The sequence below is a fragment of the Sapajus apella genome, unplaced genomic scaffold, assembly GCF_009761245.1.
Source record: "Sapajus apella isolate SASKATOON/1434 unplaced genomic scaffold, GSC_monkey_1.0 scaffold5, whole genome shotgun sequence".
Lineage (NCBI taxonomy): Eukaryota > Metazoa > Chordata > Mammalia > Primates > Cebidae > Sapajus > Sapajus apella.
Window position 1 is genome coordinate 33821002 of NW_022436945.1, and position 72089 is coordinate 33893090.

Sequence of the window (72089 nt, forward strand, 5' to 3'; positions counted from 1 at the left end):
AACTAAAACAATGGAGGTAGTGGCCAGTTTCTGGGGACAGCATGTCAGACAAGAAATATTGCTGTGGCCATTTAAGAATTACCACATAAGTATTTATTCAGAGTATTTGGGTTTGTAATGCTTTTGCTTGAACATAAATACTTTAAAAGTGATTATTATTAAAAGAGTCTTTGGATTTAAGGCTAATTTTAAGGCAATTTTTACAAATTACCATAAATTATGATACAGAGTCTCAGTCTGGCTCATTGTTGAGACTCAGAAAGAGGATGTCCATCCAGATTCTTAACCAGGATAAAAATTTAGACAGAAGGCTATTGACCTTGGGCCTGCCTGGAGGTTAGCTCTTAGATGCTGTTGTGGTTAAACTCTGTCCCCACCAGAAAGATATGTTGAAACCTTAATGCCCAGTACCTCAGAATGTGACCTTATTTGAAAATGGGTTCTTTACAGAGGTAACCATGTTAAAATGAGGTCATTAGGTTGGTTTTAACATTACTGGTATTTTATAAAAAGGGAAATTTTGAACACAGAGACATGCGAAGACAGGAGACTATGTTAAGAGACACAGGGAGAACACCATATGGCAGATATTGGAGTAATGCAGCTACAAGCCAAGAAATGCCACAGACTGCCAGGAAACAAGCAGAAGCTCATAGGGGGGAATGGAACAGATTCTCCATCCCAGTTCCCAGTAAAAACCAACCTTGCCAATTGAACTTCTAGCCTCCAGAAATGTGAGATAATGATTTCTGTTGTTTAAGCCACTCAGTTTGTGGTTCTTTGTTATGGAAGCCCTAGAAAACTAATACAGACAGCAAAAGGAAGTGGGCTCCTTCAACAAGAAATACCTAAAAAAGTAGACGTTGTTTTGAACTTAAGACATGGGTAAAGACTGAGTTTTGAGGTGAATGGCAGAAAAAGCCTAGACTGCCTTGAAGAAATTGTTGGCAAAAAATATGGATGTTAAAGGAGAGCCTGCAGAGAGCTTATAAAGAGGAGAGCTGGAGAGAAAGCTTCTATTATCTTAGATCGTACATCATCACAACAATGCTGCTAGAAATATGATATTAAAGATAGTGGGGTATCGGACAAAAATGAGGATAATTTTATTGGAAACTGGAGAACAGGTGATACATATTATTGGAAACTGAAGAAACGGTGACAGAATTTGGTTGAATTGTGTTCTACAGAGTGGAAAGAAATTATACGTGATGAACTTGGATATCTAGTTGAGGAAAATTTTAAGCGAAGTATTGACAGTGCAGCCTGGTTTCTCCTTGCTGTTTATAGTAGAATAGGGGAGCTAAAAGATAAACTGAAAAAGGAATTCTGCCTCAGTACTACAACACAGAAATCCTGCCTAAGTTTTCCTGTAGGTTTTGAATTCCCTGCATATTTTGGACTCAAGTGTGGAACATCAAGTCATCTAAATTTCTAGGCTGCCATCCTGGTGTACAAATTTCTTACTTGCTGGCTTCCACATCATGTGAGTCAGTTATTTAAATTTCAAATGTGATGTATTTTTCTCTGTCTCCATACACATGTGCGTGCTGTGCATGGCTAAATATCTGTATATACACACACGCACACTATATATATACACATTTTGTCTGTATGTGTGTGTGTATAGCCAGTATATATACCTAGCATTTCAGACAGTTTGTGAATAAACTTGAATAAATAATGTGAATGTACTGTTCACATTATATTGAATAACATTGGTGTTAGAGAATAACATTGGTGTTAGACTTTTTTAATATTCAATATCTCATAGGCAGTTATAAATGGAGCTTAGGAAAAAAATTCGGGGCTAGAGTTCTGGAAATCATCTGTAAAATTTTTTTCTAAAAACTGGTACTAGGTAACTTTTTGAAGTCAGAGGGTAGGAAATAAAGTTGTTGAGAAAAGAAGAGAGAAGAACGCATCACACTTTAGGCATTCTTTTGTGAAACATGCCTTAAGGAAACAGAATAGCATCTATGGATTTATACTTATATTTTTCAAAAATTGCCCCTAAACATCTATATTAGTCAATGTTTTCCAGAAAAATAGATGATGACTCCAGCCTCGTTAAGTTTCAGTTTGAGAAAGCTCAAAGTTGCCAAAAGAATTTATTGTTTGTTCCAACCAATATCTTATTTTGGTGCTATATTTTACAATTCTTCTCTAACGCTGACTAATCTCCTTTTTTAATCAAAAGAAATCAAACTCTAAATGAATCACATTTTTTATTCATTATGCTGATACTGTTAATTTTTAATAGGTCATTACACTGTTTCCATTTATAGTAATTATACAAAGTTTTCTATTTAAACATTTACATATAAAAGGTAAGTTAATTTAAATAAAAATATTAAATATATAAGAGAAACAGGAAGGTTGACAAAAATACTCTTCCTGACTAAACTATAGCCAGGTTCCTCTGAGCCCTTTTACTGGCAAAGCCTCCACCTTGGCCTATAAGAACTACAAAATTCGCAGCGCAACTGATTTCATCCACATCCTCCTTACTCCCACCCTTATGCACATTATCAAAATACTTGAACAAACACCAGTATAGTTTCTGACAGCTCAGGTTTGCATTTGTAAGAAGAAATTTAGAGTTATCCTGGGCTTCTCCCTCTCTATCTCACTACATCAAATCAATCCTATTAATTTTGTCTCCAAAATGCCTACTCATCATTTCTTCATACTCTGCCACTGATTCACCCAGGACCTTACTGTGTCTCACCTAGATTATTAAAATAAAAAACTCACCTCTCCTTTTCATTCTCATCACCTCATTTGATTTCTTTTCAATCCATTTTATACATCATTGTTAGAGACAGCTCCCTACAATAGCAAAAAATCTGTGTTATTTCCTTTCTTACAATTGTTTCCGCATAGATTAATGGTGAAATGCTAACAAGTAAGTTCCTGTTCAAAGCCCTTCAAAAAGTGATACAAACCCTTTTTTCTATAAATGATTCCTTCTCTAACCCATACACTTTCTATTTTGTAATAGGAAAATATTTGTAAAGATCCAATTTTTATGTTCAAAATTTGAAAAAAATATAAAGGTCTAAAAAACTCAGAATAATTTAAAAACGGGCCTCAAAAATAGACTGAAAGATGTGTTTTATACTGTAGACCCACGGTGGCACAATTTTAGCTGCCTAACAGCAATACCAGAGAGCCTTTGTTTTTTTTTTTTTTTTTTTTTTTTTTGAGACGGAGTTTCACTCATGTTACCCAGGCTGGAGTGCAATGGCGCGATCTCGGCTCACCGCAACCTCCGCCTCCTGGGTTCAGGCAATTCTCCTGCCTCAGCCTCCTGAGTAGCTGGGATTATAGGCACGCACCACCATGCCCAGCTAATGTTTAGTATTTTTAGTAGAGACGGGGTTTCACCATGTTGACCAGGATGGTCTCGATCTCTTGACCTCGTGATCCACCCGCCTCGGCCTCCCAAAGTGCTGGGATTACAGGCTTGAGCCACCGCGCCCGGCCATGAGCCTTTGTTAATATTGTGTGATTATCCTCTAAAATTGTGCAAGTGTTTTAAATGTCTACTGTGATACTACTTTAATCATTTATTAATGGTATTGTTAGTATTAAAAATGCTCCACAATATCAATAACTTTGCAACAGAATTTAGAGTTGATATTTATAGATTGTTTTTATTCATTACTCCCTTTGTTATGGGCTGAATTGTGTCAACACTTCCATGTTCATATGTTCATGTTCAAACTGCCAGTATGTCAGAATGTGACTGTATTTAGAGACAGGGTCTTTAATGAGACCATTAATTTAAAAGTATTATGATTAGGACTAGAGTCCTGATAAGAAAATCAGGACACAAACATGTATAGAGGGAAGACCCTGCAAGAACACATAAGAAGGTGCTGATCTACAAGCCAGAGAGGTCTCAGAAGAAACCAGCTGTGCTGATACATTGATCTTAAACTCGTAGCCTCCAGAATTGTAAGAAAATAAATGTCTATTGTTTAAGCCACCAAGTCAGTCTGTGGTACTTTGTTATGGAAGCCCTAGCAAACTCATATTCCCTTCAGTATATTTACAAATATAGAAACCATACAATAGTTGTGGATTAATGTTCTGTATAAGAATGCAATCTCCCTATTATATATTTATTCTTACAGATAAACTGAGTCTTGATTTATGAGTTTGCAAATTATATGAGCTCTTCAGAACTCCTTGCCTCAGATAAAATGTCACTGTCCTGAATGTTGGCTGTGTTCCTCTACTGACTATTAACCCCATATACTGTGTGTTTAGTTCTTCACTGTGTGACGCTAGACAGTTTTTTAAAAAGCATGGACCATATTTTTCTTGGAAATCTATAAAACAGAGATAATAAGAGTATCAGCAATAGAGGGCTCCGTGAAGATGAAACAAATTGATACAAAGTATGTAGGTAGTGCTGGAAACTGAGAACATGTGCTGTGCTGTTGATTATTCCTCTGCTTACCTTCCATTTATCTCCTTGGGTAAAAATAAAAAAATGCTTATCCTTCAAAGCACAGAAGAAAATATACCTCCTTTTTGAAGTTCAGTGGCTATACCTCCTGCTTCTTTTCAAGTTGAATAATAAATCAAGTTGTGCTGTCAAAGATATTGCAAGAGATGAGCTTTAGTTTCCAAAAATTTGGATTCAAATAATTTTTGCATTTATCTATTATGTAATTTTAGACATTTTGCTTAATTCATTTGAGTTTCCACAGCTAGCATGGCACCTGACATAGTGGAGTTCAGTATTTTCCTAATGAATATGTTTTTTCATTTGTAGGTTGGGGAATATGATGTCAGTCTTATAAGATATTGTGGTTTTTTAAAGTGTGAGACAAATACCTGTGGAGGCACCAGATAGATTTAGGTGAGACATAGATGTGGTATCAAGGACACTGTGTCATTCAGATATAGTTTTTCTTTCAACCTTATTTAAATGCTTCTTGTTAGGTCAAAGAAAAAAATCTCAGTTTGAGGCTAATATTTTAAAATTCTTTTCTAATATTTGCTAATCTTCCTTTTGTAATCCATACAGACCAAACCTAAAGTTGAATCATATTTTTTATTCATTACAGTTATATTTACTGTTACTCTTGACAGGTCATCTTGCTTTTTCTATTAATGGTAATCTACAATGTTCTCTTTTAAAACACATTCATGTTCATATAAAGGTAAGTTAAATAAAAATAACAAGTATATATCGGTATGAGGATTGACAGAGATTCTCTCCTTAACCAAACTCTACCCAGGCTTCTCTAAGCCCTCTCATCAGCAAAGCCTCAAACTTATCTATAAAAACTACAGACCGTCAGCACAAATGATTTCATCCACATCCTTCCCCTACCCACTCGCCCACACACATTAAAAGACTTTAACAAACTAATATAGTTTCTAACAGCTTTAAGATGAAGCCCCTTTAAATTTTTGTCTGAGACAGCTCACTGCTGACAAAATAATTTGTTACAGCCAGCAGGTGAAGGTAGGACCCCTGTTTCTGAGCATTTGCAGGAAGGGTAAGAGCCTAATTTCCATAAGCAACAGTTAACAAGCCAGGTGGATTCAAATGGACCATTCTCCTGCCCTTGCTTTTTGTAAATTTCCATTTCCCTGACTTTGATCAAGTTGTTCTCTCTCCCTTCTCCTGTATTCTCCTTTTAAAATGCAGTCACCTCTGTACAAATTGTAGTTTAGTTCATTCTGGATCTTCATCCCGATTGCAATAGTATATCACTGTAATAAAAATCTGTCTTCACCACTTTAACTGGTGTCTTCTTTTGTTTATCTCTGACAGTATATGGTGAAAATTAACGAGGGTAATGTGCAAATTAGGTAAGTCTGGGCAATACTGAATATAAATTATTGTGCTCACTTCAAGACAGTTGTTAAATTCATTCTCTTACAAGTGTGACAGAATTATCGTGTATCAAGTACTGTTTAATTCATAAAAATTCCAACAAAGAACTGAGTCTGCTACAGAATTCTTGATCCGAAGAATTCCCCCAAATAAAGAAACTTTCAGAGGCTCTGGAAACAATACGAAGGATTCTGTCTTCAGTCACAATGGTGAATTGAACAGAGTTTTCATCTTCCTCCTTCGCACCAAACTCTGGATATTCCAGAAAAGCGCAAGAGAAGTAGTGGGAGACACCACTTATCATCTCTATTTTATTCCCCATTCTTACTTTGCCAGAGCTCATTCGACGAAGTGGTAACTTGATGACGATGGAAACATTGGGCGTCCAGCATGGAACTTTTCCCCACATTTACTTCTTGCCAAAACCTTCCTAGATTCACTATTACATTCAATGTTACGGCCCGTATTCCTTTCAGATGCAGTTTAAGATTAGCTCAGTCAATGACAACATGGGGAATATATTTCGACCTCCAGATTTTAAAAAAGCCATTATTATTTTGTCATTAGGTAAAAGGCTAAGCCTCAATGTTGTGCTAATAATAGTATCTTTAAGCCCCTGCACTTAAGATCTCGCCTCCTGGTTCGGGAATCAGATTGCCTGGGCAGCCCGCCAGGCTCCACAGCTTCCCACCCGTGAGCTCCTAGGCAAGTCACTCGGTCTGGATTTCCTGAGGTAGTTTGAGGAAACTGACAGTACACACACCACAGGGCAGTAGTGAGGAAGAAAGAGACAATGCAAAGGAATTGGCACAGCACTCAACAGATAATACAAGCTAGTATGTACTCTTTCTACACACTGCATTTTAGGGAGTCAATTGAAAGCTTCGATTCATATAACCTCTCCACTACCCGGCGCCAAGACGCGCTGATGTCACGACGTCGTGCGGCGTGCAGACGTCAGCAAACTGCGCCGCGTCTTCGGGGTTCAACCGGAGCCGGCAATTGGGCGGAACCATCAGGGGTTCATTGTCTCGTCCGCTTCAGAGGATCTGTTTGAGTCCTGTCCATCGGACCCTACCGGGGTACCTTCGAATAAAAGCGGGCTATGCTGCTGTTGCGTGTTGGTACCCTCTCCTGACGCCTCCTCCGCCCGGGTCATGTTGACCTTCGTGGGTCGGGGCTGGGGGTGCGCACGCGCGCTCGCGCCGCGGGCCACAGGGGCCTCCCTTCTGGTGGTCCCGGGGTCCCGGCCCGCGTTAACCTTCGGGGCTGCCCGGGAGTCCTGGGCTACCGACAGGCTCTACAGCGCCGCTGACCTCAAGGTGACTGCCCCCTGGAATATGATTTAGCCACGTTTTAAAGTTAGAGTGCCCCATGCGATCTTGGAAATGTGCAAGACTTCCTAGGACTAGCTTTAAACCCTGTTTGCCACTTGGTACAGTGGGGCAGAGCGGAGAGTGTGAGCACTGCTTAGGTTCCCGACCCTCCACTGCTCACTAGTGTGACCTTGGGAAAGTCACTGACTTCCTGGGTTTTCTCATTCGCAATGTCAAATGTTGATTTGTTTATGCGAGCCACTGGGTCGAAGCGCTTTGTGTGTATTCATCTTTTTAATTCTAAAAAGCCTGCTGAGAAAGTTGCTAGTAAATATTAATAAAACGTCAATTTTCCTGCAAATTAACTAGCTATGTGACCTGGGTAAGTTACTTCTTTGTCACTCTCCTGCTTCATTTGTTGAATGCAGAAGGAATCAAACATCCAGTCGCTAACTTGTGTGATGTGAGAAGTGGACTTTCTTAGACTAATACCTAATACCTAGAATTCAAGAAGTGCTCGGTCTTTGTAGTTTTATAATTTCATTCTACCTCAGCAGGGGCAAACCTGTGTAATTTTGACTCTGCGGTGGGAGAGGGTGGGAGGTTCAACAACTCTGATAATTGTGGAGGGACACAGTTTGGGCAGAAAACTGAAGCGGTTGAAGGCAAGCTATAAGTAAGCGGAAAAACAAAACCTTATAATTAATCAACTTTGGTCCTAATATGCCTGTGATTTTAAAAATGGATTTATATTGCAATTCTGAGTTCTTAAAAATGGTGCAATTCTGTATAACTTTTGAACTGAAGAGAAAAAATCTACAGGGCAAACATCAGAATTAGTTTAAAAAAATTTTTTTTGGCAAACTTTCAGCTGTAATTGTGCTTTTATTATCTGTCTTGTATTAGGCTACTATAAAAGAACCTAAAGCTCATGTGAATTTTATATTTCATTGTAATTTCATGGTTTTGCTGATGGTGAAATACAGATTTGATTGGAAAAATGTTTTGAGTACAAATAACTGGTATATTTTGCTTGATACCAGTTTCTAGCAGATTGTGGTGTGTTTCAGTAAACCGTTAAAGATGTGTACACTAAAAACCAGGAGTTCCATTTTAAAATATTTTTAAATTTTAAGCGTTAAAAGTTATTTGTCTTATGTCATTTTTTTTCTTTCTCACCAGAGAAGCTGCCAAGTAGCAAAATTGTATCTAAAATAAAATTTTGAAGCCCAATTAGAAACACAGAGTTTTTGTTTTTGTTTTTGTTTTTGAGACAGAGTCTCAGTCTGTCACCCAGGTTGGAGTGCAGTGGCACTATCTTGGCTCACTGCAACCTCCACCTCCCAGGTTCAAGCGATTCTCCTGACTCAGCCTCCAGATGAGCTGGGACTACAGGCATGTGCCACTATGCCCAGCTAATTTTTGTATTTTCAGTAGAGATGGGGTTTGACCATCTTGGCCAGGCTGGTCTTGAACTCCTGACCTAGTCATCTGCCTGCCTTGGCCTCCCAAAGTGCTAGGATTACAGGCATGAGCCACTGTGCCTGGCTGAGACACAGATTTTTTAAATAAATCTGATTAAATGTTTGATAGGTGCAGAAAATGTATCTTTCGGCTTTTCTGTAGCTCCACTGCCTCAAAAGTTTTACTGGACAAGGTATTCTCAAGCCTTTAGAAGTTCTAAGTATCTTATGTTCTCCATTCATGATAACAAGTTCAGCTCCTGATAGGCCCTAAAAATGGCATAGAAATGTTAAGTAAGTGATTGTTATTTAGCTATATAGTTACCTTTGACTATTAAACTGATGTTCCTTGTAATATGAATTTAGCCATACATGTCTTTATTCTTAGAATATAAACAATATTATATGCTAGAAATGATATTGTTCAACGATTAAGAGAATATTCTTTGAATTGGTGTAGTTGTTTTATAGTATGCAAAATTTATACTCCTAAATGTGGTATTTCCCCTTTCTAGGAAAAACTTGACATGTCTAGATTTCCTGTTGAAAATATTAGAAATTTCAGTATCATTGCACATGTGGATCATGGCAAAAGTACTTTAGCTGACAGGCTCCTAGAACTTACAGGTATTTTCATTTATATTACATACTTAACTGATGGCTGAGAGTTATTGAGAATTACTTTCACCATACTCTTAAATTTTAATTTTGTAAGTAATATTCTCTTTCTTTTTTAAAGCCCAGAGAAATATCAGTGTTTCTGTTTATAGGGACAATTGATAAAACAAAGAATAATAAGCAAGTTCTCGATAAATTGCAAGTGGAACGAGAAAGAGGAATCACTGTTAAAGCACAGACAGCATCTCTTTTTCACAATTATGAAGGAAAGCAGTACCTTTTAAATCTCATTGATACACCAGTAAGTTTAATTTTGTATGTATTGTTAAAGTGAATATTGTGTCAGTAGTGCAAACCGATCCTTGTTTAATTTTTGAACTGAATATTAAACATCTGCTCTTACTTTTTGTTTTCTTAGTGTTCTTCTATTAGTGTCAATTGTTTCAAAAGCGCAGGCTACAAAAAAGAAACCAGTATTTAACAACTTTTATCAAGTAGAGTCAATAAATTTCCCATCATGCCCTTTCCTTAAAAATTACAGCTCACATTTACAGGTATCAATATTTTTGTTTCCCAGGGCCATGTTGATTTTAGTTACGAAGTATCCAGGTCACTTGCTGCTTGCCAGGGAGTTTTACTCGTGGTTGATGCAAATGAGGTAGGTGCTTTTCATTTTGTATGATGTGACATGTGATATGACATGACTGTTTGGTTGTTTCAAGAGTTTTTCTTTAAAATGTGTTTTGGAAATATAATTTTTGTGTTTAAAAAATAGATTTATGAGAAATACCTAATGCAGATGATGGGGTGATGGATGCACCAACCACCATGGCATGTGTATACCTATGTAACAAACCTGCACGTTCTGTACATGTACCTCAGAACTTCACGTATAATTAAAAAATAGTTTTAATCTATTACTTATTCAAAATCATATGGTTTCATCCTGTTAGTTTGAAATACTATTATACTAAAGCATTCTCTGGAATTGACTAGTGTTTAAATTGGAATTGTTCAAAAGATTGTTGTATTTTTTTGAAGTGTGATGTCATATTATCATTGCATCTTCCCAAAAAAAAAAGCCTACCAATTTTAGCAGTTCTTAATCTGAGCTTTCTATATTCGTTTTTAGCAGATCTTGCAAATAAATCTTTAGTTAGGCAATAATTTGGGGAGTATTCGGTTTTTAAAAAATCAATAACATTACTAAGCTTTTTTGTGCTGTAAACCCTAAAGATATTCAGCAGATGACCATATAAAAGCTGTGAAAGCTGTGAATGTACTTAAGTAAGATTTTGATATATGTTTCTCACAAACTCTTCATTCAGAACCTAATGTTTTGTTGCTGGTTGTGATGGTGTTGTGTTAAGCCTTTTCTGATTCTATTAAGGAAAGTCAGTCTCTAACTTATATAGGCAGTAGTGAGCTTTATAAACTGCCGTGATGACTGTGTTCTCTCAAAAGCTTTGAGGTCCTTGGGAGTCCATGTTACATCTTTGTTTCTTCAATGCCTGATAAATGCTTTCTGAACTGAAAGGAATTATCATAGAGAATGATCCAGATGCATAGAAAAATAGATACCCATAGTTGATTTGCCCTGTACCTTTCCTTAAAGGCTTCCTATCTCAAACTTAGTAGACTGTCTGTTCGGTCACTCTGCTTGATGTGGTTATTGCTTTACCATCAGTGATTTTCATTTTGACCGCAAAGACATAAGTTGGAAAGAAAAGTATGAAGGGTAGTTACGTGGCATTTTATTTAATTTTATTGTTAGCATGATGCAAAATCTCTTGATGAAGATATGTGGAGTGGTCTTAAATTACAAGTTTTGTGGTGGATAATAGAATGGTCATCTGAGTATCTTGTGTCTTGATCTTTTCAGGGTATTCAAGCCCAAACTGTAGCAAACTTCTTTCTTGCCTTTGAAGCACAGCTATCGGTAATTCCAGTTATAAATAAGGTAATTACAATAAGACAACAGTGTTATTATTTCACTTTCTAAAAGTAAAGTTAGTGTTTAAATGTCAATTGTACAATTTACTATATGAGGGATCTCCAGGTATTTATTAAATACATTGTGGAATTTATCTCTTTGTATTGTATGTAATGGAAGTACAACTGAAACTCTACCCTTACACACAATTGAGAAGATACTTTCCCTGAATTATCGTGCAGGTGACTGAGGGCCATTTCTGCAGGGTGGACAAATCATGTTTGTCAGATTAAACCATACATAGGAAATATAATCTAGGAAGAAACAAGACAACACATGAAGCATAAAAATTTAGTGCTAAACTGAGCTCTGTCTATAAAATTCCATTTCATATTTCAAAATTATCTTAATTTTAAAATCTGCATTGCTTTAAATTATATTTCTTGATATTGGGGTTAAGTTTAAAAGAAGGCCATAGGTAAGACAGCTTGTTGTCAGACAATGTTATATTTAAATCAACTTTTAAAATCAGTTCACATGCTGCTTAATTGATAAATTGCTACTGATCTCTTCTGCTGCGCTGAGTAGCCAACTGCTTAAGTTTTTTTGCATGCTCTTTGCTACCTAACTTCTCTTTTTCAGTCATGGTTATTAAATTGTACTGCTAATATATCAGTGATTTTTAAAAAAATAATAGTGGGGTCAGTTAGGTTAAAATGGGTAAGCTTTTTACTATCTTTGAATACTGTTAATACATAAGTCATCTTATCTTTATTGTACTAACACATAATGTTTTTTTTTTTTTTTCAGATAGATCTGAAGAATGCTGATCCTGAAAGGGTTGAAAACCAAATTGAGAAAGTGTTTGATATTCCAAGTGATGAATGTATTAAGGTAAAATACTTTCTAAAAAGATTATACTTTGGAAAAAATCTCAGGTAATTGAGCTAAGTGAAATTTCATGTTATTTGATAATCTGGCATTATATGCTGTTTTTGATAGTTTTACAAATTCTTTTACTATTATTTCCTTTGATCCTTACCAGAAGCTCTTTTTATATTGTTAGGACATACAGAAATTACTGTGATGATGTAGTTAAAGGAACTGAGGCTCAAAGGTTTTATCACTGTCCTAAGATCACAGGGTTAGCCAGTGTGCCAGGACCAAAACACAGGCCTTCTGAAACTCCCTGCATTATTGTTTATTGTATTGTCATTTTGTCCAATGGAAATATTGTCTTTGAAGAGCAGGTTCAAACTAATTTCAAGGCATTTGTCTGTATCATTCTTGGAATTGACAAAAACCTATTTTGTGAAAAGCTAGGTATACTAATGCTAGGAAACAATAGATTTTATTTATATCAAAGTAGCTACCACTTTAAATTTGAATTTTTACTTACCTTTCAAATGATGATTTCCTTGTTAAACTGCCACAGCCAAACTGCTGTGCTACATGGCAGTGTTACGTATGTCAGCGCAGCAATGTAGTGTTTTTCTTTCAATCTCATTTAATTTTTGAAAGAGCAAGTTATATATGGTTTTATATTTTGGATTGTGTTATATTAAAATATGATTATTCTGATTTTAATATTAACAAAAATCATTCAGATTCTTATTTGGTATATGCCAGCTAGGAGTATGGCAGTGAACAAGACAGACAGGACCCCTCCCTCTTTGCAGGCAGTAAATAAATAAGTAAACAAAGAAGTAAGCATAGGAATTATTGACTAGGATAGAGATTGTCAAGGAAATTCATTCAACAAATTGTATTTTTCTAGGTGAAATACCATAATAAACAGTGAAAAATCATTTTTTCTTAGAAAGATGTTATGACATGGAATAATTTAGCAAAAGCTTCTTTGATAATCTGAGACCTGAAGGAATGAATAGTTTTCAGAAAAGCATCCCAGGAAGGGAAAAGAGTATATGTAAAGGACTTAAATTAGGAAAAGATTTGTCATGTTTACAGATCAGAAAGCCAGACTGGGTAAGAATAGGTAGACTGGGTAGGGGTATGCAGGAATCAAGTCATGCTGGGACTCTTGCTGTGCTAAAAAGCTTGAAAATTATTCTAAGGCAATTGAAGAATTTTAAAGCAAGAGGAACAAATAAACCAGTTATTGGGGTAGCCTTATAGAGAATGGATCAAAGAGGTCCAAGAAGAGAAATAGAGAATCCAGCTAGTAATAGTAGCTCAGATGTTAAACTATTATTATTATTACTATTATTTTTTTCCCTGAGACAGAGTCCTGTTCTGTCGCCCAGGCTAGAATGCAGTGGTGCGATCTTGGCTTACTGCAACCTCTACCTCCTTGCTTCAAGCAATTCTCCTGCCTCAGCCTCCTGGGTAGCTGGGATTACGGGCGCCTGCCTCTGTGTGCCCTGCTAATTTTTGTATTTTTAGTAGAGACAGGGTTTCACCATTGTGGCCAGGCTAGTCTCAAACTTCTGACCTTGTGATCTGCCCGCCTCAGCCTCCCAAAGTACTGGGATTACAGGCATGAGCCACCGTGCTCGGCCCAGATGTTAAATTATTGTGGCTAAGTATTAACAATCCATATGAAGAGAAAAGGAGATTATCATCCAGGAGGAAACAGCATAACACATAAAACATAATAGTTCGTTGCTAAACTGAACACTATCTACAAACCTCCATTTCAAAATTAATAAAAATTAATAACCTTAATTAAAACATTTATAAAGAACCTTAATTTTTAAATCTGTAGGATATTAAATGATGTTTCTTGATTTGGAGTTAAGTATATAAGCAGCATGGCTGCCCATAAGCAAGATCACTTGTTGTCAGGTTCAAGAAATTGTGACATGGTAAAAGTCCCATAAAACTGCATACCTCAACCATACCTCAGCTTTCTGTTGAAACTGCTCTCTGTAACCCTAATGTGACAGGCAAGCAGTCAAAACCAATGCCATCTTGGCCCCTGTGACTTGTAATAAGTAATTAAGGCCTGTGATTTCCACCCTACACAGACAATGTGTAAACAAATGCTTATCTTGACTTTTGTGAAACACTTAAGTAACAATCAGAATGTCGAAAGTCCCCTGGCCCTCGGAATGTCCGGAGCCCCTCACCCTCATCTCCACCCAGGAGGTGATTTACAGAATCTACTAGCTCTCTGAATGTCTGAAGCCCCTTACCCCCACCACCCCCCCACTCTTACCCCCGAGGTGGTTTTATGGCTATAAAATGTCTTGACACTCTCCTTTTGGGGCCACGGGTTGGAGGGGTTGGAGAGACGCGAGTCCTCCGTGGCCACAGGCAATAAAGACCCTGCAATTTGGCATACTTTTGTCTTGGTGTTGATTTCCTGTGCTTGGGCCAGTACAACAAAATGAACCAGACCATTTATTTGATTTTTTTCCTCCAGTAATGTTAAGCTGCTCTGTATATGGGCATAGAAAATACACATAATTAGATGCAGTCAAGGTGGATGTTTTGCCAGCTGCCTATAACGAGGAAAGAGTAGAAAGTGGTTGAACCAGAGTGACTGGAAATAATGGATCTTAGAGTCCCATCTGGGAAAGGAGAGAAATGGGGTGGAGGGTGGAGCTGATGGACAGCATCAATTAGTATATTCAATATATACAAGTTAAGGACTGTTGTAAAGAAAGTACTACAGTCTAGAGCAGTGGTTGTCAGTGGTGATGGTTTTGCCCCTGGGCAAATACTTGGAGACATTTTTGGTTTTCATAACTTAGGAGGGATGCTACCAGCATCTTGTGGGTAAATGAGGTGCCCTGGTTGCTGCTGAACAGCCCCAAAACAAAGAATTATCTGGCCTGAAATGTAAGTAGGGCTGAAACTGAAAAATCCTAGTCTAGAGTGAATGTGAAGGGTAAGAAGTTTGAAATCAGGATTTAAGAGGTAGTCCATTTATTACTGGTGATAAAGATCAGTCATACCATGTGGTTTGAGTATTGGCCTGCTTTTCTGCTGTGAGAACAGTGAAGTAGTAAGATGCATTATAGTTTCATGACATCCATATATATTGTTTATCCACACAACAACCTTGAGATTTAGGCAGAATATGAATAATCGCTTCGTTTTTTTAGATGATGAAATTTAAGCTCAAGGAGATAGATACTGGTCAAATACATGCAATCAATGCAGAGACATGATTGTTATCCAGATTTTGAACTCTTAGTCTATTCCTCTTTCAATACCATAATCAGGAGTCTCTTCTAGTTCAATCCTAGAACCATAGAACTACCTAACTATATTAGAAAAAGAGGTATTTGTCAGTATGCTGTTTGCTTTGTTTTCTTCCTTTTGCTGTATTTCTCAAAAGTATAGTCTTAACTTTAAATGCTTATTTTTTTCCCATGTATGCTTTTAGATTTCTGCTAAACTTGGAACAAATGTTGAGAGTGTTCTTCAGGCAGTTATTGAAAGAATCCCCCCGTGAGTATTTTGTGATTTTTGTACTAGTTGTCGCTATTTAATAATTCAAGAACTGTCTGTATTTAATAGTTCAAAGACTGTCAGTGTGAACTGTTATTTTAGCTAAATAGATGTGGCAAATATCCTTACAGGGAGTGAGAATAAATTTATTTGCTTTTAGTAATACATAGAAGGCAAGTTCAGTAAAGTAAAAGAAAAAGCAAAGATGATTAATAGAGGTCTCTTCTTGACAGTCATTATAAAACATACCTCAGTACATTGGCAGTTATTTTCCTTTGCTTTAAGATGAACAACTATATTCATAAGTAATCTGTTAAAACTAGAGGTTATTAAATCTATTTTATAAAAAGTTCTTTTTATTTAGGCTGTTGTGTATCAAACCTTCTCAAGAACTCAAGTACAATATCTTAAGTGACCAATATGAATTTTACTAAGATTTTAATTTAGTATGTATGTATTTACTTTTACTTGTATGTACTAGTCCTAAAGTGCATCGCAAAAATCCCCTGAGAGCTTTGGTATTTGACTCCACCTTTGACCACTATAGAGGCGTGGTAGCCAATGTAGCATTATTTGATGGAGTGGTTTCCAAAGGAGATAAAATTGTATCTGCACATACTCAAAAGACATACGAAGTTAATGAAGTAGGAGTTTTGAATCCTAATGAGCAGCCAACTCATAAATTGTAAGTAATCTGCGTTAGTAATTAAAATGTATTTGTATGTTTTTCTATTTGTTTTTTTCTCAACTTGGTGTGCTTAGAATGATCCTTATTTACTAACTTAAAAAAAACTATTATTGCAACGATACAGTAAATGCTTTGTCAAAAGGAAGCTCATGTGGGTTTGTGGACTGTAGTACTGGAAGCCTTAGTTATACCACATTCAGCCTATAATTACACTCTGATTTGATGGGATTTTTGTTTTTTGTTTTTTTTGGTGCAAATGATTAAACAAAGTCTTTCCTGTTTATTGGGTGCAATGAAGTATAGCAGATAAAATAGGGGTGGGGTAAATTATCACCTTTAACAAGATTAAATGTTTTTATATATATTTGGAATTGTTAAATTGGTTTTGCTGAGACATTTCACCCTTGACATACTATTTGAATGTTGGTTTCAATAAAGGTTCTTGAAATTGTTAAGAGAAAAAAAAAAAAAAAGATGAAGGATAACAGAAACATCACTGGTTATAAATTATGATACAGGTTTTTATTCTGGATGACTAGTCATAACTAGGTTTAGGATCCAAGGTAGATTGGATGCTATATTGATATTTGATGAGACAATGAAAGAGTTAGTTCCCTCCACCCATATCCATATTGGGTATCATTTTTGACATTTCTTCATAACTAGATTTTCCACTATAAAGGTATTATAGAAACATTAATAAATCTTTGTGTGGAATTCATGGTAAAACCTTGATTAAAATTCTTGGGGAGTGGTATTAGCAATGGTAGTATGCATTACAAAAACACATCTGAATTGACTTATAAAAGAACTTTTTATTGAGTGCCTACTCCATATCAGGTACTGATGAGACATGACCTTGGATACATAATTTGAGCTTTGTGAGGTCCTGTTTCCTCACAATAATTCCTCACAATAATTTAATTTCTGTAGAAATTATTGAACCAGATGACTATCATATTACATTTGAGTGTTTAGTGTTGTATGTCTAACAACAACACTATATTGAGTTAGAAAGTCTAATTTTACTGAAATATTTTCACATTGATTTATATTGAACATTATCACATATATAGTGAATAATATCATATCTTCATTTAAGGTTCTTATAGCTCATTCTAAGTATAAATTAGTTTAACTTTGTAGGGAATTGTGTGTTTTCTTTGTCATTTTTTTTAACTAAGGTTAACCTGAACTCATGGGATTTGTTCTTTTGCTACAGGAGGAGTATCAAATGGCCAGTTTGTTGAAAGTTTATATTTTTCTTGGATAAAAATTTACCTTTTTTTCCCTTTGTTAAAGAACATTTGCAACATCATTAATAAAAGATATCACAATTAGTATACATTTTGTAATGCTTTTGTACCTACTGGTTTCACTGTATTTACAATATATTTTAGAAACTGCTGTTTAAATTGCAAAGGTTGGCAGAGTCATGAAAAAGACCTTAGGTTAATGAGTGGAGAGGTATAATGGATTGTAGATCTGGTGTGTTCATTTGCTGACAAGCTTCAGAGTTTGAGAATTGATATGTAGCACTTATTTTCAGTTTGACAAGGTTTTGTTTGGAAAGTGTATGATAGTTTCCTGGAAGGTAGAATTAATTGTGAGTTACGTGCTTGAAACATTAAAGCAGTAAATATTTGCATATAATAATTTTATTTAGATATGCAGGACAGGTGGGCTATCTGATTGCTGGGATGAAAGATGTCACTGAAGCACAAATAGGAGATACATTACATTTACATAAGCAACCAGTGGAGCCCTTGCCTGGGTTTAAATCAGCGAAACCAATGGTATTTGCAGGTGAGGAGCTCACAAATTCAAAGGTTGAGGGCCACAATATTTTTAATCTAAAGGTCTTACTCTATGGTTAAAGAAAAATTACTACAAGATATATATACATTCTGATTATTTTAAATAACTACTAATTCCAGCTTATTGTTCACTTGATTCTTTGTGCTGTTTATCAGTTTATAATTTCATATGTATGATGAAATTTTATGTGGGAGATCATTTAGGACTCGTTAAGAAATTAGCTCTTCAGGAAGAAGCTGTGATATATAGAACACAGTTATACAAATTTATTTCTTATTTTTCTAGGGAGTTCATTATATTTTAAACATTTTACTAATTAGGATGTTTTTATTATTATCAATAGACACTGAGTGCCTTCATCTTCAATAGACTTTCTTTAATATTATATTGTACTCATGTAGACATGACAGAGAATGGTGTTGCCTCAGTATGTATAATTTCAGAATTGTTTATTTCCTTTACTTTGGAAAAAGGAAGACCTGATTGAAGATCATCAGGTTATTCTGTGCTGAGTATCTAGCCCTTGGCTTTCACTCTATAGTCCTCTCTCACTGGGAATTAGGAGCTTTGTTTACCCTTACCTGTAGGCAAAGTCAGTCATCTGGATTTTAGAGGACTTCAGAGGTGTCAGATGAAAGAGAATCAGTAATGGCTCCCATAGTTTTTGTCAGTAAATAGCAAAAAGCAAAATTTAACTTTGGTTTTAAATAGATAATCTGCCTTAGAGAATTGAGAGCCAGTATAGTTCTTCATTTCTACTTCTATTTTTATCTAATAATAGAGTTTCATTTGGGTTGTGGAATGTCTTGTGCTTTTGTTTTTTGAAATACAATGTGTTTTCTTAATAGGACTAATTCACATGGTTTTTAAAATTTTCCGCTTTTTTCAAAACCCTTAAAAACATTGGAGTGCAAATCTAGTTGTATATTCTTTAAGACTAATGATTTGTAAGATACATTGAAACCAATTTAACATAATACTCATAATTTTTAGCAAACCAGTATTTTGGATAATAAAATACAAACAAGTAATTTACAAGGTAAATGACTAATTTTGAACTTGGGAGCACTACACATGTGGTTTGATTGTTCTGTAGATAGCTTATCACATGATAACTAGAAATCATTGTATCTCCAGGAATATATCCTGTAGACCAATCTGAATATAACAATCTGAAGAGTGCCATAGAGAAACTGACTTTAAATGATTCCAGTGTGACAATTCATCGGGATAGTAGCCTTGCTCTGGGTGCTGGCTGGAGGTAAGATTCATTCATATATATATTTTTTTTATAGGAAAGGCAGGTTTTAAAAATATTTGTATAGGTAAGGGAGATATAAATGGTGCATTGCTCTGGAACATTTACTGAAAATAAGTTTGTATTAGTGTAAAGTGAATGAAAACAATTTTTATCTGCCTGTTTCGTTTTGTGGGTTGACTTTTTATTGATAAGTTTTATAGTGATTTAAAATAGATTCCCAGTGTAAGATTTTAATCTTATTTAATAAAATTATGCTAGCATTTAATTATATTGTGAATTGTTTGAATGACTCTTAATTCCATCCCTCCCTTAAAGTAACAATATGTTCATTAAAAAAAAGAAAATGAAACCTATGGAACATAAACATTTTGGAGTTTGTCTTTTTCATCCCCCAGGCTAGGATTTCTTGGACTTTTGCACATGGAAGTATTCAACCAGCGACTAGAGCAAGAATATAATGCTTCTGTTATTTTGACAACCCCTACTGTTCCATATAAAGCTGTACTTTCATCATCAAAACTGATAAAGGTACTTGATATTTATTTGCATTAGTCTCTTGGAAAAAATAAATGTGTATATATACAATGCAGGAGAAACTTTTTAGTATACCCGTAGCTTATTAGGTATTAAACCAAATATTTATTGATTAGTAGTAATAAAAATTGAATTATCCTGTGGCTAACTGATGAAGAAATTTTTGAAAACTACCTTAATGTCATATTTTTCTTAACCTGATATAATCTCAGCATTATCAAAACTAGTCTATTGCTAAAGTAAAAGGTAAAATTAGTAGTGAAAATAATGTTCTGATTCTAGCACAAAGATGAAAAATGTAAATTTGGTCATAAGTAATTGATCTCATAAAAAGTGAAGCATTCATTCCTGTGACTGGGAAATTTTAAATTCAAATCAGTGATGAAAACAATATTGTATTCCATGCAAGTGGCAATCTGTTCATTTTAAATAAATATTAATTTGGGCAGTCTAAATATTTTCCAACAAAAATTAACTTGTTAAACTAATTATGTTTTATAACTGTCAGGTTAAAATGTATTCTTTTGTCATACTTTTTCTAAATGGTCCATTAAATATGTTTAGTAAATATCAATAATTGGATATATTATTTACTAATACGTGTTATTAGTATTAAATGATTATAGCTGGAGGGATTTTAAAATATAAAGCAAACTTTTAAGAAACATGATAATCATTATATTAAGATTTCTTTTTAAGTATTGCTGATTTTTCTAATTTTTAGGAATATAGAGAAAAAGAAATTACAATTATCAATCCTGCACAATTCCCTGATAAATCAAAAGTAACAGAATATTTGGAGCCAGTTGTTTTGGGTACTATTATCACACCAGATGAATATACTGGAAAAATAATGATGCTATGCCAGGTATAACTGTAATACAATTTAATACAAAATTAGATTTTACTCCTCTAAAATAGTGATTTCCAACTCAGGTTTTAAAATATTTCTTTCTGCTGAGCATACTGAATAAGAGATTTTCATATATATTTGTATATCTATACATGTATATATAAGTGTGTATACTTTTTAAATTATTTTGATTTTAAATAAGAAGAACATTTCTGATAATTTGTGTAATTAACTGATTTGATATTTTAGCCTAAAGAAATTTGATGCTTACTTATCCTGAAGTAGCTAAACATATAATTTCTTTTAGCCTTTTTGAGTAGTTTGAAAGATAATTATAGTACTTCAGGTACCATAAATTTGAAGGTATTCCATTTTGCTTTAGTTCTCACCACAGTGTTATACATGATTTAATCCACAAATGGTATGTAATTATATTTCTTAAAAATACCTATGTGAAATATTCGTAGATATTGGAAAATGTCAAATGGTGACTTGCGTTTTAATTATGTTAAAAACTAGATTGTAATCTTGATCTTTCACTTTTAATTTCTCTGGACTTAATAATTTGTAAAACAAGAAATTAGGACTTTTAATTTTTATTTATTGTTAAATGAAATAGTGTTTATTTTAAAAGATAAAATTGTTAAAGATTAAAAGCTTTGGTAGAAATCATAATGTAATTGAAATACAAAATGTTTCTCCTTTGATTATGAATACTGCTCACAAGTTTTTACTAGACCATTAGATAAATACATTATTCCTCAATATTTGAGTAGGTTATCATTAAACTCATTTTTTTCCTTCCCTTTTTAGGCTCGAAGAGCAGTTCAGAAGAATATGATGTTTATTGATCAAAATAGAGTTATGCTTAAGTATCTCTTTCCTTTGAATGAAATTGTGGTAGATTTTTATGACTCTTTGAAATCCCTATCTTCTGGATATGCCAGGTAAAATATTAATGAGAACCTAAGATGCCTGACCAACCTTTTTGAAATATTGATGAGCAAGAGTATACTAATTCTTCATTTATTTAGTAATTTCTGCTCTCTTGAAAATAGATGAGAATCATACACTAAGGTTAGAATGACTTGGAGCAACCTCATAGGTGTTACAGAGTACTTGTAATTTGCTTATAGGAGAAAAGTGTCCGTTCATTTATTATCTGACTTTTATTTCTCTTTTTTTAAAAAAGGTCCCTTTTTCATGAAAAAAGTTGTATTTCTTGTGTATTAAGAATTAGACCTAATTTCAAAAATTACTGTAACCTCAAAAGCACTTTTAAAATATATTTGTATGTTATGTAATCTCAAGAACATCTATTTATATTTGAAAAGTAGAAGTGCATATTCAGTATGTAAAAAATGCTAACTGTGCTCCTGCATTTGTGAACACTTTAATAACTTAGTCTTTCCAGGAACAGGTTGTCTACATCATGAAAACTATTGAGTATCTCAGAGGAGTACATGGAGAAAAGTCAGATAAACGTGAAAGGAGAGTTACTATTAAATAACAAATAAGGAACTCAGGGCATAGCATTCTGAGAGGCTGTTTGTTGTTGTTGCTGGAGCATTTAACTCTAGATAACCTCACTATGCCCTAAAATATTATGTTACAGGATAGTATATAGTGGAATATAGATATAAAACATGCTAAAGCAGAAGGGGAAAAATGAGCATTGACATCTATATACTTCCCATACAGTGCATGAATATTAATATTAACATGCAGAGACAAATTCCATTGATTAAAGAACATGTTGCAGTGACTTGGAAGTTTAATTTTATTTATCATCTTGTCAGTGAAGAGAGTTAGCATATATGATAACTCTTCTTACCAAGGAATCTTCATGTCCCTTTGTGTTGAGAATTTTTTTTCTACTTTGTCACCCAGTTTTTTTCTCGTATGTGTCTTTCAGACAAGACGTTGAGCAAGTAAGTGGCAATGGAATTTAAAGTAACATAAATTGAGAGGGCATATTAAAATTACCAGAGTTGAAAGGAAGATTAGTAGGTTTAATATTTATAAATATTTTTAACAGAAGTCTGTCAATTTTAGTTTGCATTTGGGTACTACTTTCTCAATTATAAGTGATCTTTAAAAGTCTTAGTTTGGAAATTTAAATACATTTTGAATTTAATGAAAGAACATGATTTATTTTTGAACTACATAAAAATAAAATATTCCAGCTTCCAGCATTAAGGTAATTGTTATGTTGAAGATGGATGTTTTACATATGCAGTCAATTCCACACTTAACAGAAATTCATAGACTATGGGCTATGGATTAAGATCAGGAAAAAATTTCTTTCATACCATGAGGCAAGAATCAACTGCAACAGGGTCAGCGCAGGAATTCCTGTGTTAATACAAGGGCTGTAGCGATGCCTAATCAAACAGGCATTTGCCCTCAACCCATAGCCTCAGTAGCTTTTTGGAATTAAAAATGCGTTTCCTGCATTCTAAGAAGAACAATAGAATACCTATGTTTGGAGTAGAGGTTAGGTATCCATTGGGCTGCTTGGAAACAGAAACACAATTTTTATAATGATTTCTTTTGAAGAAATGAGTTAAGAAACTTTTAATATTCGGACCACAACGTAGTTGGAGCTATAACAGCCTCAAAGTTAGGGACCACATCTGTTTTATTCTCTCCCTGTTATATTTGCTTTGTATTCTGTATGGTGCTTAACATGGTGTCTTTCATACAGCAAATGTTTAATAAGTGATGCTTCCTGAAGAAAGGATTTTAACAGTACTTCTGACAGAAATCTGGTAATAGAGTATATTGTCACTGTGACCATCCTGCTGAAAATCTTTAGAAACCAAACATAATTTTGCAAGTCCAGGCACCAATTGTTTTAAAATTAAGACAACAGGAGTATACATGTTCTTGTCTGTGATTGGGACAACTTGTAAGCCTAATTGTTAGACTTCAGTTTTATAAGTTAAACATTTAGATGTTGTTTTGACATTGCAAGCTTTGACCACTTTGTTAAAACAGCTGAAACTAAGTGCTCGTATTTATGCTAAAGTAGGCTCTATTTTAATGCTTATTTTGTACTAGGCATGGCTCTAAGTGGTTTACATGTATTAACTCATTTAATCCTCACAAAAGCCCTGTGAAGGGAGGTTCAAGCTGAAGGGCCAAATAGGAAATCCAAAAGTCTCATTTATTAATGGCATTTTATGAGAGCCATAGTATTTATTAAAACATAGAGTTGTCATTGGGAATAGAAAGCTAAATAGAAACTCAACTCATGAATCTGAAAATGATCCATTAATATATACTATTGTCTGAAGCCTGCCAGCTGCTGGGAACATTGGGAAGGCATGGTATTTGTCTTCAATAAACCATTTTCTTTGTCAGGTTCACCAATTTCTTTTCCTTCCCCTTGTAAACATATTCCCCTTGCTTTGGCCGGTGATTTAATAAACATAAAAAGACGATAACATTTAGATCCATTCACAAGAAACTGTATATGTAATATTTTGATGGAAAGTTAGATCTCTTTGGGGAGTGTAATGGGGCAGAAAATAGACATTTTGTAAAGAGTAAAAAGCTAATCTCTTGGGAACTGTAATATTTATCACTTGGACTTTTTTCCTTTTAGTTTTGATTATGAAGATGCAGGCTACCAGACTGCAGAACTTGTGAAAATGGATATTCTACTGAATGGAAATACCGTAGAGGAGCTAGTAACTGTTGTACACAAGTAAGCTTAATAGAAACTAATGATGGAATGCAAAAATACTCACTTTTGACATGTTTTTATTTTTTGCTTATTTTTATTTGAGCAGCTGCATTTAAAAAACTATTAAATGTAATTAAAATAGATTTCACACCACTAGCTTTACTTTCTCTTCTTTTCCACACTTTTCTCTAGACTACTAAAAATAGAAAAGAAACAGTTATAATAGTCTAAAAGAATAGTGTTATAGAAATGTTTCCCCTTACTATGTAAAAAAAAAAAAGTTAAAAAAATTTTGTGATGATGGATTTAGAATTGGGAACAAAAAGTTTTTTTATATTTGAAAAAAAATTATAAAAAGGAAAAACCTGTGTTCAAGAAACAGCAAATTGGTTAAATTATGCAACACACTTATTGTTATTTTAAACCATTAAAACTTGTGGTTTAATATTTATTGACAAAAATGTCTATTAAATAAGAGGGTTAGAATATATCATAAACACTGATCATACTAAAAAAAGTTAAAAAAAAATGACTAGAAAGGCAATATGTTTAAAATAAACATTCCAAAATGTTTTAAGTTTTCGGTAGGTAAGGAAAGAGAATCAAGAACTGTTTCTATACTCGAATATTTGTATTCCTAAGTTTTCTATAATCACATATTACCTTTTTAATTCAGAGAAGTTGTTTGTGATTCAGAGTTAAGAGATGTTTATGATAATTCCATTTGAACGTCTTTAGATCACCTATACATTGATTATGCAACTAACTAGAAAGATACTTGAAATATTCTTATGATATATAAACAGTTGTATTTTTCTGTCTCAGAGACAAAGCACACTCGATTGGCAAAGCCATGTGCGAACGGCTCAAGGATTGTCTTCCTAGGCAACTGTTTGAGATAGCAATTCAAGCTTCTATTGGAAGTAAAATCATTGCAAGAGAAACGTGAGTTGAAATTCATTTTTGTTCTTGAGTCAATTTCAGAAATGATATACCTAAAAAGTTAAAGAATATGGAACACTGTAATTTAACATTGGCCTAAACTGTATTCTTACTTGAAGAAACAGTATGATAGTGTTCTCCATTTTTCTGATTTAAGTAATGACTGTTACTTTGGATTACTTATATAGCACCATTGGATGATATGATTTGCAGTTAGTATAATGTATATGGGTTTGAGGAATTGTTTTAATCTCTACTCATATTAATGAATGACTATATTGAATTTCCTAGGTAAGTAATTTCTTTATGGTTTTATCCTTTTGGGCAGGTTATAAATTAATAGAAACTGAAACGAAAAGGTTTTGTCTCTGAAATGACAAAATTACAATTTTTTTTTAACCTGAAGCATTTAATATCACCTCCCCACTTCCCCAGAGCTAAGGAGGTTATAAATCAAAGAATGCTAATACTGTGTTAGGATTTGCTCTCTAGATTAGGGACCTCACATGACTTATAGTAGATATGGAAGATAGGCTTTCTGTAGGACACTAGTCTTTCATGAAATATAATACATAAATCTAACACTGGCTGGGTGTGATGGCTCACATTCTGTAATTCCATCTACTTGGGAGATTGGGGCAGGAGGATTGCTTTGAAACTATCCTGGGAAACAGTGGGACCCTGTTTCTTAATTAAAAAAAAAAATAAAAAAAAAATAACAGTGAAGAACACTGAATAAGCTACTCTGCTTATAACAGTAAGTGCAGAACATGTCTTATAGCACTTCCCATTTCCTTTCCTTAATGATGCTAAGACTTCTCGGAAGTAGGAAGTACCTCCTCAGTTAGGAAAAGTTGTCAATTGATATTAAATTCTACCTTAACCCAAACCTAATGGGGAAATACAACCATCATTTTAATATAGACTTGAGGTTAATTTTAGGTCCATTGTTTACAATACATTTTATTTCCTAACACTGTTTTGCTTCAGTTAGTTACTCTGTTTCATAAATACCAAGACCAGGCAGAATGGAGATGATAACCAGGGAACATCCTGGAAGGTACAATTTAAGAGTTAGCAAGTGCTCATTCTATCATAAATGTGTTGAGATAGAGAATACCTTAAAAAAATAGATTTATTTGTCTTAAGGAATATGTAAAGATGGAGCTGTTTTCAAAATTAGAGTGATCTAGAAATTTCTCAGATGTTACAGATTAGTTTATAACTGCTGGTGTGGATATATTTATCTTCCTAGCCACTCCATCCACATTCAGTATGAGGCAGTAATAAGATAATAAACATTTTTTGTTTTTCTGTAGTAGTGGGAACAGTATTTTAAGATTGAGTAAAAAATAACCTTATATAATTCTTGTAATCAAGGTCACATCATGCTTGAATTTGGCCTAATCAAACCTGACTACCATAAGCCTTGACCTTTTTTTCTTAATGTGTGTTGATAAACATGTTGAATTTATTTGTTCTTTTATGCCAAGTACATGAAAATAAATACAAGAGCATTTGAGGTATCTATATGCTTATGGCAATTTTACATAGGTAATAATACTATCATTAAAATTTACTAGTAAAGGGGAGATTGTTTTTGGTAAGAAAGTGCTTTTAAACAGTATAATGGAATTATGTACTTAAACAAAATTTTCTCTTTTACAGTGTGAAAGCCTATAGGAAAAATGTTTTGGCAAAATGTGTATGTATCTAGCTATATTTATTTTACTTTATAACTTTTATGGCTTTTAAATCAAAGAGGGCATAAACTTAATGATTTCCATTGTTGGTTTGTATACATCCTTTATCTCCAAGTTTTCTTTTTGAATAGGTAAATTTCAGCTTGACCATGGCAACTCGTTCATTTTGACCATATCCTTAAATATTTTTCATCTTATTTATAAAATAAAAATTTGTAAAAATTTTTTTATTTTATGAAAATTGTTCTTATATGTAATACTAAGGAAGATTTTTATAACAGTTATTTCGGTGATCAGGGTTACGTTTTCTTGATCTAACATACAATGAAAGATTTTGAAAACAGTGCACTTTATCTTACGGTTGAAATCTACCTCTGACACTGCTTTGCCAGTTTGCTATCATTCAGCTGTTAAAAAATTATTCTTGCCTGGGCTTGGTGGCTCACATCTGTAATCCCAGCACTTTGGGAGGCCAAGATGGGCAGATCACTTTAGGCCTGGAGTTCGAGACCAGCCTGGCCAAAAAGGCGAAACCTCATCTCTACTAAAAATACAAAAATTAGCCAGGCATGGTGGTGTATGCTTGTGATCTCAGTTACTCGGGAGGCTGCAGCATGAGAGGTTGCAGTGAGCAGAGATCACGCCATTGTACTCCAGTTTGGGCGACAGAGAGAAACTCTGTCTCAAAAAAAAGAAAGAAAAGAAAAAGTATTCTTAAATATTGTTTAGAATTAAATTATCAGTTCTTTCTCTAAATGCTCAATATAGGTTTTGGCACATTTATTCCTATGTGATTAAGAGTTTTCTATATTAGACTGTGGGTTTATAGTCAAAATTCCAAGCCTAGAATCAGTAATGAGATTGATAATTCTTGACATGCATATTGTAATACTACTAGGTTTCCTTGGGGATCTTCACCTCCATCCAGAATAAAGCCTTTATCATTCTTGAGAAGACAGTAAAATCAGGATCTGCTAGGAAGATTATAGAGATGTCTGCCTTACGGATAATTTGGTGTGGTTGTTAAGATTGTACTGATGTCTCTATGTAATCATACATTTTCTAGAATGACTTAGACTTCCAATTTTTTAAAATATCTTTCAGTATGGTGGTGATATTACCCGAAAAATGAAACTTTTGAAGAGACAAGCAGAAGGGAAAAAAAAGCTGAGGAAAATTGGCAACATTGAAGTTCCAAAAGATACTTTTATAAAAGTTCTGAAAACACAATCTTCTAAATAATTGATGGGGAAACAAAGAATTTTAATAAATTAAAAACTATCTTTTTCTCATTGCAATTTGTAATATGCTGACAACAGAATGAAAATTATACAATTTGCTTGTTACATTCAGGGTTTTCAGGCTTAAATAACCTACTAGCCTTTTGTTGAAAGGGAGTAATGAGTGGGTAGGTAAGAGCTTAGATTTTGAAGCAATGTTGTCTGTTCTCTAATACCTGTTCCAACCATTCACTAGTAAGGTGACCTTGGCCAAATTAACATGTTTCCTCTTTGGTAAAATTGAGATTATATTACTACCTACATAGGTTGTTGTTGTTGTGAAGATTAAATGAGGTAATACATTAAATACTCAGAAGTACATGACGTAGTAAGCACTCAATCATAACTAAAGTGCTTAATGTCATCAAAAGGTTCTCAGAAGCCGACTTTAAGCAAAATGACATGTAGAAGAAAGTCCTTGAATAATGTCATTTCCTTCTAAGTGGTTTATAACATTGATGAGAAAAAAAGCCTTGGTTTCTTAATGTATCATTTCATTTAAAGTCACAATTTCCGTGAATCTCAGTAAGTGAGGACTTGCTATATTTTGTTTTCATGGAGTTTTCCCTTACTGACACTAAAAGGCCCCATACTTAAGATTCCATCTACTTTAAGTTAAAGGATTTTAAAAATCACCTTAAATGTCACATTTGTTAGCAGGATTAATTTATCTGATATATGAATCATTTATTAAACAGTAAACTTAAATAACATACTATCTAAACATCTGCTCCAGTTCGTGATAAAATGTTTATAGATTTTATCAGGTTGTTAGTTTGAAACTAATGGTTTACATACATCTAAGTTAAGGACGGGAGCTTTCTTTCAGACATTCAGAACACATTTGTGTAAAATGACCAGATGTTTGGTATTACCAGGAGCTCTTAATGAGTTTAATAATTGTTTGAATTTCATAATTAAAGAGACTTAACTTTAAAGTAACTTGAGATTTCATAGCCAGTAAATATCTCTTCAAAGCTCTCAGCTCCCATGTTTATTCAGCCAATGAACAAACCAGACTGCAGACTATATTACAGCAAGATAACATTAGTTAGCCATTGATCTTTATCTTTTACCTTGAATGAATTGAATGAAGAAAATGTATTTTAGGGATAAATACTATCAAGGTGGAATTTTATACTAAGGTTATGTGAAAGAAAAATAAATCTTAAAAATCACTAAGCCAAAGGGAAGTCAAGGTGGGAACTTACTGAGGCAAACCTGCCTCCCATTTTATTCCTAAATAAGACAGCCCACATAGATAAAATTTGCCCACAAGGAAATTCCTTGTGGACAGGGGACAGACAGAACTCAAAGTCATCCTTCTGTTCATGTGAAACAAATGCATGAATGATTGCTTCCTCGGCCCCATGTTTCAGTAAACCAGATTAAAATATAACTGACTATATCTCTACCTTCCTCTCACATGTAAATTGTATATTCAGAGAAAGGCTAATCAGAAAGTCAAAAGAATGCAACCCTTTGCTCTTACCTGTCTATGGTTAAAGCTCCCTCCCTTCTTCGAGCTGTCCCACCTTTTAGGACTAGTGTACACCTTACACACACTGATTGATGTCTCATGTCTCACTAAAATGTATAAAACCAAGCTGTGCCGCAACCAACTTGGGCACATGTGGTGAGGACCTCCTGAGGCTGTGTCATAGGCACATCCTTAACCCTGGGAAAATAAACTTTCTAAACTGACTTGAGACCTATCTCAGATATTTTGAGCTCACAGTATTAAAGTGCAGATTTACTTAAAATTATGTGTAGAAGTAGCCTGTGACATAGTCCTAGATACATAAATTATCATCTAATGTATCTTCCCTCCCCCTTCCAGCTTCTTATAAAACACAGATGAAAACTGAAAAACCATGACAGTAGTATTTTGAAAATGACATTATTTGAGACTAAAAAATAATTTGTAAAACCAAGTGTTCTGTTCTATCACTGCCAAGGGAAAGTTACAAATTAGAACATAATATGTACTATGTGCTTGCTATTTAAAAATTTATCAATATTAGCCTTTTTAATTCAGATTAATTTTGTTTTCTTAACCTATGACTCTTTAGGAAACCTTTCAGTTATAATAGCACAAAAAAAAGCATGTTCCATAAGCTTAATTTCTTTCCCCTTCCCACTTTCCCACTCAGATGACTTAGTGATTTGGAGTTGTGTGCTTTCTAAGTGTATTCCTCAGATGACCTAATATTACTAAGATTTTAGCAAATATTAAAATATGTTTAAACACTTACCAATATTAAAATAAGCACTGTTTATTGAATTTAATATGTGACAACCACCGTGCTGAGTTCTGTATGCTTCCCTCATTCAGTGTATGTACAGGTTTGGGGGAAGAAACAGAGACTTCTTTATTTCCCAAAGTCACAGTTCTTGACAGAGCTGGGATTCAATGGTTTCTTTCTCCAAAAAGTTAAGTTCTTTGCCTGACAGCAGCTTAGCTCCTGAGTTAGGGAATGAAAGTGGCGAGTTTTCCACTCCTCAGCTTGTGGAGGAGCTTGAGTACAAGAACATCAACTAAGCCCCTAACATCAAGGGCAGGAAAATGGAAAGGAGAATTTTTAGACTTTTAAAGCACAGAAATAACTGGTGAATCATGTACCACAGTAGGTACCTGTAACTTTTTCACTGTGATGTTGTATGACTTTCTAAGGTTGGTAGTCAGCATAGTTTGTAGTAAACAATTTTTATTATGGGAAGTATAAGTGGAATGCTACTGATTCACTATTTAAAAAACATTTATAAGGCTATTAAAACATCATCTGGAATTAAAGTAAAGCAGCATAATTTATCCCACCCCAACTTTTAACCATAAAACCCTATTACCAATTTTATTTTATTTTTTATTTGCTAGTTTAATATTTTAAGAAACTAAATACATTTTAATCACACAGACAAGCAGATAAGTAAGGCTTCTTCTACCAGGTGGATTTATGAAATGCAAAATAAGCAAAAGAAAAGAAACATTTTGCTCCCCACAGACACAGAGATGTCTTTTAACCCAAATCTCCTAATGCATGATGGCAGCAAGCCCAAAATAAACGCAGGGTCATATGTACTGTAACTGTTGGGAACTGAATGTATATGTTCTTCAGTTTCACTTCTGGAAATAAATTTAGATAACTTTTTACACAGTTTATTTGAGTTAAAGATAGAAAACAATATGCTTTTATGTAAATTGCTATGGCAATCTAAAGTTTACAGTAATTCCTTTTATACATACTTCATATCCTTTTAGACATTTTATAAGGGATAAAGCTAATCATATACTAAGTTTAACAATAATCAGAAAATATTCTTCAAAAGAATTTCCTGAAGTGGGTTGGTAGGTATAAAGCTCATAATTGCCAAGATACTTATATTAGGGATATGAACCCAAGTCAATAAATAAAAATAAGATATTTGTAAAAAAGTGCTGTAGAAGAAGGTGCACAAAAAAACATGCACTTACACATACTTTCCAAAAGGATGTAAACTGTACTTTTAGGCACTGACATCTCTTCAGATTTCCTTTACCAACGATATATAGCACAATTTTTGATGTCTAGATGGTGCTGTAGGAAGATGACTAAGGCAACCACGTGCAGAAAAGCATGTGTGTAATGCACAGAAAACATAAAGATCACATTCCAAAAATGAAGATCTGAAATGAGTTTGCCATCTGAAAGGTCTGGAGTGTGTTCCTGTCATTAAAAAATGAAAATATATGCCACCACTGGAGTCATATCACAAAATGGTACCTGATGTGTACACTCTACCTTTAAGATGACTTTTTAAACAGGCAAGACATTTCTATGCTGTTTTATAGGTGGCCATGTGACTTCAGTACTTTATAATAAATAGCCAGTCAATCTTGAGAGCCAGCTACTTCTCTTAAATTCTAGTACAAGATATAAATATTCAAAATATGGAATGTTTAACGTAGATATTCGAATGAAAAAATGACAATCTTCAAAATTTCCCAAGTTTTGCTATATTGCATAGCTGAAAATTCATCTACTACTTAGAAAAAAGTGCTCTGTTCATTCAAGCAGAATTTTGCTCCAATCTCCTTCAATTTCCTTCTTTCATACTGTATAGTGGATCCACAAGTTTATTGTGCACATGCATTAGACCTTAAAGAAAAAAAGCACAGTTCCAGTTGTTTTTGTTAATTTTGAACTATCTCATTTAATTTAGACAACAAAATATTTTTTATAAGATACAGTAAATCTGTTTGGTTCTCATCTTGATATAAAATAGTCAAGTTTATTGAAAAAGTACAAATAGAAGTGTTTCAGAATGTCTAGTTTTATCTACCTAGCAAATACCAATTTATAATTATGTAACAGTGCAGATCTAGAATGTGTACAGGTACTTCGGGAGTAACCAGAAGAGCAGTTCTTGTCTTCAAAGAGAATCAGTATGACAAATTTGAATACTTAGATAATATATTTTAATTACATCTAAAAGTTTATGTCGATCTTGATCCTCTGGCAGTTCCTCTACTAGATTCTAGTGAGGGGCTCAGAACTGCTGTCTTATTCTTAATACATTACCCTATCCATTCATCTGGCAAATTATTTTCAACTAGTTTGGCATGTGTATTTACGATAAAGGTTAATTACAAATTCTACATTGAGGGAGGTTACTAAAACATTACAGAAAACAACCTGTACTAAATCATTTACTTCAGAATAGAAATTTAGATTTTAGATCAGGTAGATTGTAACTTTCATTTTATAATTGGTACATATGCTTGCCTATGAAAGCTTCTTGGGAAATAACTGATCTTCCAGTTGCTTCTGTCTTCATGCCTCAGTACTATATTTCTTTGGGGAGAAAAAAGTTCTAAAAAGACTGTCTTTAACCCAATTAATAAACTAGAGATTTTGTATTTTGGAGGGTAAATAAATGAATTAAATTTTTCAGGTTATTAAGAACATGGGAGGCTGGGGAAAGGTATTTACTACTCGGTTTTTGCAGGAAATGGGATTAATGGATTGGAGGGATAGGGTGCTTGTTAGTACATAGATGTTCCATGTCAGAAAGGCTGCAGAAAGCACTCTAAAATCCCAGCTTTGAGAAAGACCCACTTTTAAGGGACAAGCAACAAACACTGGCAAGTGTTTGTGTAGTAGTAGAAATTCTAACCCTAAGAACAGGAGTCTTCAAAGGAAGGAAGGGGGAAGCATTCCATTCACTAGTGCTGCAACTGAAAGAGAATGCTTACTTCTCAACAGCCTACTTGAAGGTCATATTAGCACTTGAAACTTAACATCCAGTAGGAGAGGGAAAAACAAAGATAAGGGTAGTATCAGCTGTATGATTTAGAGGAGGTAGCATTTTCCAGCGTATGACTTTGTGGAGGATTACTTTTCTACTTAAATAGTATTCATCTGTCATTTGCTAACAACTATGATTATGGAAAGAATACACAGAACTTTAAAATACATGAGACTTAACATATAAGGAAAAACATAAAAATTCAACTCTGTTATAAAGTTTGTTTTTCTATATATTGGATGTATCTTTTATACATCAAACAGGACTGCTTCCAAACCAGAAGTAAGTATTTTGAAAACTCTATTAATGGCTTTTTAGATATTAAGTCAGATATTTACTGTGACCTCAGGTAAAAACCGACAACTTTCTACATATAAATTTTATATAAATAATTGCTAGTTAAGTCAATCAGAAATAATTATTCTGATAAAAATGCACCAGACTTCCTGATACCTTACCAAAAGAAAGGTTAAATGTCACAGATTCTAACCAATATCTAATCAAAGTAACTTTTATGGTTTTGACTCAAAATGAACTCATTATACCTTTGTCAAACTACTAGGGTGGAGCCTACATACAAAGAGAAACAAATTCATGATGACAATGTCATGAAAACATACTAAAATCAAAGACATAAAGCTGTTCTATTTAAAAAGCAAAAGTGAAAAGCAAGAATGAATAAAATAAATCCCCAGGTACTAAATTTGTTTTCTTGTGATTTGTATCTTTCAAAAGGTACATAGTGAAATACACTTGCATTTACTGGCAATTTTTGTTGTTTTGGATCTAGTTAACTTTGATCTTATCTAGGCACTAAATGGAACCCTTTAAGATTCTGGGTGGCACTTTTTAGTGATGACAGAAAAAAGGGTAGTGATGTGAATGGAATTTGAAGAGTCATGGATGACAATTATAGGAATTTACATCCTCCAGTATTTTGATATACTAGTAACTAAATGGAGGGATGAAAAATATACAAACTTCATTTGAAATGTGTACATTTACGAATATTTAATTGCTCTACTCTTTACTAAAATACTATAAAATGAGGCCTATATGTAGCCCAGAATATCTAAATTCTGTCTTTATATTGAAGGAGGTATCCTAACAGAGGCTGGTATCCTGAAGCCTCTTGAGAAATACAGCTCAAGTGGAAAATACTATTTCCTCTTAGGCAATGCAGCTATCCTCTCATGAATGGTCTATTTCAAAATTTTTCAGAAAGGCTTACAATTTAGATAGATGAACTGAAAGAACTAAATACATATAAACAACTACCACCCTTCTAATTTAAATTTTCTAACGTATGTCTATATACCTTTTTTGGAAGCAATATGATTTGGGAAAAAAAAGCAGATGGAAATATGGTTTTGATGTAGATGGTATCTTACCTAGACTTTATTGTGGAAGGTAGTATAACAGAATAGACTAAAGCCTATACTCCAGAGATCAGCCTGATTTTGATTTCTGTTACCCGGCTCTGCCCAAATATGAGCTGTATGGGTAAGTAGCTCAACGTCTCTGTCTGTTAAGCATATTAATTCATTTAAAACTGGGAGTATGAGTATCCATTTCATAACATTTTTGTAAGAATTAAGTAAATCAATAAGTAAAATGCATTTAGAATAGTGCATGGTCATAGACATATGGGCTGTTATTAAGTATTTTATTAAATATTCACCAAAATGTAAAAGTCTGATAACCAAATTGTGACGAAATCAGATAGTACAGGGATTTATCTGGGACTTGCAAGGACTAGAAAATGGCATCTTAAATGAATTTTCTTAAAACTGGAATTAAAATTTGTGGATAGTGAGGATTCTGGGATAAAATCTGAAGGATTACATGGAAAAATAGTTAAAACTCCAACAAAAGCTCGTTTTATTCCCAAGTCTTCACTTTGTTTTTATGTATCAAATCAGAAGCTAACAATTTTTCAGTTTAATCTGATATATTTGTGGCTTTGTAAACTAGTAATTTAAATGATAAAAATATAGATGGAAATAATCTTTAAACAATAAGGAAATGTTTAAATAAATTATGACGTGTACTTGACTGTCCATTAAAATGCTTTGAGATATTTAATAAAACAGGAAAATGTGTGTGAAACATAAGCACAAATATAAAACTATATACAAAGCATAATTAGCATTTTGTTTTAAAAATAGACTATTTTCAGTGCTTGCCAAATGTCAGTTATTTGTATAACACCTTTAAGATATTTGCCATATTGACACATTTACATGAAATAAAAGTTACTGGTTTTCTTTGCATTGACTTAAAAATTTAAGATAATACACTGTATGTCTGAATGAGATGCTGTAGACTGTAAGACACCATTATTTTATGCACCACTGAGAAAAAAATGCTACCAGGTAAGCTATGATCTGAAACCAATTTTAAGACACAGTCCAAGATCAGCAAGATCAATGTCAATGTGTCTTAGAGCCACATTGGTAGCTTTTTTGGACCTTGTCTTAAGGAATAATACCAAAAAATATAGGTTTGATTTATTCATATATTTTTTCAAATATGCATTAAATACCTAGTTACTAAAGTAATAAAGATGAAAAAGGTACAATCATGTAGCAAATGTAGCATACATACTACATACTTAGTGAATCACTGACCTATCTATATGAACAACTATATAACTTTCAATATCAGCTGTGTAAATACAGGTACTTTACAAAAATTACCTGTTTGGACAGCTTGCCTATATATGTGTAGTATGTGGAGCTGACTCTTAAATCAGGGAATGGGTTCTACATTGGGTATAGGCAAAATGTTCCTTGAAAATCTCTTAAACCATTACATCAAGCATATGTATTTTTTAATACATAGCCTGGTACAGCAAGGTTTCAGATTTACTGAACTAGACTACAGGAAAAAGCAAAAAGGAAAAATCTACATGAAGTCTGGGCAATGAAACTCCTGCTTACTTGCAGAGTTTATTCCATAGAGCTTTAACATTCAGCCATTATAACTTTAATATATGGAATAAATCGGCTTAAAATTGTAAAGATTAAATGAGACAGCAAGAGATCTCTATTATCCATTATTAGGTTCTAAATTTAGAGGGGACTGTGGGAGAGGGATTGAGGTGGAACTGATAAACATGAAAAGGAATCCAAAATGAATAAAGATAAATTTTCTTTTGGGCTATTTAATCTGTATTCAATGTGAAAGTAAATTATTTTACTAAACTTTGGATTTCAAAAAAAATTGTTTACTGAATAGAGACTGAAGAGATTCTCTTCATGAAAAAAAAAAGGTACTACTCTGAAGATATTATTATCTGAGGTGAGAATTTTCCATTCCTTGAAAGAACCAGCTGTGTGTTGCCACTTTTCAATAGGTCACAGTGTGAGATTCAACTCCACAGTTTTATGAGATTTAATTCCACAATTAAGTTTTAATTGTCATCCACAACAGAATATCTCAGTCGGCTTTTGAAATTCAGTGCTCACCTTTAAAATATTTCACCGTTTTAACTCTTAATTCTAAAGTAGCATCTTCATCACATACAAAAATAGTTCGAGGATGCTGCTGGAAAGCGGAAACAGTCCACATGTGATTGACTCCTTCTTCGATTGCTTTGTACAGGGCAAATGCTTTGTGTGCCCCTGTTATGAGGATCATTACCTGAAAAATTATGAACATCAATTGTTAAAACTTGTTCCAAATGAGTAAGAAGCTCTATTTTTTTTAAACATGGACTCCAGCAGCAATATTTTTTCTAAGAGAAAAAGAAAAATACATAGCTCCACATCACAGTTCAAGGTATTTATTTCTACTTTTTAAGGTAACTAAACAGCACAAAATGTTGCTTCTAGTTTAACGAAGCAAAACAATGTCTTGTTATGGGGTATTAGTGCAAACACTATAATACTTGTAATTACTAACATAGTAAATGAAGATGTTTAAAATAAACCTGGGAGAATGAAGAAAAAGAAAAGGACTGTCTTGCAAAAGCAGAATTACAAGTCTTGAAATGATTTATACAATCTAGAATGATATACCAAATTGCTATAGTTGACATAAGCAATTACATCAGAAAACCAAAGACTCTAAAACTCCAGATATTTGAAGAGTTATCAAGAAAAGTCTGAACAGCATTTTACTGAACATGTGGTATCCAAAGCTGACTCAGAATAAAAACTGGATTTAAAGAAGGATTAGGGATCTACTTAAACATAGGAACTGTCTTATAAGCACATGACTGATGATTACCCTTACAAACTACTGAAAATCCAAGCTCTTGGTCTCCAATCTCTAAATGCCAATGAAATAACGTAATGACATGCAAATGTGAATGTATACGTGCCAGAATCTTCTTTGTCTTCTTTCAGCTGTAAATTGATCCCACTTAGCACCTCATCTACACACACGTTTTTGTAATGTAATCTTTAAACATGATTTTTTTCCTCATTACTGTTGTTTTTAAAAAGAATGTTAAAATGGCTGTAGTTCTAAAATATTTAAAACAAATTTTGTATTAACATATTTTATAACTAGGCCTAAAATGGGAGGAAATACTTCGCACTCTCCTTGAATTACATCATCTAACTCCTCAAAACACCACCATGAGAGAAATACTATTCTTACTCATATTTTAAAGATAGGAAACTAAGGCATATTCTATAACTTGCCCAAGGTTTTGGTAAGAATCAAACAAATAGTTTTATTCTATAGTCCATATTATTAGCAATTAACTACTACATTACATTGCCTCTTGTAAAAGTTCTAATAATTAGACAATATGTGCCAAGAGTCTTTTCACTAAGCACACTATAAAAAGGTAATGGGACAGGTGGCAAGATATCTCAAGATCAAGTGTATATACTGAGAATAAAACAAAAGACCACCAAATTTTATTGGCAAGAAAAGGTTAATTACATACCTAGCATTAACGTTATGATGGGAGTGGAAGGAAAGGAGGCTGCTGGAAGCTTAGGGGAGGATGAAGAATTCATTATTGGTGTTTATCTATGGCTAAGGCATAGAAACAACATGCTCTCTAAATAGAGTTGTTCTTATATGTGGTTAGTTCTATTATACCTGTTCTATTCTCAAGGAGATTATTTCTCATATCATGGAAAAGGACAAACTATATCGAATAATTTGGTATGCTTGTTCAAAGTGCAGAATCCCTAAATTTAAAGAATCAAGCTAGGTATGAATACCAGGTGATTCTTATGTACACTAATGTTTGAGAACCAGTGCTCAGGCAGATTTTGCATTGGATACAGCTTTATGCTACTAAGTGTAGAGCAATAACACTATTTTAAAAGGTTATGAAGTAGGCTCATTTTAAAGAATAATCAACATTTAATCATTCCATAAACTGATATAAATGCTTTACAAAAATCTATAACCTCATATTAAATCCTCCACATGCCTTCTTGGTTAGCATTTTTAAATCAAATGTGATTTTTAATAAATGAGGAAATTAGCCTGGGTAACATAGTGAGTGAGACTTTGTCTCTTCCAAAAAAAAAAAAAATTAGCCAGGCATGGTGGTGTGCACCTGAAGTCCCAGCTACTTAGGAGGCTGGGGTGGGAAGATCTCTTGAGCCCAGAAGATTGAGGGTGCAGTGAGCTGTGATCACACTGCTGCACTCCTGTCTGGGCAAAAACTGACCCAAAGAAAAAAATTCAATATTTGAGTAATTAAATTGCATTAAAATTTACATCTTGTTAAATGTAAAAATTGATTACATAACTCAGTTTCATATTTTAGAAATAAGATTGCTCTGAAATTCTTTTTTCATATTGACTATGAAATTTCAGTCTTTGAAAGGTCTTTTCCCACATATCTATGATTTTTAGGTGAGTTTCGCACATACTTTGATTGACAGTTCTATTTGTATATTCAAGTCTAAATATAAATATCAAGATCAGTTTCTTATTCATCATACTTTGTCTATACTTTTTTCCTATGAACCTGTCCAATCTGGCTACCAGAAAGGAACAGAGTTCTGGGTTTCTATATAATTTAACTACATATAACCATGAACTGACTACAATTTGTTCTGTATTCTCAAGGAAGAAATTGACAGCCCAATTTATAAAAACTTAAAAATTATGCAGGATCTGCTGTTTAGAGCTCTTTTATGCTTAAATACACCAAACATAGAACAGATCCAGCCTTAGCTGAGTTGCTTTTCTGCTGGAAACCAATAGGACTCTATCATCCTGTATACAGTAGAGAAGCATTTAAATTATTGTGAGAGCTCCAAAAAAAAGTGTAGTGGAACTAGCATTGCATCTTTGTCCTAATAGTCCTTTCATGAGGTACTTTCAATAAAAAACAAACCATATGATCAGTAAGATTTTCAGACCTCAAACCCAAACAGGAATAGGCAAGTGAAGTAGGACCTCAAAAGTGGTGGTGCAAAATTCTTAGTTTACAGCTCCAAAAGACTTAATTGATCCCTAAACCTGTCAATGAGACTGACAAAAGTTAGTTATTGAACACTAGAAAAGAACTTATACTGCAAATAGAATGCAATCAAAGTATCACTTATTCAGCATCGTAATCCTTCCAAAATATTAATATATTGACATCAAAGGAAAAACAGCAAAGAACATTTAATGCTTACTTCTCTAGCATCCATCACTGTCCCCACACCAACAGTGAGAGCCATAGTTGGCACTTTTGATAAATCTCCATCAAAATATTTGGCATTTGCCAAGATGGTATCCATTGCTAGTGTCTTTAATCTTGTCCTTGACACTAAACTGGATCCCGGCTCATTGAAGGCAATATGACCATCTGGACCAATTCCTTTGAAAAGAAATATACACATATACACATGAAATACACAGGTTTCACAAAGTTCAATGTGCATTAAGGAACCCCCCAAAAATCACTTACCTTGTTTTATTTTATACTTGAATTCCTTTATTGCATTAAAATATTTCTGTATTGATTCAACACGTTTCCATGTTTTCTACATGCTTAGCAATAAGCTGTCATGATTCTAATAATAAAATTAAGTATCACCCTATAGTAGTATAACATTTTATAATTTATAAAATCCCTTCACATGCATCATCACAACAGATTATTAAATATTACTTAACATTATCTTATGAGATGGTCAGATTAGGCATATCCATTTCCCTCTTTTCCTCCACCTTTTTTTAAACACAAAAGGAAACTCTGATGCTCAAGAAAAATAAGTGACTTGTTCAAGGTCACAACTGGGTAAATACTGAGACAGGACTCGAATCTGTCTTCTGATTGCTAACTTGGACATCTTCATAGTTACATTTGAATTTACTTGGTTGTAGTCCAGATACAGCAATTAACTAGCAGACCTTTCTATAGTATAGTTTCCTCACTTACAAAAAGGTGTGGACTGGACAAGATAATGCCTAAGGCAATAGTTTTTTTCAAACTTTTCTGACTGTAACTCTTGTAAGAAACAACATTTGATATTGCAAGGAACAACATTTGATATTGCAATCTAGTATATATATACACACACACACATACAACAGAAACATACAAATTAAAGCAAAAACTGCATGAAATCATACTTACCATTACTAGGAAGCATACAAGCTGTTTTCTATTACATTGCATTTCATTAACAAAACAAAAAGAAAATGTTGCGTGTGACTGGCCATATTACTTTCATGATTTAATAATGGGTGACAACCAGTTTTAAAAACACTGTTTTAAAGAGATCTAGTGCCAGCTCTAATATTCTAGGATTACCTCTAAAATATAGACAGGTATATGATATTCCTTATTTGAAAGAAATGGAAGGTCATTCTTTTCACAACATTAAGGCTCTTTCCATTACATAAATAAATCAAGTTTTACTTACAAGTACCCTAGTAGCTAGTCACATTTCTAGCAACCTCAGCCAAAAAATAACTCTGCCAATTCTTTGAAGAAAATGTATCTCTTACATTTATATTCTGTGTATTTAATGATATGTGTATTTTACTGACAGTGCACAATTGTAGCAAAATTTTCCCAGGCCACAACAAGATAAAATATGACAAAGAGTAACCCAGTTTTGAATAATGGAGGAAGAAATGAATATTGAAGCAGATACAGAATGCTAAAGTACAACAAATTTAGGAATTTTTAATATGAAGACATAAGGCCAGACCTACATGTAGTTAATATGCACTGACTATTTCTACTATTAAGTATGTATCTGCTTTTATAAATATATATAACATTAACTTCTCTAGATTTGTAAAAGTGTTCTGTTTCTCCTCTTAGATATATATATATATCCCTAACATTTATTATTTCTCTATTTATGTGTAAAGAGGGAAGGATGGGATCAGGAAAATAACAACTTTAGGAAAAAATATGAAGTCTACTAAGATCTACTACAGGTGACCTCAGTGGTGATGTGGGCCTTACAGAAGTATACAGCTAAGCTAAATTGAAATTATAGGCAAAGATTAATAATGGAGGAGGGTCAAGATATTTGCTTGTTGGCTGTGAATAACTGTCAAAAATTGAGGTTCCTGATATAAAATTTTTAAAATGTGGCTAATTCATATTCAGCCTTTAAGTCTAAATTAAGATATTAGCATCTCTGAAACATCTCTAAAACTCATTGTCTGTAGTAAGCGTCATTCCTGTGTTCCTATAGCTCTAAGCATAGAATGTATACGTACTCTTCATGAAAGTAAGGGCTTTATCTTCATTACTATATTCTTACCATTTAGAACAACAAGTGACAGGTAGGAAGCACTTATTAAATAATGGCTGAATAAATGAATGTATGGTTGCTATTCTTTAGTCAGCTCAGTGTAGTTTCTTCCATCTCCCACCTTGTTCTCTTCTGCCTTTCTCACCTCACCACAGGGGCTGGAACAATTATAATTTCTCATATCCCTCTTAAGTAGAGTGACTGGTCTAGAGATAAGCACTTGTCTGAGACTGAGCCAATCAGAATCTCTGTCTGGATCTGAATCTTGACCAGGGATACAGTAAGGAAGAAGGCATGGAGAATTGAAACACTGGATGACAGTAATGCAGGGAGAAGACTGATGATGAGTTTCTACTTCTGAGATCTGAGGTTCTCTGGCTCTTGTTTTTCCAAAGACTTGGTTGTTTTAACTTTACTTTCAGTTTGTGAGTTACCCTAGAATCATTCCAGTTAATTTACTATTGGTCCCATTAGTTATTTCCTTTTTCTAGGAAATCAAAGAATCCAAGCATGCAACCAAATCAAAATGTTAGTTTTCCCCACTGTCTTCTTTTATTTTTCCTTTTAAAAAACGCTGTTACCCAGGCCAGGCATGGTGACTCATGCCTGTAATCCTAGCACTTTGGGAGGCCAAGGCAGGTGGATCACCAGAGGTCAGGAGTTTGAGACCAGTCTGGCCAACATGGCAAAACCCTGTCTCCATGCTGGGCAAGGTGGCAGGTGCCTGTATTCCCAGCTACTCGGGAGGCTGAGACCGGATTGCTTGAACCTGGGAGGCAGAGGTTGCAGTGAGCTAAGATCAAGCCACTGTACTCCAGCATGGGTAACAGAGTGAGACTCCATCTCAACACCACCACCAAAAGAAAAACCCAAAACACTATTATTTTAAGATATTTTAAAAGTTAATATATTTAGATTTTATTGTAAAGCTAGATTTTATTATCATTATTTTTGAGATGGAGTTTTGCTCTTGTTGCCCAGGCTAGAGTGCAATGGCATGATCTTGGCTCACTGCAACCTGCGCCTCTGGGGTTCAAGCGATTCTCCTGCCGCAGCCTCCAGAGTAGCTGGGATTACAGGCATGCGCCACCATGCCTGGCTAATTCTTTTCTTTTTAGTAGAGATGGGGTTTTTCCGTGTTAGTCAGGCTGGTTTGAAACTGCTGACCTCAAATGACTGACCTGCCTCAGCCTCCCAAACAACTGGGATTACAGGCATGAGCCACTGCACCAGTCCTAGATTTCATTTTTAAAAATCCGTGTTTGTATATCTTATTGCCAGGGTTAAGTCAGGAAATACATGATACACCTTGACCCTTTTTCTTAACACGTTTGCCATTAGAGGAAGAATGAGAACATTTGAGTATATATTTCCTCCTTTTTCTTTCCCTCTACCAAGGAAAGGGAACTCTGCTCTAATTCCCTGGAATGTGCAATGGCAGATTAACATTTTTGAGCTCTTCTCATTCTACTGTTTCCAATTCAAAGGGGAGGAGTGAAAAACCCCATTCTGGCTTCAAGCCCAAACTGCAATCTCTATTTCAACTTTACCTTTAATAAAGCTGATATTTTGATCCCATTTGGCACAGTTCTTAGAGTTTTTATTAACCAAACCCTGGAACAAAAGAAGGGTAGTGGTAAGACCCAGATGCCAAACCTCATCTAAAAATCCAATGATGATAAACCTAGATCAACAAATAAGATTCTTTCATGAATACACATCCAATATTAGGGCATCCCAAATAAGGAAAAGTTCAAAGAAAATACAATAATCCTTCTTTCTCTATGCACAATTATGTCCTTTAGATGGTATATATAAACTGTCAGGCATTGGATCTCACATGACTACAGTGAAGATGTTAAGCAAAGAGGCATAGAAACTCTTTTAAATGTATTTGGGAAGTGGGGGGAGTGGGGAGACAGCTACAGGAAGCTTAAGACAAACTGGTTAAAAAACCAAGTCAAATTCTTTTTAGTGGTGTCAGTGACAAACATAAATAATTATAATTTATGCAACATCTATTTCAAAAGGAAAACTGAGGTGGTTTACACATAACCCACCCCCTCCAAAAAAAAACAATAACTAAAAAGAAGTACAAAATGACTTAGAGTTATAAGAAAAGAGGAAAGTTTTGCCAGGCATCTTAGATAAGAGTTATAGCCATAAATATTATTTTATGCACTGAACACTTTCTGGAAGGCAGGCAAAGGAACAAAATCAAGTGTTCTTATCAGTCTTGTTCCCCATAATAAAATATGTTTCCTGTCTTTGAGTCTACAAGGGATTTGTCACATGCATACTTATATAAGGTCAATAAATTAATGGGGGGGGGAGAAAGTTCACAAATGAAGATATTTTTCAAGCAGCCACTTTTAATAATGAGCCTCCAACAACTAAGAGCTTTTTTTTTTTTTTTTTTGCCTTACAGTAAATGTGTGCAAACATTTTTTGATATAAGCAGTTCAAGTGGGTTGTATTCCAGAAATTCTACTAGATTTTTGTGTGGAGTTAGAAAATCTAAAGATAGATGGTCTGTGCAGTCCGCAGACACTCTTAAACATCTAAACATCTATTGTCTTAGCCTGCATATTAGAAGGTACAAATGGCAATTATCTCAAAATTGAGCCATATGTATAGAGCAGGAGTGTACAAATGTTCTCTAGGATTACTGAAGCAATATTAGTAAAGTTTATTTAAAACAGGTAACCTTCTAATTTGAAAAGAATTAGTCAAACTTGGTGTCTTGCTCCAACAAAATAATCATTCTATCAAGAAAGTAAATGATATTGGCTCTGCTAGGTAGAAGTAAAAACTATCTCAAAGAGAAGATTTCAATCTCACTGGATGTCCTTAGAGGTAATTCGTTAAAAATCCCAAGGAATTCAATAATTTTAAGGGACAATTATTTCAGCATTTATAGTTGAGAGAGAAAGAGAAGACTGAAGTAGCACTTACGGATTACCAACTACATTCCAAGCACTGTGTAAGGCATTTTATACATGTTACAACATGATTAATTCTCACAAATTTTGGAAAGCATAATATTAATCCTCTTATACAAATGATGTACTTATACTGAACTTCAATAAACTTTCCAAGGTCATACAGATACTAAGTGGCTAAAACAGGATACAATCTTACTTCTGACTTTAAAACCCAACTTTCCCCAAAGATAATCAACTATCTCAACCATACTTGGCCACTTCAAGAATAAATTAACTTTGGTACAGCTCTATTGAAGATGGAATTCATGTAATTTTGACCAGTGTTCTATTAAATTTATTATAAGTTATATACAGATAATTTACAGTATTAGTATTTTTAGCTGAATATTAAAGAATCTGGCAAAAAACAATTTTGATTTTAGTTTAGTTGATGTTATACTATTCTGACAGCATAAGCTGGCTGTCTGTGATAGTTTGTACTGATAATAGAAAACCATGTTGCCATTGCAAAAGAAAAAACTTCCTATTTTTAACTGTAGATTATGTATACTCACACGCATATATAAATTACAAGTGGAATTCCATAAATTAAACATTCATTTTGGAATTTATTATGACAGTTATACAGCTTAACTCCTATTAACTTAAGGCTGATAACTAAAAAGTTTTACATCATTCTTAACTGATTACTCAGTAAGATGAAACAATTAAAGTGATCTGATAAAATCCACCTGTTCCTCATGCAGATTAAACTCTGTAATTTGATAAATAGGCTGGCTGGAGTTTTAAAAAAATACTAAAAAGAAGCTATCTTTTAGGTAAAGAAACAGATTACTCATTTTGAAATGTGGTAAACTGTTTAAAGTGGTAATTGTAAAAGTTTAATGGGGATTGGTATCTACCTCTCAAAGCATAATGTATACAATTCCAGCTGTCAATCTGAAGATTAAGATGGCAATTTTTAAGATTTTTTTTTTAAAGAAGATGAAGTAAAATAGGAATCAATAGCAGAATAAATGGGTATTACAGACAGCCACAAGTGCTCTTTACATTACACAATGGGAAGATTTCTTGTTTAAGTTTAAAAATTCCTAATTCAAACACTTACAATTAATGACAAAAGGTTTTTACATACCGCCAACAAAAAGATCTATTCCTCCAGCTTCCTTTATTTTCTTTTCAAAGGCATCACATTCTGCTTGTAAATCTGCAGCATTCCCATCAAGGATATGTGCATTATTAGGATCTATATCAATATGCTTAAAAAAATTATTCCACATATAAGAATGGTAGCTTTCAGGATGATTTCTCGGAAGACCTAAAGATGAAGTTATTAAAAATATAAGAATTCCTAGAAATAAATCTAAAGTTTTTTTTCTGTTTAAGTTATAAACACTATTTACTATCTCTCACTTCTCTATGCCATATTCAATTTAAAAGTCTTTTTATGTGGAATATATGATTATATACCCAGTATTAATCACCTTAAATGTATGCAATAATTCATAAAACATCTTATGAAATACTGTTATCTCATTTTATAGGTGAACAATTGAAATACAGAGATCTTTCCCAAAGGTCCCATAGTTTACAAAGGAGTTAGGATTCAAACACATATAGTTCATGTGCATTTAATCACTATACTCCACTTCTCAAACACACAAAATTCTAACCAATGAAACTGACTTATGTGTTAAGCCCAAAATAAATTAGACATTCAAGTGAAATGACAGCCATGTTTCTCCTCTATTCATCCTATATGTGTGCAGATTATGTGGGATCACAGCAGTTCTTTGGCTACCATTTATACTACCATTAACTATGTATTTCTATATTTAAATTTTGACAGTTTCTATGCATAATAGATTTCAGGTAGGGAAGTTGACAATAAATTATAAACGCTTCAGGGCTACCAGTATAGCTTTTTATTTGAAAAAATACTTAACCAATTACTTTTACATATACATTTCTTAGTCGATCCCGACAACACTGGTTTTAACGCTGCCTTGAGAAGAAAGAGAATGAGAAATGTGAGTAGACTGGCTTAAAGTTACATCACTGTTGAGTGGCAGAGCCCAGGATGAATGCAGATCTTCTGATTTCTAGTCCTTCATTCCTTCTACTATTCTGTGCTGCTATCACAAAAATACAGGTTTTTATATAAACTACCAACCTCATCTCAAGGCAGTATATTACATTCTAGAAATATATTCATATATTAATATTATATTCAAAACATAAATTCAAATATACTAATAGTTTAAAACTACATTCATTTTATTCAAAATATAACATATCCAAATAATATATTCAATGTATTTAAGTACAGCTTACCTACATATTCATCCATATTAAAGGTCTTCACATATTTAAAAGAAAGGTGTCCATTCTTATGAAACTCTATTAGTTTTTTATAGCATCCTAAAGGCGTACTCCCTAAAAGACATAAAAATTCCATTTTCTAACATGACTTAATAATCCATTAAAAAAACTTATTAACTTTACTTATCCTTTTCTTACTTAATATTCTGTATTTCTAATTAGGCAATTATTCACTTAAATACATAATCAATTAACAAGTACTTTGAAATTTTGGTAAACTAAAATTTGCTGAATAAAGCTGGAAATCCGTAAATAAAAATTAAAGCTTGGAAAATTATCCTTGAGTTGTTGGGTATTGGGAATTAGTATTACAAATTCTAAGATTAAAAACTTCTAGAGTATATGTTTGAATTTTTAAAAATCTACCTTTTTGAAAAAAATCTTGAGTTCTTGCACAAATGATATATAAATAGGTCAAGTGTTGACCATTTACGAAATCAAAAGGGAAACCAGAGCTAAATTTAAATATTGCCACTACTTTCAAAATAGAATCTGAAAGTAGCAAAGATTGAGTGAGGGACTTTAGCCTTACAGCTCTTTAACCAGAGCCCCTGTTTCTCATGTTTTGATACCTTCAGCATGTATCAGCTAAAATGTGTAAGGTGAGAAAAAAGTGATTTTGTTTAAGATAGAGAGAACTTAAAGGAAGGAGGATCTTGGCTTGTGATATTTCATCTGAGCTCTTGATTCTATTGTTTTATAATGTAATTCTTTTTACATGTTTTATAAAATTATAGTTGATATGTAAAAAGATGATGCTTCATGATATGCCAAAATAAATTTAGCCACTTGAGGATGGCCTTCATCTTTGTTTTCTAAATTTGTTACCTTTTATTTTTTTCATTTTAACTTCAAACTGAAAGGCTAGATTGACTGCATTCTTATAACAAGTTATCTGGCCCTCCCAATCCTACTTGAAGTACTGATTCCTAGTTAACCCACCATCACAAAACAAAACAGTGCAAAACAAAAGGCTGCACAAAAAAATTCCAATTCAATATCATACAGAAATCTGATAAAACTAAAGTCTTTGACAAATACAAAGGAAATTCAAAAATAGTAAAAAGATTGCCTCTCATTTGAGACGACAGAATAATAGACAAGGCTATAAATACATACCACATTGGTTCACAGAAGAATTAAAGATTTTCTAAAAGCTAAGTACATATGTTGTTTTAAATTGCAATTATCAATTTAAAAATTATGTAGTCAAATTTTATCATTCTTTCTCAATGAGCTATAGCCCACTAACATGAAACTTGTCTAAAAGATGGATAAATATGCTTTCCCTCTTCCTTTCTGGAAATATAAATGAATCTCTTTTAGTGTCAAGAGATGAGTTATAGGAGTCTCTCAATTGAAGGATATATGAGTAAAAAGGTGAGCTATCACAACAGAGGTGACAAAAACATTCATTTTCTATTTTGTAATCAATGTGGCTAAAAAAAGATTGAAGAAAAAAACTGGTTAAAGAAACTTCATTTTAATATTTGCTTTGTAAGTAATGGTCATTTACTAACACAATTTAGTAAGTACCTACTATGATTTATATGAAACAAAGATTAAGACTTCTTTCCTGTAAGAACTCACAATATAGGGATAAGCAAGTACAAAATAACCATGACACAAGGAAAAACATTCTAAATAATTTAAAGTAAGTTTGAGTATTACAGTACATCAAAGAAAAAAGTCTACAGTCTTGCTAGTTAGAAGAGCAATGAAAGAAAATGGCATTTTAATTCAGTCTTGATGAAGGGATACAATTTCCATAAGAGGGAACTGTAACTCAGAGCAGAGAAAAGATGGAGCAGGAGGTTCAATGATGACATCTGTCTACCATGTGGCTAGATGCTGTGCTGGTGTTTTTATATATTGCCTCATGTAAAGCTCACAAACTTGAGAAATTAGCATTATCTTTCCATTTTGAGATAGAATAACTGGGTCAAAAGATTAAGAAATTTGCCAAATATCACATGGCTGTGAAACCAGGGATTCAAACAGAGATAGGTCTAGTGCCAGAGCTCTATAGATTCCATTAAATAATATGCTAGGAACATGGGTGAAAGCAAAGCACAGCAGTCAGCAAGTTCAGGCCTATTCTTGAAATGGAAGCAGTCAAAACTGCCTAGCCCAGTTCTGTGTAGGGGAATGGTGGGAATAAGTTTTGGGAAGCAGATCAGGCCCACAGCGTGGAGGCCTTAAAATGTTCACACTCATTAAGATCATGTGAGCAAATACAAAGTTGAACAGATATTGTCCAGAAATTATGCTTGGTAGGGAGATAATTACAATACATCCTGATACTAGCAATTTGTATGTTCAAGTCTCAAAGCAGTGGGGGAAGAGGGGAAGAGGACATAATTAACCTTGTCAATGGTCAATGAAGGAGAGTAATGCCAAATGTCAACAAAGGTTTCCAGAGATACTCGCCTGGCAGGTTAATATTACTAGCAGTTATACTACCCAAAATAAAGCAAAAGTTGTAGATCTAAATACACAAAAACATGTTGAGCACTGCTGACATTTAAGACTCTCTAAGTCTTTCTGTCCTCAACTCAAATTAGTTTTTTCTGCATCATAATTAGCACAATGTCATTAATAGAAGTAGGCTGAGTTTAATGAAGGGTAACAGTGTGCAAACAATACAGAAATCACGTTCAACCACAAGGGCTCACATATCAGAACTGAGGGTGCTGAGGGTGTAGTACTGGTGTGTCCAATGGAAAAAAAAATCCCCTTTGGCCATTCTCACCAAGATCTACTGCCCTGGACCAAAAGAGAAAAAGCAAAACAAAAAAATCAACTTGAAGAGTACCATTCATGGATATTACTCAAGTGAAAAAAAATTACAATTGTAGTTTTTATGTAATCAGCATGTATGAAGGGAGAAGTAGGAGAAAATAGTCTTTAAATAAAATACACTTATAGGAACTATAAATTTATAGAGTATATACAGTATACACATACACTATCTTAGCATCTTAAGTTATTATCTTTATCCTTCTTAAAGGTAAAAAAACCAAGGCTCAGGGGTATAGAACAAATGCCTTGCAGTCAATAAGGAGCAATTTTAGTTCTAGGTCTAATATTCTTTGTGGAAATCATGGGTCAATAATATCAAATAAAGTGCCATAGATCAAATGACACCACCTGGTCATTTTTTAAGAGAATCTTTAATGGAAAACTGAATTCAGTAAAATATGTAATTAATGCTTCTCCTTAAACTGTGATGACATACTTTTCACTTGTAACATATCTATAATAGAACTAAAGAATAAAAGCTAATAAACATTACATAATTTATAATTTACAATTTCTATATCAGTAAGAATTTATAAAGCAGGTGAAGTTAAGAGGCAACAGTACATACCTTAGGTATCACTTAATGATTAATAAGAAAGCCAATCACCTAAAAACTGGTATGAACGGTAAAAGCAATGCTCCCCAAAACAAAGGACTACTAGAAAATGTATAAAAAATATGAATATCACTTAAGTTACAATATTTACTATTGCATTTTGGAGTGAAAGGTAAGACTGAATTTTGACACAAGAACTAGTAACAAATTTTAGACAGATTTTATATATATGCATTTTAATGGCTTTTTATACTATGATGTTCAATTAGTGATATGGCAATAAATGAATGGGAAAAGTAAGTTGCTTAGAGAAAACCGACAATTCAATCAAAATTAAATTTAGATGACGTTAGAATCTAAAATGGAAAAAGAAGTTTATTACCTGTTGGTAAACCCAGTGTAAAATATCTGTCCTGTCCAGGTTTGAACTGAATGATGCGATTACAGATGTATTTGGCTGCCCATTCACTAGCCAAATCATAGTTATCAAGAATTACAAGCCTCATTATGGTGATGCACAGCTTCCAGAACAAGAATTTCAAACCTGAGAAAAGTCCATTATAGAACACTTTACATAATAAATAAAGATAATTTATTTAAATTTAATAATTTAAAATAATAGATAGAGCACTGAAACAGAAGCATAATATACTGTTGATTTTAAAAAGTACATTACTTAAGAAGGACATGCACACATACAATCTGAATTTTAAAAATAGTAATAATAGCTGTTCTTTTTTGAGCAGACCCTGAGTTTCAGGCAGCGGGCTAGATCATTTTAGTCAGCCTTCTGTGGGTTCCATATTCAAGGATTCAAGCAACCAAGGACCAAAAATATTCAGGGAAAAAGATGTTTGCATCTTTGTCTTTCTTTTGAATACTCAGCATTTATTTTAAATACTATGCCATTTAAGATGAGGGACTTAAGCATCTGTGGATTTTGGTATCGTAGTCTCTCTGTATGGCAATTTGGCAAAAACCTTCAAAATTAAAAACCTACATATCATTAGGTGGGGCTGAGCAAAGTAGTCCTCTTCCAATCCAAGGCACTTTCCCCTTCCATCTGAGAGGTGGTGGAAGGCAGCGTATTGTAGGGAGAGTAGCCTTTGATCCTTTGCTACCTGGGCATGGGGAAATGGGATTTGATTCGGCTTTAGGAAGTAACACAAATTAGCCTTAAGTTCCCTGCCTCCATTCTACTCCCTCACTGAATAGTCCTGTGATAAAAATGACTGTAGGTATATTTTTGATATAATTAATTATTTTCTTTGGGTAGATACCCAGTAGTGAGATTGTCTGATCAAATAGCAGTTCTATTTTTAGTTCTTCGAGAAATCTCCATACACTTTTCTATAAAGTTGAAATAATTTATATTATCACCCATAGTGTATAAACATCCCCTTGTAACACTTACACACTACATTCTATAACAACAATTCCCATCATTCTTAGATTTTAATTCTTAGTTTTATATTTAAATGAATCGGTTACCAATACCAAGCCTTTTATAGTATTGTTTCAGCATTCCTGAGTTTTGTAACCGCATACTTTACAGAGTAAGTCAAGTTTTCTAAATTAATGGGAGTAAAAGGGTTTTGTAACCACATACTTTACAGAGTAATAAGTCAAATTTTCTAAATTAATGGGAGTAAAAGGTCTTCTTATAATGAATATATGGAATCTAAATGTCTTTAAGAAGACAACAGTTTAGAATTCTGACACAACAACAAAAAATTATGATCACCATGATCTAGAATTCTGGCCCGGTAACAACTATTTATTTACAGAAAATAAATTACATAGTCATAAATTCAGTCCAACAAATGGACTCAGCCTCCATTTAAATATATCCATAATCTAATGTCAAAAACAATTTTAGAGTTAAACCAAATAAGCAGAAACAGTTATTGGCTGTAAAGACCATCAAATGATGTATTTACTTCTAACAAGAATATATGGCAAACTGATTTGTTAATAAAATGAAAAAACAAGGTAAGGAGGATGAGAAGCATTAGAGCATTCCAATGTCTTCTGTGTCCTGGTTATGCTATTTTTCTCAGTTCAACACACACTTGAAGACCTATTACATACTAAACACTATACTAGTTTCTGCAGACACAAAAATGATTAAGAACTCCATTGTCAAAGGGCTTAGAATCACTTAATTGTCTCTGAGGTTGAAATCATTATCCTTATTCTTCAGATATAGAAAATTGTAACTTTGAGAAGTTTATTGCTGACGTTAAAATGTGGCCCGGGGAGCTGGCTTTAAAACTAAGTGTATCTGACTCAAAGACCCATATGCCAAAGTTGTATTATCGGTTTAGAATCACTTAGGATGCTGGTTAAAAATACAGATTCTCAGGTCCCTCTCCCTAGAGACAGTGATTCAAAAGGTCTGAAATGAAGTCCAAAGAATCTCCGCTTTTACAAATTATCACAGGAGATACTCGTCATCAGGGTGAAATTTGTTAAGAACACTACACACCTCACTGAAACGAAGTTCAAGCAAGTCTCTCAGACCAAGGTACAGGCAACTTTTGTTTTCTTAAACTCTCTGGAGGGTGCAGAGTTAACCTCCAAAAATCCCAACTGAATCCCCTCACTTAGAGGAAAAAACGATTTCTCCACCACATTTATTTAGGATTTTAAGATTTGACTTTTCCAGGTTTTGCGAATCCTCAGAGATCCAAACTACTGAGGTCTTACGCAATTCCCTGGCATCACGACAATTCAGCATCAAAAAACAGCAAAGCACCACCCTCCCCTCGTCTTCCCTCAGGTGCTGATTCATTTTGGATGTGCATCGCTAGGAAAATGAGCTGCTGAATATAAATCGCAAAACTTCAAAGCTGGATGGCGACATCTACACCCCTGAAGTTACACAGCTAGTTAATGGCGGGGCCAGCACCAGAATCTGCACTTGCAGATCCTCTGCTCCGAGCTTTTCCCTACTCCACCTGACCTGACCTGACAGGGTAAGGGTGGCCTGGCCTCGCGTGTGGGAACGACCGGAGAAGGGACGACAGGCAGCAGAGAAGGCTGCGATTCCTGCCCAGGAGGCGGGGACTGCAGACCCCCCCTCAGCTGCGCAGCTGCTGAGCCCTCACTCGGCAAACCGTAGCCAATGCAAATGAGGATGACTGTTAGGAATTTTTAACAAGTGTAGGGAGAGGTGTCAGGAGAAAGCCCCGAGAGAGGAGAGGACAGGGACGCCTCCTCCTGGAGGCCCAAATCCGGAGGGGACAAACAGGTCCGCGAGGGGCAGGGCCAGGGACCCCACGCGCCCCCAGCTTCGAGGCTCCTGAGACCTCATTCCGCCCCGGCCCGGCGTCCCCGTCTCCGCACAAAGCCTGCACAGGGCGAAGTCGCTGCCGGGTCCCCCGCCCCAGTTCCCTTCTTGGGCTGCCTCCCCGCAAAACTTACCGGCTGACCCACCGACTCCTCCGACGCTGAAACAGAGGGAACTGCCAACACCCAACCACCCTTGAGCGACCCCGGCCGGCCAGTGGAGCGCAAATCCCACAGACCCGGATGCAGATAGAGGCGCAGGAAGGAACCGCGGCGCGGCCAGCCGGCGTTGCGCATGCGCGATGCCTCTAGCGCGCCTGAAATGAGAAGGGAGGAGGTAGATTAGAGTTCTGTGCGGCAGTGCACTCTTCTGGCTTGGAAGATCGCAGTTTCTGGGTCATCAGTTTACCGCTACTTTGTTTCCTCGCTCTCCATCTTTCAGAGAGGGATTTGCAGCAGATTATTTAGGTTTATGAGATTTCGTATGTAGGACCGTAGTGTTCACATATAGTTTGTTGCTGTTTGGCAACATGAATACGTTTGCAATTTATGAATACATTTATCTCTCTATCCCAAGCTCTTTAATGCATATTTGCAAACGCAATGACAGCCAAGCGTCTTGGGTCAAAAAACTCATTAAAGTCAAGTTTGCAGAAGAGCAAACTGTATCATGGGAAATCCTGGAGCTCTCAGTAAGAGAAAACAGGGTCTATAGTAGAGTACTGGCTTTTGCTGAATGAGTCTAAGAAAGGGATAGGAGTAGCTAGAATCAGCTTTTGAGCTGGGTATCACAGATCTTTATCTAGGAGTGGGAAGGAAGGAAGTAGGGCTGTGGAAGTTACTGTTAAGACAGCAGCAAACACTCAAAAGGAGAAGGGTGATATGTCTTCACCATGTTACATTAGGAACACTTCCATTAAGAGCACTGTTTAGGTGGAGGGTGGGGTGCTGGGGAGGGATAGCAGGGGGAGAGATGCCAGATGTAGGTGATGGGGAGGAAGGCAGCAAATCACACTGCCACGTGTGTACCTATGCAACAATCTTGCATGTTCTTCACATGTACCCCAAAACCTAAAATGCAATAAAATAAATAAATGGGGAAAAAAAAAGCACACTGTTTAGGGTTCTGTTAGGAACAATACGATCTTGACTCCCAGCTGACTGAAGGTTCTGTTTCCCTGGAAACTACAAGTTAAAAAAAATGTAAAACCTTGTGTCCTCAAACTCACTATATGAAGTTCTGCACCTGAGTTGTAAATCCAGCCTACTTCTTTAGATGAAATGACTCGTCTTACATTCTTTAGTCAAGAATAGGATGTTACATTCTTGTTGATTTTGCTTCAAACAACATTGCTCACACACAGGTAATATATTTGTTAGCACTATAACTTGAGTAAGTTTGCAAAAGTGATTTTTGGCTAGGTTGGGTGGCTTACACCTGTAATTCCAGCACTTTGGGAGGCTGAGGCCAGTGGATGGCTTGAGCCCAAGAATTGGAGACCAGCCTGGGCAACATAGCCAGACCATCTCTACAAAAACGATCGAGGTAAAATGAAGTACTTAGTAGGCTATGCATAGAATTTAGGCTTTGTATTTCAGGCAATGGGGAGTCACTTAGCTTTATGAATTAAAGATAAGAGACTAGAACATATGTGTTTTAGGAAGAATGCTGCAGAAAGGTGGAGATTGAATTATAGTCTTGAATTCCAGTCATGTACCACATAAGGAAGTTTGGGTAAAGAATGAACTGGATATTTGGCAATGGTCCCATAAGATTATAACGGAACTAAAAAATTCCTATCACCTAGTGACATTGTAGTAAATGTAAAGTTGTAAAGCAACATTTGTATTTGTGGCTACATGGGTGTAAACAAACCTGTGCTTCCAATCTCATAGAAGTCTAGTACATATAATTAGGTACAGAACATAATACTTGATAATAAATGACTATGTTACTAGTGTATGTATTTGCTGTATTATACTGGTTATAATTATTTTAGAGTGCATTACTTCTATTTATATTTTTTAATGTTAACTGTAAAACAGCCTCAGGGAGGTCTTCTTCCAGAAGAAGGCATTGTTATTATAGATGACAGCTCCATGTGCGTTATTGCCCCTGATGAACTTCTAGTGGGATAAGATGTGAAGGTGAAAGACAGAGATGTTGATAATCCTGACCCTGTATAGTACTATGCTAATGTGTATATTTGTGTCTTAATTTTTAACAAAAAATTTAAACAGAGAAAAACATCAAAAATAGATATTAAAATTTTAAAAAACTTATTTTTTATATCCTTAGTCTTAAGGATATAAAAAAAGGAAATATTTTGGACAGCTGCCCAATGTGTGTTTTAACCTTAATGTTATTACGAGAGTCAAAAAGATTTTGTTTTGTTTTTTTTTTAATTTGAGGCAGAGTCTGGCTCTCTCGCCCGGGCTGGAGTGCAGTGATGCAATCTCGCCTCACTGCAACCTCCACCTCCCAGATTCAAGCAATTCTCCTGCCTTGGCCTCCTGAGTAGCTGGGACTACAGGCACGTGCCACAAAGCCCGGCTAATTTTTGTACTTTTAGTAGAGACAGGTGTACTCTAGTTTCACTGTGTTAGCCAGGATGATCTTGATCTTCTGACCTCGTGATCTGCATGCCTCGGCTTCCCAAATTGCTGGGATTAAAAAAGCCAAAAAATTTTTTTAAAAATTAAAATATAAATCAAGAAAGTTACAGGAAACTAAGGTATATTTATTATTGAAGAAAAAACTGTTTTATAAATTTAGTTAACCTAAGTGTACACTGTTTATAAAATCTACAGTAGTAGACAGTAATGTCCTAGTTCTTCATATTCACTCACCACTCATTTACTGACTTACCCAAAGCAACCTCCAGTCCTGCAGGCTCCATTCATGGTAAGTGTCCTATACAGGTGTACTGTTAATATTTTTTAATTCTTATGCTTTTTTTTTACCATACATTTTCTGTTTAGATATGTAAATATATACCATTGTATTATGATTGCTTACAGTATTCAATACAGTAATATGCTGTACAGGTATGTAGTCTAGGAGCAATAGGCTATACCATATATGTGTAGTTTGTGTACATATACAAGGTTTATATACATATACTGTGTAACATTTGCACTATAATGAAATCGCCTGAAGATGCATTTCTCAGAATGTAGCCCCATCATTAAGTGATGCTTGGCCATACAGCAGGAAGACTCCAACACAGAATGATTCCAAATGTATCTTGTATTTTTCCTTCCCAGACTCAGTATCAGGCATTTCACTAATAGCTGATAGTTGTTTTATTAATCAACAATGGATGTTAAATTTTGTCAAACACTTTTTATGTATCTATTCAAATGGTTTTCCATTCTATTATGTTGGTATATTTAATGTTGAGTACAGTTTGTATTGCTGGCGAAAATTCTATTTGGACATTGTTTTTCTTGGTCAGGGTTTGTCTTACACATTTATTGTAGGGTTCATTTTGCTAAAATTTTGTTTAAAATTTTTACCCCTATGTGTATGAGGGATATAAGTCCATAGTTTTTTTGTTTGTTAGGGTTTTTTTTTGTGTGTGAAGTCTTTGTCTAGTTTTAGTATCACAGTAATTACAAACCATAAAATGAGAAATTTTCCCTCTGCTTCAGTGTTTTGCAAGAACTTGTGTTGAATTGATAATATTATTTCTTCTTTAAATACTTAATAGAATTCACTAGAGGCGCTGTATGTAGATAGAGTTTTCTTTTTTGAAAATTTTCAACTACAAGTCCAATTTATTAAATAAATACAGGATTATTCAGGTTATGTATTACATAATTTCCATTGAGACTTTATTCACATACCATAAACTCACACTTTTAAAGTATATGATTCAGTGACTTTCAGTAATTCACAATGGTGTGCAACCATCACCACTATTTAATTCTATTTTTCTATTTCTTTTTTTTTTTTTGAGACGGAGTTTCGCTCTTGTTACCCAGGCTGGAGTGCAATGGCACGATATTGGCTCACCGCAACCTCCGCCTCCTGGGTTCAGGCAATTCTCCTGCCTCAGCCTCCTGAGCAGCTGGGACTACAGACATGCACCGCCATGCCCAGCTAATTTTTTGTAGTTTTAGTAGAGACAGGGTGTCACCATGTTGACCAGGATGGTCTCGATCACTTGACCTTGTGATCCACCCTCCTCGGCCTCCCAAAATGCTGGGATTACAGGCTTGAGCCACTGCGCCTGGCCTATTTTTCTATTTCTGTCCCCTACTCCCACATCAAAAGAGACCTCATCACCTGTTAGCAGTCACTTCCAATTCTACCTCCCTACTTCGTCTCCTGGCAACCACTAGTATACTTTCTTTCTCTGTGGTTTTGCCTATTCTGGATATTTCATATCAATTGAAACAATATATGGCCTTTGTCTCTTGTTTCTTTCACTTTGCACTATATTTTCAAGCTTCATTCACGTTGTACATAATCACATTTTATTGGAGAGTAATACTCCATTGTGTTGACATACCACATTTTGTTTATCTACTTCCCAGTTAATAGACATTTGGATTTTTTCCCACTGCTATGAACATTTAAACAAAAGTTTTTGTATGAACATATATTTTCAGTTCTCTTAGAAATATACCTGGAAGTGGAATTCCTTGGCCATATGGTAACTACATGATTAACTTTTTGAAGAGCTGCCAAACTGTATTCACAGCAACTATACCATTTGATATTCCACCAAAAAGGTATGAGTGTTAAAAATTTCTCAACCCTTGCCAAGACTTATTTTGTATCTTTTTTATTATAGTGATTCTAGTGGGTATAAAGTGATTTGAATATGTGTTTCTCTAAAGACTTATGATATTGAGCATCTTCATGTGATTATTGCTATTTTGGTATCTTATTTGGAGGACTGTCTATTCTAATATTTGTTAATTTTTAAATTGGGCCATTTGGTTTTTTACTGTTGAATTATAAGAGGTTTTCATATGTTCTCAATAATAGACCCTTATTAGATATATGATCTAGATATATTTTCCCCCATTTTGTGATTTATTTTTCACTTTCTTAATACTGTCTTTGGAAGGAAAAGCATTTTTCAGTTTGATGAAGTCCAGTTTATCTACTTTTTCTTCAGATATCATGATTTTGATGTGCTCGCTGTGTAACTAGAAACATTTGGGATTGTATTTTGTGTCTTTTTTCCTTTTATTTTCCAGTTATTCCCTTTTATCATACTTTACAAAAGCACTGTTTTGTGAAAAACTGAAAATTAAAAAAAAATGTTTCCTTCACCACAGGTAGCTTGATAAGCACTGCTTTTGAGAACTATCCTGTTTACACTGGATATCACTTAGGGTATGTTTGTGGCCTTACACAGTGGCCCAAACAGGGTGCTGAGGAAGCAGGGGTAAAAGGGATGAGTCAAGGGACAGGTCATGAGCAGCTGCTTGTGGAGCTGGTCCCTTGACACCTGGAGAAAAGGGAAGGGGTGACTTCAAATCTTCCAATGCTCAAGGTCAAGAATATTGACACCTGTGATCTATTATAAAACGTTTTACAGTTTTATCTTTTACATTTAAGTCTTTGAGTTAATTTTTATGCATCATATGTGGTAGAGGTCAAACTTCATCATAAATAGAAAAGACTGTTCTTTACCCCCTTGAATGGTCTTGGCAAACTTACTGAAAATCAGTTGACCCCAGAAACATGGACTCTCAGTTCTATTCCATTGAGCTACCTATCTATCTTTACGCCAGTACCACAATATTTTGTTTAAGATCAACTTGTAGTAAAGCTCGAAGTCAGAAAATATGAGTCCTCCAAGTCTGTTTTTCTTTCTGAAGGCTGTTTTGGCCATTCTGGATACCTTGCATTTCTATGTGAATTTTAGGATCAGCTTGACCATTTCTGGAAAAAAAAAAAAAAAAAGGATTTGGAATTTTATAGTAATTATACTGAATATATTGATCCATTGGTGAATATTACCATCTGAACTATATTAAGTTAATCAATCCATGAACACAGGATGTCTTTCCACTTATTTAACTGTTCTTTAATTTCTTTCAGCAATGTTTTGCAGTTTTCAGCATACAAGTCTTAAACCTTTTTGATTAAATTGCTTCCTAAGAATCTTTCTGATACTATTGTAAAGGTAATTGTTTTCTTAATTTCATATTTACATTGTTCTTTGCAAATGTATAAGAACAACTGATTTTTCAGAACCACAATGAGATATCATCTCACACTCATCAGAATGGCTATTATTAAAAAGTAAAAAAATAACAGATGCTGGTAAAGTTATGGAGAAAAGGGAATGCTTATACACTGTTGGTGAAAATTTAAATTGGTTTAGCCTCTATGGAAAGCAGTTTGAAGATTTCTCAAAGAGCTTGAAACAGAACTACTGTTCAACCCAGCAATCCCATTACTTGGGTATATACTGAAAAAAAATTAAATTTTTCTTCTGAAAAAAACACATGCATTTGTGTGTTAACCACATCACTATTCACGATGGCAAAGACATGGAATAAAACTAGGTGCTCACCAATGGGGTATTGGATAAATAAAATGTGGTACATAACACCATGGAATACTAGGCATCCATAAAAAAGAATGACATCACATTCTCTGCAGCCATGTGAATGCATCTGGCGGCCATTATCCCAAGGAAATTAATGCAGGAACAGAAAACCAAATGTCAAATGTTCTCATTTAGTGGGAACTAAACATTTGGGTCCACATAGATATAAAGATGGGAAGAATAGATGTTGGGGTCTAGTAGGGGGAGGGAGGGATGAAAAACTACCATTGTGTTCCATGCTTACTGGATGTTGGGATCATTCATACACCAAACTTCAGTGTCACTCAATATACCCAAATAACAAACCTGCACGTATACCCCTTAATCTAATAAAAAGTTGAAATTACTTTAAAAACAACAGCAAAAAAAAAAAAAAAAAAAAAGGAAAACAAGGCAAAACAAAATGAAAATACTCACATGTCAAAGATCTTGGTGCCTAAAACATTCAATAAAGCCAGTACTTCTAGATTTGCAAATAATTCCTTGCTCAATTAAACTGTGTTTAAAAAATACAAAAATAAAGCCAAGACTAGGTTAATAAGCAAAACAAACAAAGATAAAAAACAATTGATTTTTAAATATTAATTTTATATTCTTCAACTTTGCTGAACTAGCTTATTAGCTATAATAGTTGTGTGTGTGTGTGTGTGTGTATAAGGATTTTCTATATGTAGATTATATATAATTATAGTTTTACTTCCTTTCCAATTTGAGTGACTTTTATTCCTTTTTCATGCTATTTGCTCTGGCTAGAACCTCAACAACAATATTTAATACAAGACATCCTTGTCTTGCTCCTAATTTTGGAGAAGAGCTTTCAGTCTTTCACCATTAAGCATAATATTTTTGTGTTTTTCATGGATGCTGCTTATCAGTTTAAGGGAGTTCCCTTCTATTTTTAGTTTTCTGAGTGCTTTTTAAAATAAAAGTGTATTGGATTTTGTTAAAAACTTTCTGTGTTTGTTGAGACAGCTATTGGGTTTTTTGCTTTAGTCTATTAAATGGTATTTATCTTGATTTTCCTGTATTGAACTAACTTTACAAACCTGGGATAAATCTCATTTGGTAATATACAATTCTTTTTAGATGTTGCTAGATTTGGTTTGTTAGTATTTTGCTGAGGATTTTAACATCTATGTTTATAATGCCACTAATCTGTAGTTTTCTTTTCTTTTGACGTCTTTGTCTGGCTTTGGTATCAGAATTATTTGGGCCTCATAGAATGAGTTAGAAAGTTTACCCTCCTCTTTTTGTTGAGAAAAACTGGTATTAATTCTTAGAATTTACCAGTGAAATGGTCTGTTCCTGGGCTTTTTATCTGTTAGAAGCTAAACAGATAAAAATAGAGCTAATTTAGTCTCTTTACTTACTATTAATCTATTTGGATTTTCTTGAGTCAGCTTTGGTAGTTTGTGCATTTCTAGGAATTTGTTTCATCTAGATTATTTAGTTTGTTGGTGTATAACTATTCTGTGTACCTCTTTTTAATCCTTTTAGATTTTGTGAAGTTGGTAGCATTATCCCCTCTTTCATTCTTGATTTTAGTTATTGGAATCTTTTTTTTCCCTAAAAGTTATCAGTTTTGTTGATCTTTTCAAAATACCAACTTTTGGTTTTGCTGATTTTTCTTCACTATTTTCCTATTTCCTATTTCTTTTATTTCTGCTCTCCTCTTTATTATTCCCTTCCTTCTGCTTGCTTTCGCTTTAGTTTTCTCTTCTTTTTCTAGTTTCCACACAGAAGTTTTTTTTTGCTGCTGTTTGTAGTTATTGTTTGTTTGTTTAGTAACTTTTCTGCCCAAAAGTCACAGGTAAATTCTTTCAGGTGTGCGGCCACTGAGAAGTCTCTGTTCTGTTAGCCTAATGATTACACAGATATACGCTTAAATGTCTAAATAATTTCCCAGTCCTCGCTGAGGGATTCTGTGTGTGTGTGTGTGTATGTGTGTGTGTGTGTGTGTGTGTGTGTGTGTGTGTGTGTTTACGGATGGTTGTTGGGACACACCTGCAACACAGGCAGTTTACAACTCTTCTTTAGCCTTTCCTTCCTCCTTACATGGAGCCTACAGGTCAGCCATGGGTGAGAGCTTGAGGTCTTCTCAGGTCTTTTTTGAGCATGTACACCAGCCTGTGCATGTGTTTCACATTCTAGATTCCAAAGAACATGTTGGAGTTTTTCAAGTCTCCAATGATATCTCATTCCCCAACCTTTCCATGTTTTTTGGTTAATCTGTTGTTTGTTCCAAGTATTAACAATCAACTCAGCCAGCAGCAACTAAACAGTTTGCCTGTTAAGAATTTTGGCAAATGCCTCCTTCCTATTGGTAGTGACTTTAACATTAGATGAGTTCTGAGTTGGGCAAAATAAAGAAAAGTCTTTCAGTGGATTCTTCCAGAGTTTTTCTGTCTTAAACAAACAGGCTAAGTATGGCTGTTCTTTGGAAATAAGACTTTGAAAGTGCTGCATCCCTGTATCTGCCACTGATCTGGGGAGTGAGGATGTGCCTAGGGTATGCTAAAACACCCCAAAATTCACTGTTCTTATAAATATTTAGCCACTTTTATTGAATAAGTCATCCCCAAGTTTCTGCAAGTCTTTTGTTAATATCTGGAATTCTGAAAAAGTTCATTTTGATAGAGTTTTCCTTTGAAAAATTTTCTCTTTAACTTTTTGAAAACATGGAATAGAGTTATGATAAATGTTTTAATGTTCTTATCTGCTAATTATATCATGTGTGTTATTTCTGATTTTCAATTGATCAGTTTTTATTTCTCTTATTGTTCATATTTTTCTACTTCTTTGCCTGCTGGTAATTTTCCATTTGATAGTCACATTGTGAATTTTATAATTTTTGAGTGCTGGATATTATTGTTTTTCTAAAAATACCCTTGAGATTTGTTCTGGGACATAGCTAAGTTACTTAGAACTATTAGGAAACAGTTTGGTGCATTTCAGTCTTGTTTTTATGCTTCTTTAGGTAGGATTAGAGCAGGGCTTTTTTTTAGGGTTAACTTTCCTCACCACAGGATTAAGAACTTTCTTAGTATTCTAACCTTTACCTCATGAATTGTGGTGTTTTCTAGTTGTGGGAACATCCCTACATGTGCCTCAGATACTGTTCTCTCCGAACTTTCAGGTATCTCTCTCCCTAGCCTCACATAATTTCCTTGTATACTTGTGCTGATCAATCCTCACCTGAATGCTCCAGGGAACACTCTTCAGATCTCCAGAGTTCTCGTTCTGTGCAGCTCTCTTATCTTGGTACTTTGCCTCACAAACTTAGCCACCTTGGCTTCCCTGGACTCCTAGTTCTGTCCTCTCAACAGAGAGACAGTGGGTTTCTGAGTTCCCTTGCCCTGTGCCACAACGTGGAAACTTTCTGTAGATGCTAATCTAAGACAATTGTAGGGCTTACTTTTTTGTTTCTCAACACTCAGGAATCTCTGTCCTTCACTGCTCAATGTCCAATGTTTTTGAAGATGTTGTTTAATACATTTTGTCCCGTTGTTTATTTAAATCAAGAGGGTAAATCCAATCCCTCTGCATGATCTTAGCTGAATTTAAAGAATGGCTGGGTTCTTCAAATATAATTAAATAAAATCTCATTTCCCAAATTCTTCCCAATGCTGAAAAATGACTTTCTGTGGTTGGTGGAAAAGCAATAATACATTTTCTTCTTCCAGTTGTTACAACTTGTTTGTTCTCTGTAAAGGGTGACTATTAAATTTTCAGAGAGATCTTTATTAAAAAGTCATTATCAGCAATTATTTGTAACTGTGTTAAGCATAACATCTGATTGAAAAATACTGTGTTCATGGAATCAAGTTCAAATATCTCAGGGAATAAAAATAAAAAGATGTTATTTGTAAGTTTCATATAAATGGAAAGTTAATGTCTTTCTTAATATTTTGTATTTCATTTTTCTTCTCTGAATTATGCAAAAGGAAATTGAAAACATTTGTAAGCCCCTAGATGAGAAGTCAGTCAAAATCTTGGAGAATCTTGGTGCTTAGAAGTAGAAACTGCAGAAATGTGGATTGGCATGAGTGAACTCATATATATTGGTAAGGGGTACCCGGAAAATTTATATGTGCATGCGTGTGTATTAATTTTTTTGTTCAGATTATGTAATAGAAGCAAAAAATAAGATCAGATTGATTCAGAAAGAAGATTTTATAGAATTAAAGAAGTAATTCTATTTTATAGAAATAATTACTTGCCATATTGTGGCATACTGACTGCAAAAATAACCTTAATTCTCTCTTTCCTTATTCTACTCTTTCTAATGTGACTGAGCTTTGAGATCACTTTTTGCACATTATTGTAGCTATTGCTAACTGATACACATGTACCATAATGCATGGGAGAAAGGATGTGGCCTTGTTTTGTTCTCTACACCCTCAAGAATAATGGCAAGGCTCTCAGTGATGCTGAATATATCTTCCAAGATGAGTTTCATGCTCCTGAGCAAAGGTATTGCTGCACATTTTGCCTCATGTATGAGCAAATGTGTTTCAGATCAGGTTTCTTGGCTCATGAGTTGGGCCTCCATTGATAAGGCAAGCAATACAGGGTGTCTAAGGGTTTAATTAGCCTTCATTTGTAATTTTAGGGTTAACTTGCCTCACTACAGAATTAAGAACTTTCTTAGTATTCTAACCTTTACTTCATGAATTTTGGTGTTTTCTAGTTGTGGAAACATCCCTACATGTGCCTCAGAGAACAGTATCTGAGGCACATGTAGGGATGTGTATTTTCAAATTTTAGCCAGGTATTTGAAAATACAATCAGATGGGACAAAAGCCTTCCTACAGGAAAGTGGAATATTCTCACATCACCCATTTCTTGTTGAAAATGTACAGTCTAAGAGGGAAAGTGGAACATTTAGATTGTTAATGTGATTTGGGTTTTTAGTCAGCCATCTGGTTGTAAGGAGAGATGGGGAAACTGACTTGAAGATATATTTGCATAACAGGCTAATTATTTTTAATTAGATTTTAGGTTTATTTCAGTCATTTTAGGTTTGATAAAGTTGGGGTAAAGGCTAAAGTCACCACTTGCAAGACTAACTTTAACCAGATTACCCCCTCCCCACAAACACTGAAGTAGAATAAAGGGTTATCACAGAAAGAATAAGAGGGCAATTGATTAAATGAGTAGGGCACAGGGTTTATAAGTAAGAATTAAGGAACAAGCTTCTGATGCAGAGATAAGATGATTTAACTCCAAACGGTGAAGTAATAGTCCTTGTGTAATCAAAAGCTAGCATGGGTGATTATTGATTTAAGTATTTTATTAAAATCTAAATTTACTAACCCTGTCTACCATGGTTTACATCTTATCATATTTGTATTTATTATAGGATAGTTCATTCTGGGCAACATAAAACATCATTTGTATGCTGCCATTGTGATTTAGTCAGTATTTCTTTAAATTAAAACAAGAAGTTTTGATTTCAAAAGCCAAAAAATACCAGACAGTAAAATTTGAAAAATTCATATCAGCAGTGAGACATTCATAATATTCCTTTAGACAAGAGTCATAAAAATGCAGATGGTAAGAATATATAATGAGATTTAGGGAATATCAATTTTAATAACGTAGAGTAAAGCACTGTCTCTTGACTGTAATTTAATGACGTTTTCCTGGGATCATAAAATGTGGAATTATAGCCTTAGATGCTTCTCAATGACAACTAACGCTAAGATTAAACATCACAAGGTATTGTATTGAAGAATATCTTTGTAAAAAAAAAATAGCTGTAAAACTAAATCAGCGTATTCTAAAATTTACCAATAGAAGCTAAAGAGAAAAGTTTAGAGGCATACTGAATAAATAATTTAAGATTATATGCTAAAGAAATTATTGACAGTACTTCTCTTCAATTGATAAAACTATTTGTAACATACAATGAAATGCTTAATATTCATAGAGGTTTTGGAAGAGAATTTAATCTTCCAGAGTAATTTAAATGAGTCCTAAATAACTTTCATGAATATGGGGACTTTGTAGGTCTTATCCTCACCTATATTCTTGGTATTTATCGTAAAGCTTGCACAGAGTAGGTGCTCAGCATTCAACATTATTTCCCTTTAAAACGAAAGTTGCTGCTATGCTACACTTTTGCACAAGAGGGTGTGATTGAAACTGATATAAGACAGGCTATGCATTCCTACTGCATTTTCATATAAACTGTGTGTTTTGCTTTTTCTAGTCCATCTTTATGGATAGCAGGTCACTCTGGATGCCCTTCTATAGAATAGCAGCAACAGGTAGCAAAAACTACTTAAAAATACATTACACTTAAGTTTTCTACAATATAAAACATAGTGTCCATTTTCATTTGTTAGATTTAACAGATAACTCAAAAAGAAAACACAAAATAGAGTGATCAAAAATTTTAGGAGATTTTCTTAGTAGCAACTTTTCCATATGAACTGGGACTCTGTCTCAGATTATTACCATGGGAATTGTGCTTTTCTTTAGAGAGTTTGTCCCTTAAATTTCACTTTTTCCAGTTTTTGCGAGTAGTGAACAAGCTAGAATCAACAAAGCTAACCTTGAAAAAGAAAAGGTATTATTTAGAGAGTAAAATGGCAATTAAAGGCAAAACGTGAAATTGGAGGAGTGGCTGCTAGTATTTTATATGTTGGGGAGAAGGAGATAACTCGTTAGGTAACCGTGCTGGTTCTACAAAGATCCAAGGCACAGACACTTCCTGACAATTGTAAATAACAGTTGTATAGCTATTGTAGTTCACTCTTGCCCTCCTGTCTTCCAGCTCTCTCCTCATAGGCTCATAATGGTCTTATTAAAAAATAAACAGCATAACAACCAAGTACCAACAATAAAAAATTTTTCTAAAGCTACCTTCCTAGATATTTTTCTTGCTTGAAAACAGTCACCATGATATATTCACTGCTAAAATAGATGGGCATCCTTTATCTTCCTATTTGATCTCTGGGAAGCATTTAGTTCCATTGACACTCTTGCATTTAAATATATTATTCTCTCCTGCTTTCCTTCTTACCTTTGTGAACTTCCTTTTAAATCTCTCAATTTTTAAAAATCTCTCAAATGGGCTTTTCTTTCCCAGATTCCCCCTTTGGCTCTCTTCTCACTTTATACACTATCTCCGAACAAACACTTCCACTCTGTTACTTTAGTTATATTGTCTGAAATTTAAAACTTTAGCTTTCCTCTCAAGGTTGAGCTCTAAATCCCTACGAAACTGAGCTCTGGGCTTTCCCTCTGAAAAGTCAAATGTGTTCAAAGAGATCTTAGCACTCTTTACCTCATATCCATTTGTATTTCTTTGTTTATTTCAGTGAATGGCAATACCATCTGGCCAATGGCCCAAGCCAGGTGTCTAGGCAGTAATTTGGATTTCACTTTCTTTCTCAGCCTCCACATCTAATCAACTACTCAGGGAGACATTATGGCTTATCCCTACAACAGCCAGTTTCAACCCTCTCTTCTTATTGCTAGAAACTGCAACCTATTTCAGACGCTGAAGGGCCAGATTTTGCTTTCTCCATTTTCCTTGCATGTAAGGAATGGACATTTTACCATTACTCATTAATCGGACATTGAGGGAGATGAGCTTAAAATCTTCTGGGAAAGATCTTTCTCTATGATTAAAAAACAGATGCCTGTGCAGAGGGCTTATTTTACTACCTGTTATGAACATTGCTGTTTGAAGATATGATGCTCAAGGCTACTCCTTGAAAAAGACGGAGTGCTGCAACACAGAGTTCTGACAAGAGTGTAGCAACTGTGTTGTGAAGGTTATTTTATATGTCAACTTGACTAGGCTTAAGGATGCCCAGATAGTTGGTAAAACATTATTTCTGGGTTTGATTATGAGGATGTTTCTGTAAGAGATTTGCATTTGGATTAGTGAGATGGCCCTCACCAATGAGTGGACATTATCCCAGGCCACTGAGAGCCTGAATAGAACAAAAAGCCCAAGGAAGGGCAAATTTGTTCTCTCTTTATGAGCTGGGCCATCCGTCTTCTTCCGTGGACATCAGCACTCCTGATTTCAGGCCTTCAGTCTTGGATTGGTGCTTAACATCATTGGCTTCCCTGGTTCTCAGGATTTGGGTTTGGGCTGGAACTATGCCACAGGACTCCCAGGCCTCCAACTTGCAAAAAGAAGATTTGGGGACTTCTCAGGGTTTATAATCAAATGAACCAATTCCCCATGATAAATATTTCTCTACATATCTATATATGTCCCTTTGGTTCTATTTCTCTGGAAGACCCAGTCTAATAATGTGCCCATCTCTTTTCTTTGTACATAAGAAAATAACGCCAAATTATTCTCTTAGTTACAGTTGGAATTAGTCTATTGAATTTCAAGGCTAATTGATTTTAACTGCTAAATGTCTTTTGAATTTGACTCCTTCTTTTAACCCCCTTTTAACATTGTTACACCAAACTATTTTATTGCTTGCATGGATTACCGCAACAACAGCCTCATTGGTATATTGCGTCTATCTCAATTCTTCTTCTCCAGTTCTACTTTCTCTCTAGTATCCAAGTGATTTTATATTTAAACTTCAAGTCAGAGAATGTCTCTGCCATTGTTACAAAATTTTCAATGATTCTCATTAAAACTCAAGAAAAAGTTTAACTTCCTTCAAAGCAGAGCATAAAAGACCCCTCCTGAATTCTTTTCTGGCTGTCTATATCCATCTCCTTCAGTTTTGCACTCTCACTATATGCTGTTTGTACTGAGCTATTGTGATCAGTTTTGAGATACGATTTTTATTACTTTTAAGACAGATTTATAAGCTTTCCTGACCCAATTTACCTGCAATGCATTTGTACCTCAATGGAATTATTTGTTCTCAGACAGTTTAACATAGGCAATAATGATATGGAAATGTAAGTTTGGCTTTAGCCTCAGACAGAAGTTTATGGTATAATGTGCAGAAGATCTCTGTAAGAAGGCTTTAGGAGGCTTAGTTTTGGCTTCCCTTAATAGTGTTTTTTATGCTTTATTATGCTGTTTATTCTGTTTGGAATGTTTTTTCCATTCTGTCTCTGCCCTGTCCCACCTCTTTCCTAGTCCCTTAATATTAAGTTCCATTTTTCTTGGATTACCAAAAACAGTAGCAGGTTTTGTTACGTGGTCAAGCAGTCCCTAAGCAGCTGCTACATTTAAGCTGCTAGATCGACTTACTTTCCACATTTCTGTAAATTTGGCTGGTAAGAAAATAATGAGCCTGAATAGATTTAGTCAGTTTCTTACTCGCGGGACATTAGGCAGTATGGGTTTTAGGACTGCACTGTTTCCCTTGCCCTTTCTTCAGCTCATGGTGGGATGCAGAGTGGGCCCTGGTGGATGTTGCTCACACAGTGGGCTTGTGTTGAGAAGCACTGAGCTTGGGAAGCTAATGTGATAAGGAGCTGCATGTTTTAAGTCAACATATCCAATTTTTGTTCCTGAGGGAGACAATGTCTTTATTGTCTTGATCAGGAGACAAATCTGGTCTCTGACCTAAAGGGAGACACTCTTTCTTGTTTCCAAGGATATTTGCTAAACAAAAATTGAAAAATGCAATGGAAAATTGCTCTCAACAGTTAGGAGCTAGGAATCAATGAGATCTGGAATTAAAATTTATATATTGATGGGTTACAAATGTATTTCTCCAGCCCAGACTCTTCCCTCAAACTCCAGTCTGATATATCCAGCTTCCTACTTGACAAATGTACTGGAATGTCTAGTAAGAATATTAACCTTACTATGTCCAAATCTAAACTCTTGATATTTCCAATCTAACTCTTTCCTCCCAAAAGTTAATGACAACTGATCTTTCTAGTTGTTCTTCAAATCTTGCTGTCATTTTTGACTCCTTTCTTTCTCTTACACTCCACATTAAATTATCTGCAAGTCCTGTAGGCTCAACCCCTTTGAGAATCTTACAATTTCTCACTCCTCTGCAGTCATCCCACTTGTACAAGTTGCTACCTTCTGTTTTCTGGATTGTTGAAGATGTGTTCTAATCAGTCTTTGTTTCCTCTCTTGATTGTTCTCAGTGTAGTAAGCCAAAGTGATCCATTAAAACGTGGCCTCTTAGAAATAAAGCCTTGTTTTCTTATCATTAACACATATTGAAGACCTGGCTATGATCTACAAGGTCATGTACGATCTTCCCTTCTCCACCCTTTGCCATCCTGATTTCATCTCTGGTACTCTTCCATTTTTTCACTTAGCCTCGCACAACAGCCTTTCATCCGAGGGCCTTTCTCCTTGTTCTTTGTTCTCCCTTAAGTGCTTTCCCCTCAGATGTCTGCACACCAAACTCCCTGGCTACCTTTAGGCAATTACCCAAATGTTGTCTTCTCTCATATATTCACTGCCTGCTTGACAATTAAACTTAGGTGTCTAACAACATGTCAGACTTAACATCTTTGACATAAGACTTCACTGATCGTCTTTGGGATAGATGCTTATTAATTATTTGTTAAATGAATAAGTAAATAAATAAGACTTAGATTTACTATTTATTATTGTCAGACCTTAGAAAAGTTAATCTTCTAAGCCTTTCTCATTAATAAAAAGAAAAAAAATAGCACTATTGGAGGGCTAAATGATAATGTGGAGGGTTAAATGATGTAACATACATAAAACACTTAGCATGCCTAGTCTCTGGCACATAGTAGGCACTCTGATTCCCTAGGGTCAGAGCTACCTCATCACTTCCCTCCCAATTTGTGTTATTCATGGGTTTTCATAGAATTCTGTGTCTTACATATTATATATATAATGTTATATGTTAATTGTTGATATATTGCCTAATTATTGTTTGTGTGCCCTAAGTGATTTGGAGCCGGACGTAGTGGGGTGCACCTGTAGTCCCAGCTCCCCAGGAAGCTGAGGCAAGAGGATCCCTTGAGCCCAGGAGTTTGAGGCTGCAGTGAGCTATGATTGTATTATTGTACTCCAGCCTGGGTGATAGAATGAAACCCCTATCTCTTAAAAAAAAAAAAAAAAAAAGTTATGTGGCCGGTTACAAGTTGATTTAAATACATCATCTCATTTTATCCTCAGAACCAATCTGTGCAATCTGTATAGGGAATAGGCTAGGTAAAATCATCTCAGTTTTAAATATGAAAAAGCAGATTTAGAGAGATTCTCTGTCTAAACGAAAGTCAGTATATGGGCA

General features: G+C 34.5%; 2 protein-coding genes and 1 long non-coding RNA gene across 10 annotated transcripts; 2 read left to right on the forward strand and 1 right to left on the reverse strand.

Moving 5' to 3' along the window:
- Positions 1-6795: 6795 nt before the first annotated feature.
- GUF1 (GUF1 homolog, GTPase) lies at positions 6796-30086 on the forward strand. Of its 6 annotated transcripts, none has more exons than XM_032274067.1 (17): positions 6796-7185; positions 9158-9269; positions 9413-9561; positions 9838-9918; positions 11143-11220; positions 12004-12087; positions 15548-15612; positions 16094-16297; positions 17967-18106; positions 19256-19379; positions 19775-19907; positions 20638-20781; positions 21580-21713; positions 24377-24478; positions 25283-25402; positions 27068-27104; positions 28207-28695. In XM_032274067.1, exons 1-17 carry the CDS (start codon positions 7021-7023, stop codon positions 28342-28344), a joined length of 2010 nt encoding a protein of 669 aa, XP_032129958.1. In that variant the 5' UTR covers positions 6796-7020; the 3' UTR covers positions 28345-28695. The 6 variants fall into 6 exon arrangements, with proteins under 6 accessions (XP_032129958.1, XP_032129959.1, XP_032129960.1 ...); XM_032274068.1 differs by lacking the exon at positions 28207-28695 and adding an exon at positions 28001-28179; XM_032274069.1 differs by lacking the exon at positions 28207-28695 and adding an exon at positions 27464-27598.
- On the forward strand, positions 21720-24137 carry LOC116548674. Its single transcript, XR_004267499.1, has 2 exons — positions 21720-22966; positions 23338-24137. It is a non-coding gene; the product is annotated as an uncharacterized LOC116548674 (long non-coding RNA).
- A 1139-nt stretch (positions 30087-31225) lies between the features above and the next one.
- On the reverse strand, positions 31226-54626 carry GNPDA2 (glucosamine-6-phosphate deaminase 2). Of its 3 annotated transcripts, XM_032274074.1 has the most exons (8): positions 54470-54605; positions 53532-53868; positions 51426-51587; positions 47638-47739; positions 46439-46621; positions 40274-40458; positions 37139-37313; positions 31226-32518 (listed from the first exon to the last, which is right to left on the reverse strand). In XM_032274074.1, the coding sequence occupies exons 3-8, from the start codon at positions 51547-51549 to the stop codon at positions 32457-32459; spliced, it is 831 nt and encodes a 276-aa protein (XP_032129965.1). In that variant the 5' UTR covers positions 51550-51587; positions 53532-53868; positions 54470-54605; the 3' UTR covers positions 31226-32456. The 3 variants fall into 3 exon arrangements, with proteins under 3 accessions (XP_032129965.1, XP_032129964.1, XP_032129966.1); XM_032274073.1 differs by lacking the exon at positions 53532-53868 and having other exon boundaries at positions 54470-54623; XM_032274075.1 differs by lacking the exons at positions 51426-51587; positions 53532-53868 and having other exon boundaries at positions 54470-54626.
- Between the last annotated feature and the right edge of the window lie 17463 nt (positions 54627-72089).

What these genes read in the sequence shown, in the direction of transcription:
- GUF1 (XM_032274067.1), top strand. Translation starts at nt 7,021, where the DNA reads ATGTTGACCTTCGTGGGTCGGGGCTGGGGGTGCGCACGCGCGCTCGCG. An exon ending in TAAATCTCATTGATACACCA is followed by an intron (nt 9,562 to 9,837) that starts GTAAGTTTAATT and finishes TTTGTTTCCCAG; the next exon opens with GGCCATGTTGATTTTAGTTA. An exon ending in GTTATTGAAAGAATCCCCCC is followed by an intron (nt 15,613 to 16,093) that starts GTGAGTATTTTG and finishes TGTATGTACTAG; the next exon opens with TCCTAAAGTGCATCGCAAAA.
- GNPDA2 (XM_032274073.1), bottom strand. Translation starts at nt 51,549, where the DNA reads ATGAGGCTTGTAATTCTTGATAACTATGATTTGGCTAGTGAATGGGCA. An exon ending in CAGTGATGGATGCTAGAGAA is followed by an intron (nt 37,314 to 40,273) that starts GTAAGCATTAAA and finishes ATAATTTTTCAG; the next exon opens with GTAATGATCCTCATAACAGG. An exon ending in AACGGTGAAATATTTTAAAG is followed by an intron (nt 32,519 to 37,138) that starts GTGAGCACTGAA and finishes TTTTTCTTTAAG; the next exon opens with GTCTAATGCATGTGCACAAT.